Source organism: Choristoneura fumiferana, chromosome 6 (genome assembly GCF_025370935.1).
Source record: "Choristoneura fumiferana chromosome 6, NRCan_CFum_1, whole genome shotgun sequence".
In the NCBI taxonomy this organism is placed as follows: domain Eukaryota; kingdom Metazoa; phylum Arthropoda; class Insecta; order Lepidoptera; family Tortricidae; genus Choristoneura; species Choristoneura fumiferana.
Genome location: NC_133477.1, coordinates 9,252,129 through 9,324,217, shown reverse-complemented (window position 1 = coordinate 9,324,217; position 72,089 = coordinate 9,252,129). Strand labels below are relative to the sequence as shown.

Here is a 72,089-nt window from a genome sequence, read left to right as displayed (position 1 = left end):
GCATAGCTCGTTCCATAGCTGGCAGGGCCGCATTTCAGCTCCGTATGTCATGACGGGTAGGACGCATGGTTAAAACTTTCGTTTTCAGACATTACGGTATAATTGACGAAAAAACTCGACATAATTTTCCGAATGCTGCCCAGCCCAGCTGAATCCTTCTCTTGGCCTCCTTCTCAAAATTGTGTTCTACCTAAGGCTACTGTTACATTATGCTCGTTATTAGCATGCTAATAAGCATGCTAGTACCTGCTGTACCTGTATGACACAGAAAAAGCATGCTTAATAGTAGCAAGCCGTGGTGGGCCGAGTGGTTTTGACCTATGGCCTCTCAAGCAGAGGATCGTGGGTTCAAACCCCGGCTCGCACCTCTGAGTTTTTTGGAATACATGTGCGAAATTACATTTGAAATTTACCACGAGCTTTACGGTGAAGGAAAACATCGTGAGGAAACCTGCACAAACCTGCGAAGCGATTCAATGGTGTGTGTGAAGTTCCCAATCCGCACTGGGCCCGCGTGTTAACTGCAGCCCAAGCCCTCTCATCTCTGAGAGTAGGCCTGTGCGCAGCAGTGGGACGTATATAGGCTGGGATTATTATTATTATAATAGTAGCACGTCCCTATGCACACACGCTAGTAAGTAGCATTTGCTGAATAGTAGCATGCTTTCGTGCTAGTAACTAGCATGTGTTGGTACCTTAACTGCAAAATCAGGCCGAGGTATGTGTACTCCGACAACATCAGAAGATTTCCACTAACGATGACGGGCCTCTGATCCATGTAGCCATTGATGACAATTTTGGTATTATCCACATTCATTATAGCATTATATTATTTATACTATTATAGTACATACTGTTTTATTTTTACAGTTTATATTGTTTTGTTTTGGGATATATTTTGTACGTAATTTTATTACTTGTACCTACTGTTGATTTATTTAATTTATAAGTGTAAAACTATAAAAATACTTAGTTTTTGAGTACGTAAAAACAATTATGAGTAAACAAATAAAACAAAAAAATTATTTTCATTTTAACACATATTTGAGGGTTTTTAACGAAATAAATGAATTTATATGATAGACAGCGATTAGGTTGAGTGGTAGATAACTCATTTAATAATATGAATAAAATGATTAATGCAAAGTAAATAAAGACATCTACAAAATTTTATCAAAAAAGGGTGAATACTCGTTGCATGTTGTTTAGATTATCTCTAAACACTCCTCTAAGTTTTTACCGGAGATTCTTACTTAGCTTATTCGTTTTTTATAACGGAAAAGGCGTTTGTTTCACTACAACGCATAACGGATACCAGGCAGATGTCTTCCTCTACGTTTAAGCTCTTTCAAAGTAAAAAAAGACATCTACAATTTTTCATTAAAATAATGTTACAGAAATAAAATCTGTTGAACAATCACCAAAGAACATTATTTTAAAGCGTCATAGAAAATTTATGGTAATCAGTCCATTAATCTCAAAGTAGTCATTATTTTTTACTAAATACGCTCTCCTGTAAATAGCTATTTTGTAGATGTCTTCTTTTACTTTGGCCATTCGAAATGCACGAGATTGTAATTTTTTTTATAAATAAAGAGGGCAAACGAGCGTGCTGGTTACCTGATGGACCTGGTTTCATACAATCGCAACCCGTGGGGTATCATAGGTACGTTGCCGGCCCTTTGCGAGATTAATAGGCTCGTTTTAAGTACAGGGGGCCTACCATGATCTTTTATAAACGATAAAAATGCAGAGCAGTTCAGTTTAGGCACCTAAACTGAATCGTCAAAATTGGTACCACGACGTTTTTTCTCAGAGCTGAGTCTCATTGGTTTACAAGTGAATGAAAAACGATGTTGTCTCTGGTTCGAAACTGAAACGCTAAGTCGCGAAAGGGATGCCGCTATATGCAAACAAATATTGTATACTAAAACCTCTTCATTTTGGAAAACCATAACACTATGTCATTCCGTGTTCTTAGCAACCGTTGTGCTGATTACAAATAATGTTTACGCTGTCATAATCCACGAGTCTCTTTTCTCACTGAAAAATTAGTTTTATCAATGAGGAGTTAAGAAGCACAATGTCATGAGGAGTACCTATGAAAGTTATAAAACTTGAAGAAAAGTTTAAAAAGTTGTTGAAGTTTAAAAAATATTCCAATTAAAATACTTAGAAGTCAAAATAATTGACAGAATGAGTAACTTATACTGAATCGCTAAATTTGACACTGAAGCGATTCAATTCCCACTCAAGTTAAGCGTCATGGTAGGAAAACCACTTGAAGTGAGTGAATGAAATGTCTGTATCGCTGTCACTGAACCGTGCTTGAACTGAATCGCAAAAGTAACGTCGTGGTACGAAATAGCGATGCAGTTCAGTTTAGAGCCTAAACTGAATCGTATTAAGAGAGCGTAGTAGGCCCCCAGGTACTTTTACACGGTGCTTTTTTGACAGCAAAGTCCACGATTTTCCCATAGACGGGCATGGTTATATCATATGTTGCACTCAACTGCTCCCCTCTTTAATCATCATCATCATCTCAGCCGTAGGACGTCCAACTGTTGGACATAGGCCACCCCCATAGACCTCCAGTGGCTTCGGTTGGAATCGGTTTGCATCCGCCGGCTTTTACCGGGTCATCCGTCCATCTCATTGGTGGACTTCATTTATTGTGGTAACCGGGTGTCTGCCGGAAATCCTTAGCACCCTTTGCCCAGCCGTTACCGCGACCACTGCCGTAGTCAGGTCTAGGGGGGCTGCCGGGGACTAGGGTCTTTAATAGTGAGATAAAAATAAGTGCGTACCCAAGCCAAAAACCACAGGATCCCGAAGCACCCAAAGAAGTAGAACACGTTAGCCCAGTCCCCGTCTCCTGCCATGAGGAAACCAGACATGAAGGCGCCAAAGATGTTACCAATCTGAGCCCCGCCGAAGACCAGGGCACCTTGTCGTGAGCGCTCATCCGGCGGCACCCACCGCGCCAGCACTATCATGAGAGCTGGCATCGTGGGACCCTGAAAATAAATGGGACATAGAATTAAGTGCTTATCTCAGTCATGCACTGATTTCTTTCTCTTTCCTTAACGGGCGGATGTTTTAAAAATAAATTCCTATATTATTTATGGTTTTAAAACGTTAACTCATCTTAATCTAAAAAGCGTTTTTTTTCTCACAGTAGTAAAATAGAGAGACATTTTTTTAAGCTACTTTTTACTCCATGTACTTTGCTTTCATAGCTATCTAAGCGTACAATAACAGGCATTTATCTAAAAATCCATGAACATCTAATTTTGAAAAATGTAATGTTGTGTTTGATTACGAAGCCAACTCTGCCAGTTATTAAATAGATAAAACCGCAACATGACAAGATTATTACATAAAATCCTTACTAATACCAAAATGTGAAAGCAAGTCTGTCTGTTGCCACTTCACGCTTAAAACCACTCAACCAATTTAAATTAAATTTGGTATGAAGATAGTTCGAGTGCTTGGCAAGGACATACAATAATTCTTATCTCGAAAATTTTAAAATTTCCTGCGGAATAGCAATAGTCGAATTTTTCGTAATTAAATACGACACAAACGAAGACTACTCGTACTCCAGCAATAATGAATGCAGCTATTAACTAACCACATTAAATCAATCATTCATTAATACAAGTACTTACTTCACCCATACCTTGCAGCACACGAAGAATGAATAGCCAAGTAGCCCCGCCAGCCTTCACGACGATAGGCGTTAAGAGTGTGAATACGGCTGTGCTCAGGAGGCCGATTCCCAATGTCCATTTGCCTCCATATCTCTCGGCTAAGTATCCTCCGGGGATGTGCGTAATGGCATAGCCGTAGTAAAAACCACTAAGTATCAGCCCTTGAGTAGACTCCGACCACTCAAACAGTGCGTGCTAAAAAAGAAATGACCATCAACACCCTTTTACCGACGGTTTCGACATGGTTTTTCATTTTAAGGTTATGAACACTTTTTTTTTAAGGAAATAAAAGTACCCCATAATTTTATTTACATAGTTACACATTAAAGCTACATTGTGTTTTTGTTGTTAACTCTTACATTTATGATGCTCTATAACGGCAAGACGTGTTATTTAAATTTAAATATTATCTCTAATAAATGTCAGTTTTGTCCTTATTTATTGACTACTAATAAGTATAACTAATTGACATCACACTAAGTACTTCCTGTTACACGATTACTATAGCAGCATCCGGTTCTCCTCGCAAATCCAAAACGGTTTGAAAAATATCATCGCATTTATTTAGTGATCAAACACTATCATTTGTCAAACAACTAAGTACGCATTCACATTAATAGCGGTATAAAACCTTCTCAACAAATATAACACTGATAATATTAATCTCAACAATATAACTGATTTACTTTTGGCATTGTATTTTTATAACTTTTCCATGACTAACAGAAAATGCTCTGAAACAAATACTAACTGCGAATGATACAAAAATTCTCTTTTAACCTTCGACTTGAATTTATGCATACTCTAAAAGCGAAAACTTTGAGCGTCTAATATAGTTTCAAAGGGCCAAAGTCAAGATCAATACTGGAGATTACGGCTAAGTCTGTAATGCCGAGACCGTAAAGGGATTGTACCCTTGGCAGGCCACTAAATCTTAGCCAGACGAATAAATTCAGACACAGCAAACGGATTGATGTTGAATTACATGCTTAAAAATTTTGTTTCCTTGACTTGTATTTGAAGACTTGGTTGAAGATAAAACTAATTGCATAAGCTAAGCATTAGGTTCTGTACATAAATTGCTAACTTTTATCACGCGATAATTTACAGATATTACGCCATTTCAAGTTAATTAATTGAAATTTACTAATCCATTTTTATATCTTCACAAAAAAATCAAGTACTAGAACTACTTGATTGCACTAGCTAACTATAATAAAAGCGCTTGCGACAAACTATAAAGATGAATCAATTTTTATTTAAAAATCTATTCAATGTAATAAAATAAATTAATGAAAGACAGGTACATAATAACTCTATTACTTTTAGATATCTAAATCTATCTGCGGCTAGGCATAAGATACTGTAAGTTATGTGGTATTGACATTATTGCAATAAACACGATCGCCTTGTATAAACTCGTATGTACTTCCTTTTGCTAACTTACAAAATAGACTTTTCTTTTATTCCGCATGGAAACAAACCGTAACGCAATACTTTAACTACGTTTAGCATGCATACCACAAAATTATTTAGCAAAACGACGTACCTACGTATAATGGAAAGGAAATAGTATTAGAGACATCGGTTCACTAACATGACTCTACTAAATTTCAGTTACGACTAGATAGATAAGCAAGAGTGTTAAATTGCATTTTTGAAACCACCCTTTAATCATTAAAAATACTTAATGCTTCTCAACGTTTAGTTTGTAAAAATTGTGGACCAAAAACTTTTTTTTTATTCATTTACAAATTGTAATCAAGATATTTATTTAAAGAATATTATTTATTAAAATAATATAAAAATATGCAACAAAAATGAAATAAAGATAGTACACCAAGTTTATACCAGTTTTGTTGCATATTTTACTGATATGACAGACATGCTTTCTATTGATTTCAGTTGAAATAGTAAAAGTAGGTTCTTTTTTTTCTAGTGCCGAATGCTCGGCATTTAAACCGAATTTCAGCCGAATGCACAAGATCGGCTCAAGCTGCCGAAATTCGGTTAAACCGAATGTAAAACAAATTTCGGCCCTTACCTGTTAGGAATTATATTTGAGATCGGTTACTCACTGGTTTTGTGCTAACGGTGCCATTAGCAATGATTTCACTGTCATCCGGGCAGGCATTTGGATCATAGTGTGCGCTGCCGCCACCACTGTCCTTGACCATCTGTGTGACAGCAAGGTTGAGGCACACTCGCATCGTGTACGCATTGCAGACGGCAAACAGGCCCATGATGCCAGGACGTACCGCTGGGGAATTAGGAACACTAAGCAGAAAAAATCAAACGATGTAATTTATTTTCCGTGGAATGTTTACAAAATAAAACGCTCTTGGATACGCATTGTCTTTGTGCTCTTGGCAAGTAAAAACAAAAGACTTTTTTGTACTTTTTTATGCGACTATGGTAAAAACCATCATGATATGGCGATGTATCGTCCACTTGTAAACAGTGATTTTGTGGTGTGCTAAAAGAACACGGTTACTAGTGGACCTATTCCAATAACATCTCATTAAAAGTTGTTCATTTTTGAAGAAGCAAATTTTATAAATATTCAACCAATAAGTAACATGTATTATTTCTGTTGAAAAATATCCCCAGAGAATTTCAGTCATATTAGATGAGCAAAATAATTGTCAATTTCAGCGATTTCAGGTCCATTTTCAGAATCATACTACGTAGATGCATAGAAACTCATGTCATGAAAAAAGGGGTCGGTATTTCCATGTTGGTATTATCCGGATCGGTAAAGAGTGTCACCTGTCAAACAACCGAGTCAAAGACACATAATTTCTTTTTTTTTATTTACTTGTTCTTGCTATGGAACACCCGTAACCAACCGGACTATCGTAATTTGGTGGTAAAGAAAACTCTTTTTTTTGCTAATTCATGCTACTTAAAAAACAAATATTTTTTCTGTTAATCAGGAAGGTTATTCATATCAATAAAAAAGTTTCAAGCGTTTCTAAAATTTTCATCCATTCCCCATTATGAGAACTTAACGAGATATTTCGTCATATATATGTTAAATCTCTTGCTGTAAATCCATGTACTTACGTTTGGATAGTATACGGCGCCATCTTGGTATCATTTCACCGCTGGTATTCTTCTAACTGTGATTACTGAAATACAAAAAAATATTTTTTTACTGGCTTTACTAGTTTTTCTATCTGTCATTGGATATACATACACAATTCCGTATTATACCAGTCTACAAAAGTAGAAGACAATGTCAACTTCACTGTATGGCATCATACTATAAACTACCTACCTAAAATAACAGTTTGTACTTATTATCAAAAAAAATCATTGACCGAGATATTTAAACAGCTGTTATTTTTCAATTTACAACTCTTATATACTCGTATATTTCTCTGTATGCTTCAAATCTTGTAGGTTCATTTATTTTACTAGCCTGCTACCCTCTACGGCGTACTTACAATTCGTTTATAGCTATCCTGCGGGAACTATGCAATTTTCTGGAATATAACTATCTATGTCCTCCTTCATCAAAAATCGGTTCAGTGATTTAGACGTGATGAAGTAACAAACAAACAGACTAACAAACTTTCGCATTTTAATATTATTAGTGGGAAGTGGGATTGTTAAGCCAGCTCCTTTAATAATTTTGTTTTAGTTTAAAGTTTAGGCACCAAATTCGTCTTAGTACAAAACCGATTTTGGGTTGAAAAATCATAATGTATTCAATAAAATTATAAAATGGGTCAAGTGTGGTCTGACTACTTGCACTCAGGGTTCCGTATGCCGCAAATATTCTACATCAAGTTTTAATGTACTATCACGGTACTCTAGTTTATCTTTTAAAGCTCCTTATAATTTGAGTTAACGGTCTCAAGAATGATTTTTGATGGTTTCTGTTTAACATTCTGATATTTGAAATTTAGAACTTGTAAAATCCATTTTCATACTACGCAAAACAAAAGTCTTTTTTTTTTCAAACAGCTCATTACGTTTTCGGTAAGGTAAACGTATCAGTGCTCGACACGCTAATGCCCAATAGCAGACGCCCTACTGTCATCTCTATTGCTAATGACATAAGATTAAAGATGCCAACTATTAGGACAGCGACGAGCACTCGTACGTTTATCTTACATCAACCTAAGTATAGGTAGAGTCATTCACGATGACGCGTGCCGTGGTTCTTATTACAATGTCATTCATGGCTAATTTTGACAAAATCACGCGTCTTCGTGGATGGCACTAGGTATAACTACTACTAATACTGTGTTATAAATAAGTTTTGTTTCCATCTAACTACATATTAATTAAAAGTACTATTGCAACACTAAGCTACCTTGGAAGGCATTTATCAACAGAATTATCCCGTCAAGTGTTTTCACCTACATAATTGCACACGGTGACTTATCGCACACATTTTCCTTTAATAATTGTAAATTGTTTTAATAATGTGAGAGTTACTTTCACAGTACAATAATGTTAAATCTACACTTTGAATCGAGGTAGTTGAGTTCAAAACTGTACGCTGAGACTCTAACAGCCTTGGTACATGTATCGCTTACCAGGAATCGAGTTAATACAGCAAATCAGAAATTGTTGCGACTTTTTTTTTTATTCGACTGGATTGAAAATGCATATATAGTATATTACCGTATTTTATTCATTACTAGCGGAGCCGACATTAATTATGATAAATACTGACAGCAGCGCCACCTACCGGGTCTAATTGTGTTTTCAAACGATCCAGGAACCCATTGAAATATACATACAAAATTTCAGCCAAATCGGTCCAGCTGTTTTAGGAGTTAGGTGACAAAACATGTACAGAAGAATTATATATTAAAGACTAGCTTTTGCCCGCGACTTCGTCCGCGTGGAATAGTAACTTGGAAAGTATTTAATTTATTTAGGGTACTATTCTGCCAATAATAGCACATAGAAACTTCTACGGTTTACTGAAAATAACCTATTTTAATACATTGCTTTATATCTAAACTAATAAAAAAAAAAATAAGTATCTACCCTGCCAACACAAAAGGACTAATTCTTCATAGTGAGCTTTTGACATCTTACGTCCTTTATTGTAAGTTAGGAGGGTAGGATTATAATTAAGACGGCATTCTTACTAAGCATCTACAACATATTCCGATAAATATACTTATAGTAAATTTATTTGAATTCCTTACGAACTTTCATCCCCATATTTTCAATAGGTATGAAAAAATGACGAAATTTGAAAAGAGCCGGAACAAATGTTTTTTAGGGTTCCGTACCTCAAAAGGAAAAAAATAGGAACTCTTATAGGATGATTTTCTGTCCGTACGTCCGTCTGTCCGTCAGGACCCTTTATCCCGTAAACGTGCGGAGTATTTATCGAGTTGAAATTAAAACCCTTAACTCAAAAATGTTATAGGGTACTTCCGGCTGTCCTAGAAACTTGAAATTTTGTATAAAGGAAGCTCTTATAGCAAATTTTATCCCTTTAAAGCAAAATAAGTAAGAAAAATCTGAAAAATCATAATTTTTCATGTCTGACTGTCTATGTTAATAAGCCATGTAAAATGACCCCATTGCGTACATTTTGCTTATGAGCTGGCTCTGCTAACACTTGATATTCATACATACCTATGCACGGAACCCTTGATGCGCGAGTTCGAGTCGATTTTAAACCGGTTTTTTTTTTGTTCTTATCGAATACCTAAAACAAAGATTCATCGATTATTGTGATATGACGACGTTCCATATAATTTTTCATCCTATTTCATCCCCTCGCAGGTAAAATTTTCAAAACCCTTGAACAAATATCTATTTATTTTCAAAGTGCCCAAATGCCAAGTTTCATAAAGAAATCGATTTATCTTCTACAATGACGACTTCATATAAACTTCATCCCCTATTTCACCCTCACACAGGAATAATTTAAAAAAAAGCGCGAAAATATATCTATTATCTCTTATCACGTGCCCAAATGCCAAGTTTCATAAAGAACCATCGACTTATCTTCGAAAATGTCGATTTACATATATAAACTTTCATCCCCTATTTCACCCCCAAACAGGAAGAATTTAAAAAACGCTCGAACAATTATTTATCTCTTATACACGCCCAAATACCAAGTTTCATAAAGAAACATCGATTATCTTTAATAATGACGACCTTCCATATGAGGTTTTCATCCCCTATTTCATCCCCTCACAGGTCGAATTTCAAAAAAAGCTAAAACACATACCGACTTATATTTATTAAGTGCCTAAATGCCAAGTTTCATGCTTTTATTTCTGGCAGCGACGAACTTCCCACCATATAAACTTTCACCCCCTATTTCAACCCCTTAAAGCCTTTTTTTTCGCGATAAAAGATAGCCTATGTTCTTTCCCATGGTATATTCTATCTCTGTACCAAATTTCATCCAAATCGGTTCAGCGCGTTTTTGCGTGAAAGCGTAACAGACAGACAGACAGACAGACAGACAGACAGAGTTACTTTCGCATTTATAATATTAGTATTGAAGTATGGATAGTATGAAGTATGGATAAGTATGGATTATATACCTATGTTAGTATACAACTGAACTAGGTACTAATTTGCGACCCGAGAAACAAGAAACGTTTACACAATATTTTTTTGCAATAAACGTTTTGTTTTCACCAAAATTGCGTCATTACGTATTCCATAACATTTCGATGCAACTCCAATCGAATCTTTTATAAGGTACTTCAAGAGTTATTGTCAGAAAGTAGTCGACCTTAAGCAGAGCGGGCGGTTTGTGCCGACGCCTTGCCGATTGCTTCACCTATGCGGTTGAGACGAACCTTGATTTTCAAAAAATATATGCATCTATTTTTTACTTTGACTGTTAAGTAGGTATAAGCAATTAAACAGTGTAGTAGTAGACAAACCAGCTAGCCAGTTTTTAATCATAAAAGTAAACTGGGAACCATAATAATAGAAATAAAAATGACTGTAATCGTTTGGATCTCCTTCGAGAATTTGTTACTTTATTGCCTCTCCTGCTATCAATGAGCGAATTATTTTGAGCTTTCATAGAATTAACTAAATTGCGGTACTTGCAAGTGAACCTTTTTTATATTAAGCAGAATGTATTGCTTTAAGAATTAAAATGAGCAGTGTTTCGTTTTCAGACTTAGCCGGGATATAACTAAATATAAGTTATTATTTTTTTTCTAATAATGAAATACCTAGGTTTTCTATACATTTGGGACCGACATAATTATGGTAATAACAATATTTGAAAATGGCGTCGCGTCGGTGAAAACAAATTTGCTATCCATAACTTTGCATTAAATCCTTATCCAAATACATCATTTCATATCTATGAAATATTTCAATTAAATGTCTTATAGTGTGCAGCAGGTATGTACATTTACTACTCTGAATACAGCTGGATATTTTAAAGTGTTAAGCGTTAATAAATGTATTACCGACACAGGTATTGTCCATAAGTTTTAATACAGAGATGTCACTATCCATTAAACATTTACCAAGTAGAAACCAACAGTTTTTGTAAGAGGAAAAATATGCTATGTGGACGTCGTAAATATAAACACTAGGTGATACCGTTTGTACGTTAACCGGTTACTCATTTAATATTCTTGCCAATGCCATTCTCTTATGTTTTCTATTGTCTTCAAGAATCAGTTCTTGACAATCAGTTCGTAATAACAATTTGTGCTAGTTGATTATCAGCAGGTTATCAACTAGCAGAAATAATTTTAATAATGATACTTATTGTATCTTATGTAAGTTTCCATTTCATACGGTTTGCTGATGACATCGCAGCTTTAGCAGAAAATTCCGCACAACTGGAACAACTTATAACAGAAATGGACAACGTATTCAGACAATTTAGACTTAAAATTAATATTAAAAAAACAAAAACTATGATAACATCAAAGCATAGCCAAGTCATAGATCAAATAAATATAGGAAATTCTACCATTGAGCAGGTCAATAGTTTTAGATATTTAGGCAGCGTGATTACCTGTGACTCCAGATGCACCACGGATGTGAAAACAAGAATAGCCATGGCTAAGAAAGCATTCAATGATGAAAAACACATTTTTAAGGCAAAATCTCAAGGACCATTCGGAAAAGATTTATTAAGACCTACATCTGGAGTATAGCATTATATGGGAGCGAGACTTGGACATTGACTGAGCGGGACCGAGACAGATTGAGTGCGTTTGAGATGTGGTGCTGGCGGAGAATGGAGGGGATTAGCTGGACTGAAAGGAAACTAATGAGGAGGTTTTAGAGTTGGTGGAAGAGGAAAGGCGGCTGTTGAGGACGATTGAAAATAGGAGAGGGAATATGCTGGGGCATCTGATACGACATGACAGCTACATAAAAACTATTTTGGAAGGGCGAATAGAAGGCAGGCGAGGCAGGGGAAGGCCTAGACGGTCATTTATAGATCAGGCCAAGGAAAAAGTCAATGTCATATCTTATCAGGAGCTGAAAACGCTGGCAGAGAACCGAAAAAGTGGCGATTACTCCACCGACAAGAGCTAAGCTCTTAAATTAATTATGATGATGATGATGATGATTGTAATCTTATGTTTGGATAATAACTATAATCTAGACTCACATGCTCTTTGTAGCGATTTTAATTACCATGAGGAAACCTCTCTCGGAAAAGCCTCTTAACGTCTAGCATGCAAACGCATACCTAGCATGTAGGGTAGAAGTGAGATATTAAATATCAAGAAAAAACTATAACGGCTAAGTTTTCTTGAGAATTATTAGTAGTTTAAGTGTAAATAGCAGCCTAAGGTATAAAATATATCTAAACTTGGAAGATTCCGTATAAAATACGAAATTCTTATAAAAATACTACTTATTTTTTCGTAATGGCTACGGAACCCTATTTTGGGCGGGTTCGACACGCTCTTGGGCGGTTTTATATTCAGTATTCGTAAATTAGTGGTAGAAAAGTGTCTGCAACAACAGACATATACTTATGAACTTAATTATAAAATAAGTTGAGTACTACATACAGGCATGTGTAGGATTAAATTTAGGGCCAAGGCAAGCATGTAAGGTCTGGGCAGATAGCAAAGGCGCTACTATCATAATCTGTGAAATATTTTCTTCTTGTGCAATAAATAATAAGTTTATTTAAAGAAACAAATTGTTTAATAGTACGGACGTACCAATTAATAAAGCGAACATTTTCAAATGGTTTTCTTCCTACATCTTATCTATATATATAAAAGGCAAAAGTGATTGACTGATGTATCAACGCACAGCCCAAACCGCTGGTTCTAGGGATTTCAAATTTAGCACGTAGGTTCCTTTTAAGGTCTAGGGGTGCACTAAGAAAGGATTTTTCAAAATTCGCCCTCTAAGGGGGTGAAATGGGGGTCCAAAGTTAGTATGGGGAAACAAGATTAGTAAGACTATTTTATTCGAAACTTCACAGGAGTATTCTTAACAACAAATAAGTAAACACGTGTTTCAGGTTTTTTGAGAATTTAACCCCTGAAAGGGGTAATGTGGTGACAAAGTCAATCGAAAATCAATCGTTGATATTTCAACGCACAGCCCAAACCACTGGACCTAGAGACTTGAAATTTTGCACATAGATACCTTATACAATGTAGGCATCCCCACTAAGGAAGGATTTTTGGAAATTCTAACGGTAACGGGAAAAAACGGGATTTATATATTCAGTTTAACTGAATTCTATGAACTATATTTACTAGACTCTTCAAATTTGGCATAGAGGTAGGTGATTATAATAGTAAAAAACAGTTTTAAGGAATTTGGGAAATTCCTACGGGATAAGGAAAAAACGGGATTTATATTCAGTTTAAGGGGATCGATTTTTCATTTTACTGGTCCTAGAAAATTGATATTTTGCATATAGGTTCCTTGAGGAGTATAGGGGAACACTACAAAAGGATTTCCCGAAGTTCTGACGGGAACGGGAAAAATGGGATTTTTCGTTTTACTGGTCGCAGAAGGCTGCAATTTGGCATGTAAGTTGCTTGAGAAGTGAAGAAAACCATTAAGAAATAATTTTGTGAAATTCCCACAGGAAAGGGAAAAAAACAGGATCTTTCATTTTAATGGTCCTAGAAAGCTGAAATTCGGCATGTAGGTTGCTTGGGGATTGTAGAAGAGCGTTAAGAGAGGACTTTCCAAAATTCCAACGGGAACGGGAAAATACGGGATTTTTCGTTTTACTGATCGTAGAAAACTCAAATTTGGCATTTAGGTTCCTTGGGGAGGAGTGTAGGGGAGCACTACAAAAGGATTTCCCGAAATTCTGACGTTAATGGGAAAAAACAGGATTTATCGTTAGTATTATTGCAATTTTACATTAAACAGCATTAGTATTATTGTGGAACCATTAAGAGATAATTTGCCGAAATTCTCACGGGAAAGGGAAAAAATGGGACTTTTCGTTTTACTGGTAGAAAGCTGAAATTTGGCAATGTAGAGGAGCACTGTCCAAAATTCACACGAGAACAGGGAAAAACGGGATTTTACTTTTTACTGGTCGTAGATAGCTGAAACTTGGCAAGTGTGTTCCTTGGGGAGTGTAGGAGAGCATTAACAGAGCATTTCTCGAAATTCTTATGGGAACGGGAAAAAACAGGATTTTGCGTTTTACTGGTTGTAGAAAGCTAAAATTACAAAATTCAAAGTTTATACTGCACGTACGCTGCAAAAAGCTCTTTAACCGACTTCAAAAAAATGAGGAGGTTATGCATTCCGTTACATATATTTATTTATGTTTGTTCACCGATTTCTCGCTCAATTGTGGACTGATTTTTTAAATAATTTTTTATTCGAAATAATATCTACTCCTGAGGTAGTCCCATTGTCACCAAATCAGAATCTGATGACGGAATCTCAGGGAAATCGAGGGCAACCCTCAAATTTTGTAGGCACGCATTACGGTTTTTGTATAATTATCTCGAGTTATTTAAGTATTTGCGTCTGACAGACATCATCTCATGTTGATGAGCTGATGATGGAAGGTTAAACTCCTTAACGGTTAGGAGTTAGAGGAAGTTTCTTTAAACATCATAAGCACGTATAGGTAGACCTTTAGTTGTATTCTTTCTGGTTATTCAGGTGAGCTGATGATGGAAGGTATAACTCCTTAACGGTTAGGAGGACACATTAAGAACCTACGCCAAACCAATCAACTCATTACGTAACAAAATTTATCCATACCTGTAAAACAGTATACTGTGACAGGACAGGCTGACAGACCTGAATTTGGCACACATGTAGATAAAGTATCATAGGAGTGCACAAAGTAAGGATTTTTCGAAATTCCCACGGGAAAAGGAAATATTTAACTTTGTCTGCTTCTTGGTTGTTTGGGGAATCTCTGGAAAAACTGAGCGGATTTAAAAAAAAAACTATTAGTAAAAGCTTTTTAAAAATCGATACCCGAAATAATAGAAGCCTGTTTCAATTCAATCGCGGACAGTGTGGTTTTCTCTTGAATTCACTTTATCCTGCGGGAACAATCCTATGCCGCGTAGGTACGAAGTCGCGGGCAAAAGAAGCACGTGGGTTTTCTAAAATTACACCCCTGACCTAAAGATGTGAAACAGGGGTTTAAAGTTTAACGAATTATGATCATCTAGGTTGATTTTTAAATTCAAAAATTTGCAAATATAATCCTCCGAAAAATCAATTATGCTACGAAAATAAAGATCATAGAAAGTAAATGATCTGTGTAACCCCAAATTTAAAGCGAGCGAAGGCGGCCTACAGCTATGGTAGTTAAATGTTCAATCCTAGACGAGTTAAAATGCAATGAGCACGTGTGCTATTTAATGAGCATTCCATTAGATTAGATTATCAGATGATACTTACATTTGTTTATTCCATTTGTGATCTGTTCTTATTCAATAGATGTTTTAAGGTTGGTGACAATTTGGCAGGCTGGTTTGATAAAGGAGAGGCAATCAATTTATTGCCATTTTCTCTTCATTATTGTGTGGCAAGGTACGTGTGAGACAAATATTCTTTGTTGAACACCACAAATCAATACAGTGAAATAAAAAAGAACTACAAAGGCGGTCTTGTCGATTAAAATCGATTAATTTTAAATGTCGAAAAATATAAGATCTAAATTATACTAGTGTTATCATTTTACTCAGTCGCTTAATTCACTTTCTTGACTAATGTTACTTTTAGCCCTATGTCGCACTCGATTTTTGTTGAGCAAATTTTATGGACGAAGAATCTTTTTTCGGGCGCCTCATCTTTAAGACATTATAAGAGTAACCGGTTGTCGAAGATAGAACTACCTATACTTACCCATTTGCATACAGTTTTGGTATACATCAAATTGACTTAGTATTACACGACTCAGCGCGCCACGTGTCCACGTTAATCGAAGTTTCATAGTAAATACTTATAACTAATATGCTGCATAAAACAATTGCAATTCGATTTTGCGTGACATGGCGGGCCTCAGTAAACGACAGGCTTTCTCATGCTCGTAAAGTTCGTGTTTATGCTGGATCTAGGCGACATTAAATGAGTTTTAGGCTCTATTGCATAAATAAAATCTTCGTTTAAGACCAAAGTAATGAGGTCTCAACAGCCACAAACGAAAAAGTTTCTACATATTTTTTTAATCATTTTTATTTTAGTAAAAATAAAAAACAATTAAAATCAATCAAAATAAACCGATAAAACAAAAAAGAAATAATTATACAGAAATGCATGAAAAATAAAAGATACATAGAAAGTGAAAAATTGTTTCCACTGTTGCTATTTCATTTCTTCGCAATCGAAGTGAAAAGCATAACGTAAAACTCGAGCATTAATCCCATTTTCCCCTTGAGGTCTCTATCCACCCTCGCCGTGCCGGCTCGGAATGGCTATATGAACGTCTTGGGTAAAATGACTCGTTTTATGCTCTTGTTGTACAATCTGCTATTTTTTACTACGTGAATGTGTTTAATTATTTTGTCAGCCATGACGGTCATTGTCGATACACCCGTCGAGGTCGCTAGCTATTCAATCGTAAAATTTGCTGTTCGTTAGGTACCTACTATTGAAAGCTGACTACTAAATTATTATAAAACAGATGACATTTTGGTTTAATTTCCCAGTTAGTACAGTACTAATTTACTAATATTAATAAACTAATTTAACTTTATCAATCTAATTGACTTGATTGAATGAGACGAAAAAAAGTTTAATTTTTCTTTAATATGAACGCTGAGCGGTTATCAACGTAATTCTGATAGATTATGAATACAAGAAGAATGTTTTAGAAAGCCTAAAATTTAAATATCTTCTCTTAGATCTTTTTAACATAGGGGCTACAGAAAAAGCAAGATTATTTATTGTTTTGTCACCGAACTTACATAAGTAAGCCAAATTTCAGCTAAATCGAATACCAGGGCCCAATTGCATAATAAAGTACAAGCAAATAATATCAGTGAATCTCCATACAATATCGCTAATACTATTTACTTGTAGTTTGTTATGCAATTGTGCCCAGGAAGAGGTTAGCAGTGCAAAGTGGTTTGCAAATTTTAAAACAACAACCATCCATTCGTATGTTCGAATGTTGCAAGTTAAATAAAAGTTTGTAGTGATTACACTTAATGAAATGTAGCAATGTTGTATGTGTAGTAATGTCGTAAAAAATTTACGAGGATTAAAACCTGCAACAATTACGTTATTAAAAATATTTTTTAAATCTTATTACTAATACTAAGTACGATAAAGATAAAATCAAAATAAATTTTAATTAATTCAATAATATTCAAGCTAGTTAATAAAATTGGCACCAAACTTAATTCAACACTATCTTGTAAGTAGTTAAACCATAAAAATCTAAATATAGTAAGTAATTAATATCTGACATGAAAATATGTTAATAATGGTGAATGTGATACCAACACAACCGCTTTTATTTTTGTCCAAACATTTCCATAGACTCACGAAACTGGATTTCTTTTTACACGATTTAAACCAGAACGCACCAGTTCAAAAATAATCAAGTGCGTGTCGAACCACGCATATAAGGGTTCCATATTTAAATTTAAATTAAAATGGTCGCGTTTCTTTGAAAAATCATGGCGACTATGTATAAGAAGGAGAGGGACAAGCTTTGAAGATATCATAAGAAGAGAATATAAGATTTGCATTATTCACACCAAATGTAATGTTAAGGTTCAAAAGTTGGTGGTATAAATTTTACTACCTACTCTGAGTTTAGTTCTATATGGACAAGACTAAACCATCTCTGGAAGCATTCAGTTGTTATCATTTTTGCTTCGGAACCCAAAAATTTAAATTTTGCGATTAACGTTTCCAAACTATATATGTTTATCATCGAACTAATTAATACATTTACTAATATATATAATGTTTAAGAGTAATTTACTAGCTTAGACAGACTTAGATAGACTAGCTTTTACCCGCCGCTTCGCTCGCGCGAACCATAAACATTTCAAAGAAGCAAGCAATCGAGCAAGCATGCAAGTGAGCATGTAAGCAAGCATGCAAGCAAGCATGCAACAATTTATTACATACAATAGTAACAGAAACAGGTTATCGCGATTTAAAGTGATGTCATATTAAAATAAGCTCTACTTTCACAGTACTAGCTGATAGTTGGTTACGAATACTTGATAACACTACCTAAATGCTCAAAAAAATATCAGTAAACCTTTTATAAGCACTCCTTTTCTATTTCGATGTATTTACGAGTATTAATTTCACATCAAATTTGTAATAAGTATTAAATGGGGAGTCCGATTCTACACAGTGAAGCAGACTTGAGGGAACAGCTGCTGCTACATCACTCGTTGAATTCTACTATTGTGGATTATTCAAGGGGCACCTTCCCTCTATCGAATCGGGCTGAAACTATGCCACTCTCGACAAGTAGTGCTAGGGTCACCCTCCCTAGGCTACTCAAGCGCAATCGCAATTACAGATTACGATAAAGTCACAGATTATATAAAAATAAAATAATTATTTAAGGGGGCTCCCATACAACAAACGTGTTTTTTTACCTAATGTCTAATGTTGTATAGATAATGGTACGGAACCCTTTGTGCACGAGTCCGACTCACACTTGGCCGGTTTTGTTTTTAATTTTTTATACGTTTCATGTTTTTAGGATTGATATTAGCCAATATTTAATTGTTAAGATTGATATTAGTATAATCACTTATTTAAGCAGCTCTGTGACACATTATACTCGCAAAAACGAGTATAGTAGTCTAGAACTCTATTAGGTAACTGAAACTTTAACAGTTGGGACCCATTAGGTACTAAAAATGTTTGAGCTGGTCACGATTTTGAATGGATCCCGACTGTTGAAGGTTAAAGCAAGTACTTAACAGTCTAACAGAGTACCAATTCTACAAGACCATGATTGTACCTTATAGTTTTTTTTTTCAATTAAGTCGTTGTTTTGACGGCATAAATGGTGGCCCAACATTGCTGGTCTTATGGTAATTAATGACCTAAATCTAAAATTGTAGAACGTTAACTAAATGAGATAGCGAAGGCCTAAAATTGATTAGCAAACTTAAATACTCGTACATATATTACTATAAAGGATTGAATTAAAGTCTCCAAATTTGGAACAGATATTATTATTGTCAGCTACAATTTAATTTATATGCTTACTCTACATTTTAACATTAAAATTAAAATAATGAGACTGTGAGTAATTATGTTTGTTTGTTACGCTTTTACGCTTATTAGTAGTTAACCGATCTTAATGAAATTTTGCATGAAGAATTACTAAAACCCTGGAAATGAAATGGGATAGCTTTTTTTGCCCGGAATATTGTTTAGTCGCAGCGGGCGCGCGATTAACGAATTCTGCTCAGATGAAGTCGCGGGCTAGTTTTGCGTTTTTTTTGTGGGCACATTTTTACTGACATGGTCACTACAAGATTTTGTTACAGTTTCCAGGTCGTCTAGTAAAAGTACAGGACGTCTAAAAAATAATTTAAAAATGTCATCAAATGTTTCAGCCCATTCATGAAAGAATGAGACCACAAAAATTGAGGCGGTTGAAACTTTCGAATAATGACCCTTGTCAATACAATTTTAAGAACTTACCTATGTCCAATAATAAAACTCCGATGTTTATCGGCACTGAGTCTAACTTTTTCCATACAATATCTTGTCAACACTTTTTAAGCCTGTTGTTAGTAACTTGCCGGCGAGTGGCTGTCAAGTGACGGGGTACTCGACTGACGTAGTTCGCTGCGCTCACGCATGCAGCAATGATTGTCGCATAGATTATTTAATCCACGTACGGTGAACTAATTGTGCCTACGTTCGTTAAACCTCTGAAACAACACTTTACGAGATAGAGCGGTGTTATTAATCAAGGTTTATCGTGACTCAGTAAATACAGACATTTAAACAATACACACAACATAACTAGTAGGTCATAAAACTCAATTGTTTTGTCAAATATGATGTACCTATAAAGTAGTAATTAGCAGCGAAGAAAATCTCACAAAATAATTGTCTGCATGTTCAGATGCATTTTATAAAAGTTTTTTTTATGATCATTACCACCCATGATTTCTGTAAAGAGCGTACAACTTTATTATGATAATTTGACTAAATGAACGCTATTTTAATTTTTACAAGCTTTTATTCAATTTCTCTCGTATTTTATTTGTTTGCTTTAAATCTTGCAAGTTAATTTTAAGTCACTGTCGGTGGTCGGATTGACTTGAAATTTGGTACACATAGGTACATGTAGGTTGAGTGACATGATGGGAGCACAGTCAATAAAAACTACAGTCAGCAAAAGAGTTTTTATATTATTATATGTATATAAACTCTTTATATATATAAAAACTATTTTTTACCATACTTAGCTCAGTAAAAACGAATTCACCGTTTTTGATAAACAATCAAATCATATTCCCATGAAAACAGTTCACCTTAAAAACAGGATTATGTTATTTAATTTTCTTTCAAATATATCTGTTCAATAAATAGTCGGAGAAATCGATCATTATCTACACCACTTTATGGAGTAATGAATTAGCTAGATTATAAACTTACCGTTCTGTGGAATTAGTCTTAGTACGGAGGCATTGAAGGCGTGGGGAAGCGGCATAGGCGAAACAAGCGCTGACATACTGGTCAATCACATACCGACCTTCACCGAGAAAGGCGCGTACACACCTGACCTTTCGCAGACCAAACACGTGGGATCATCATATTAATAAACTAGAAATGAAGGTCAAAATGCTTTTTAAGCACCTGTATTCACCGCAGATGCATCTCAAGATTGTGCAACTCGAAGGTTATAAAAATAACTAACGACATGTTTTTAATAAACCCGCTCCTTACCATACAAGTAAATAATGATCATAAAACAATTAAAATTTTTAGACATGCATTTCGCAATTCCTTTGGATGGAATTACGCATTTGCCAAGCTGGAATATGAGTTAGTAGCATTTGACATACTTTTGCAGCGATTTATTACAATTATTGCGAACGATTTATTACAATTTTTAATGATCGTTAAGACACGCTTTGCTGACGCTGACTATCGTTATCCTTGTCGCACAGTTCTCTTTATTGATAGATCACGTTCAAACTCGGTAACAAACCAATTATATTCAAGGAAACTATTGCGAATGAGATACTTTTATTAGATACTTGTAATATTGTAAAAATTCGAGATAACAATTTTCTCGTTATTTTGTAAAGACTTCGTCACACTTTGAAAAAAAATGGAAACACCAAACTAAAATAGTAAAAGCACCTGAAAATGACGTCATAATTTCCTAGACAATGAAGAAAACATAAAATTTGTGGATGTAAAAGTAATCATAAAGTAAAACAAGGTCCTTTGGACAACTTTAATGGAATATTTTAAAGGGTAAAACATAAGAAACAAAGCATTGCGTATCTGATAGTTACTGATATTTTCGGTAAATAAAATGCATTAAAATAATTTTGGGCAACTTTCAACATCGCAGACAACATCGCAAATGGGTTACAAGGTGAAATAACGCAGTCCACTGCATTAACTCTTAGTCACACGTAGAAACAACCATTGCCTACTTTGCTATCTAACGTTCTCTATCGTTTATCTTTATCTCCTTTCATGGTTTTGAAAATGTCACCTCTACACTTACCTACGCAGTCCTGCATAGTGTATCTGAGTGGACCAATCCGCATTCTTTACATAAAAACCTTTTGCGTTTTTGTTACTATCGATCAATTTTCGAAGATGTTGACAATGGGTCTGCAAAAGGATGCTCAAATCTCCCATCTACTCATCCACTTTCTTATTGGACCCCATCGGTCATCTTTTCCCTAATATCCAATAGTGGATGTGATGGACGACCTTAATAAAGTACCTGATCGTCGTCGCGTAATATACTAACCTACCTACTATTTTCACACTTGCAGATTTTTTATAAAACTAACCTACTTACTCGTAACATAACCTATGGGGTTCTACACAATAGTCTTGAAATAAATCCTGACTAGTTCACAGTTTCAGAATATAATGCATTTGGCCAAATGAGATATTTATGAAACAGATCTTGTAAAAAAAATTTTGACGAAATGAAAGGATACCAAAAAACATATCTTTATTTCATTGTCGCACAATAGTCATAGAAAAAAAAATGTACAAAAATCTTTAAGTAAACTTAATAACCCTTTGGGACAGCCGTACCAAGAAACATGTTTTTGTTTTCACATCCTGGCATATCTACTTTCCAAGCTTTCTCATTATCTATCCCCCTTATCTATGATGCTCGGCGATTAAAACAAATTAAAACGAAAGAAAAACAATAAAACTAATAATTGCTCAGTTTTAATCGTTAGAGACAGGAGAGTGATCGTGTTTTGGGTACACGATCTTCTTTTCAGTATTAGGGGTCCGTTTCTTAAGGGGTCCATGTTTCCATCCCTTAGGGTACCCATGTTTGTCCACGTCGTCCCACCACTGCTGGTCTCCGCTCCCCCAAATATTGTACAAGACGTTAGTCCCTACAAGCACCGCGAATACCGTCCAGAATGCTACACGCCACTGTCCAATGGTTTGCTGTAATGAAAAGAAAAGGCTTGTATTGACTTTTGATTAAACAAAGTTGAAAATTATAGCTAATTAGAGCGAGTTAGCTATTCAATAACAAATAATGTAGTTGTGATGTGATAGTAGGTATGAATACGAATAATACGGCTTGCACATAAAACTGCGTATTACAAAAATCTTCGTATTGCATTACAAAAATCTATAAATACACAGGATGCATTGCAAAAACTTCCGATTTAATTTGCATCTCTCATTCGCGTGATATAATATAATACTAAGTATTCTGAACCATCGCTTTGCTGCATGAAATCGTATCACAGCAATTGGCAGTATTCTGTGGGAGTCCTAATAGATTTTCATCGATTAAAAGTAAACCATTACAATTTTCTACTGCGTCCTAAATGTAATTGTAACTACGCTTACGCTTGATATAATCGTAAAATTTGTGCTGTGTTTTATTTATTAAAAAAAAACCGGCCAAGAGCGTGTCGGACACGCCCAAAATAGGGTTCCGTAGCCATTACGAAAAAATTAAGTAATATTTTTCTAAGGATTTCGTATTTTATACGGTATCTTCCAAGTTTAGGTATATTTTATACCTTAGGCTGCTATTTACTCATAAACTACTAATAATTCTCAAGCATACTTAGCCGTTATAGTTTTCCTTGAAAGTTTGATACACTTACTACCATTCTGATTTTTTTCAAATTTTTCCACCCACGGGTTTAGATTTTAGAGGGACGGGACGCTCAATTTTAATGAAAATTTACACTTCAAAATTGAATATTTCGCAAACAAATCACTTAATCGAAAAATCGTCGTTTTAAACCCCTAATGTTTTTAAAATACCTATCCAACGATACCCAACACTATAGGGTTGGATGAGAAAAAAAAATCACCCCCACTTTACGTCTATGGGAGGTACCCTAAAAAAAATTTTATTTTTATTTTAAATTATACCATTTTGTCGGCAAAGTTTACCTTTATACCGGTGCAAAATTACAGCTTTCTAGCATTGATAGCCCCTGAGCAAAGCCGCGGACGGACAGGCAGACAGACATGGCGAAACTATAAGGGTTTCGTTTTTGCCATTTTGGCTCCGGAACCCTAAAAACACGCAACCTTAATGACTCCGGTACGGTGCATGGTGTTACACATGAGGACGCTATTTATTAGGTTTACAATGTACTTGATCTCAGTAAAATACCTATACATTTAATCGTAAAAAAACAAAAAAAGTGTTTTTTTATAACTGATGATAATATTCAATTTACATTATTCTGTTATGTGATACTTGTTACGATATATTATCTATGGCACGCCCGGCTGCTGTCAAGAAGCAAAAACGGTGCCTCATGTTGTCATGTCCTAAGATTATTACTAATAAACGACTTTCAATAATTACACGTCTCGTCTTTTGAAATCACATCAACCTTCAGACCATAACAATACTAGTCCAAGATAACTATGGGATTATTTTAGTCTTTAAATTTCGAATCCAAATTTCTTTTATGGTGTTGGTTTTGTTCTATGGTTTTGTTTGTTTTCATCTGCCACTTTGACGTTTGCTTTTGGCAAACACAGATTACCTAGACACAATTCAATTGTATCCTGTTGTTTTGAATAAAAGGGTAATACGACTCGGTTAATAAACACAGTCATTTTCTCGTGATATCCGTAACAAATTGCTACCGGATAGTAACTCAATTTGCCTAGTGATCTGAAACGTTAACTCCGGAATAGGAAACTTCGTTTCACTAATTTTCACCCCCGCGATCAGACAGTCGATTCAAGGATCTTGAATTCTTCAGTTCGTGAACTCTTACCGCAGAAAAAGGTTCACAAAGGTAATGACTGTAACAAATTCCGTTAGTAACAGAACAGATGCATTTTAAATAATATAATTTAACGCCTCATCTACAATATTAGCAAAACTAATGTAAACGTGTATTAATTACGAAATATCAGGCAGAAATTCGCTCTTTGTCTGAGACTTGTTCACCCATAGAAGGAGGTAACGAGCGTTAACCTACTAAGTATTGTTACTTCAAACAATAAGGTTCTTATGTTCTCCTTCGTATTTTTTTTAATGTTAAACTAATACTTTTAACGTGAGAGGACTGATTTGCGAGTTTTGTATTTTTTACAAATTGGTACTTAACCTAATGTTTCTATTAAGTTTTTTTTTTATTTAATAAATATTCAAATGTTATTGCGACATGTTGTTATTGAAATATTATTGAGACACGTTGAAATATCTATTGGATAAAAAAAACTTCCTTATTGAAGGATGAGTAGTAGTCGAATGCCGAATGCCGAATATAACAACGCCTACAATCGAACGTTGGACGATTATTTTAAAATTTATGACGGTGGAAGCATTCTACAGTTCCACTTAACGTAGATATAGTTTAGATTTAGTTAGTGTTTAGTATTGTAACTAAGGGACCCCATACATCCCTGTATTTTTATTATTATTATTTTTTGTATTTTTTTTCTTTAATTGTATAATATAGTTTTTAAGTATTATATTTGTAATTATATTATTATGAAAAAATGACTTTCTGACAAGTTTCTTGCGGCGCATTCTTCTTGGTAATGATGGTCTTTTCGAAAGCGTTGGTAGTTTAAAAAAAATGACGTGTAAAAGTGCCCATTGCGGCCTATTTACTGAATAAATCATTTGAATTTGAATTTTGATGCAAACTCAGTTCTAAACGCGAACCCACGCGCGGGCAGGGATAAGTAGATCCAGGGATTTGCCAACCTTTTGCACTCCGTCCAGCATTTATGCATCTTGAATATGAATACATTGATGATACTTACTTCAGGAGTCAACAACCCGATCAAATAAGGCGTAATTATGCCCGATATCGCCGCAATGCCGTTTACGAACGCAGAACACGTCCCCGCGTAGTTCGGCGCTATGTCCATAGCATTGATCTTCACGCTGCTGTAGAATCCTCCCATGAAAGCCATGGAAGCTATAAACAGCGCGACAGCCTCCACGCGGTTACAGCCGGAATACGAGGCCAGAATTATAAAAACAGCAGGCACGGAAGACGCTGCCGGAAAAAAAAGGTTTTCCTTAATCTGGGCTAGTTTTGCACACGGATGGCAAATATTAAAGGTCAACTACAAATTGTCATACGATATAATATAATATTATAAATGCGAAAGTGTGTGTGTTTGTTATGTTTGTATGGTTGTCCGTCTTTCACGTCGAAACGGAGCGACGGATCGCTGTGATTTTTGGCATGGAGATATTTTATGGGCCAGAGAGTGACATAGGCTACTTTTTATCCCGGAAAAATGCACAGTTCCCGAGGAAACAGCGCGCGATAACCGAATTCCAAGCGGGGGAAGCCACGGGCAAAAGCTAGTATTATTATATTTGAATGCAATTGGCAAACACTTATACTAAAAAAAACTGCTTCTCAAGCGTTCTTAATGCAACGCCTAGAAAAACATTAATGGAATTCCATAATAAAATACACACACTCTTTATATAGATCAGGGGTCGCCAAACTACGGCCCGCGGGCCAAGTCCGGCCCGCGATAGGGTCCGATTTCATAAAGCTACAAGTAATTAGTATTTAGTTTTTTTTTATAAAGCTACAAGTAACTAGTAATTAGTTTTTTTAATTATAGTTAAGTATATAAGACCCGCCACTGACGGTAATTGGTCATAATCATAGATGGCCACTCATGAACATAATCAACACCAAGTGCGTTCCTTATGCGTTACCTACTCGTATCTACTCGTATCGTACCCCCTGAAGACTAAGTCTACTCAACTAATGTCATGGCCCGCACGAATTTACATTAAGTGCAGTGTGGCCCTTGAGTCAAAAAGTTTGAAGACCCCTGATATAGATTTTTTTGTCGCCTTAGAAAACTTTAAATAGTATAGGGTCAAATCATTTCACAATCTTATTAAGGAATCATTGTATACTCACATACAGTCGTGTAAATCTTTCTTCCCATGCCTATACTGTGCCATTTCCTCCTGATACAGAAGTCACAAAAACTGGCAAATATAAACGAACACACGTACATAGCTATGTAAGGCAAGGCGGACATCAGGCCAGTCTCTTTGATGTTAAATTTGAGCACGTCGGAGAAATACTTGGGAAGGTCAGTGATCATTGTGAAGTACCCCCAGTCATGGCCAACCTAAGGAAAGAAATAGTCAATTTTACAAGCTTCAACCGTATTACAAAGTAATTTCAACAACCGTTGCATAGTGATAAGTTCTGGCTACGAAGCTTTGCCAATTGGCTTAATAAAAGTAGGATCGTGATTTTAAGTCGCTATTATGAGCCCTATGTCCCTAGTGAGGGATAACAGGATCACATCATCATCATCATCATCATTATGATTATAGGTTTAGTCCATAGTTTCTGAACAAGTAAAAATATTAAAATAAACAAATACCTTAAAATCATCACATAGACATACCATGAAATTCTCATTACTTTTTCTATGGGTACTTTAATTTTATTCCAATGAGTTACATATTTCTCTAAGTTAGTTTTCAAATTTCCGTAAATCATCTAAGTGACTTCATGATCTTGGGTTACTGTGGATCTGGATGACTCTCCAATCAATTTAATTGCTTATTGACCAATAAACGCAAACCAAAACACAAAATATCGATTTCCTGGTTTTATAAATATGCAGTAAAAGGAACTAATAATCTGTAATAAACGATGAAGTATAGAGAAATATACCGGCTTTTAAAACATGAACTTAATAAAGACATTGGTATAATATTGCTGACATATTTCCTTACTTCGTAAATTAATAATGAGAAGGAAAAGAAACTCGGAACTTTCTTGTTGGTGGTTTCAAACAAAGAAAACCAAATTACTTTTTCAACATTGTACGTATTGTTTCTTTATTCTTTTGTTCCGTCTCCATAATATATCTTAATAATGCAAAACGCAACACAATGTTCAAGGGCATCTGTTTTTTAAGGCGACAATAGGTCCCACCATGATTGTGATTTTTTTTATTTTTTGCGTTTCAGATATCGTTTCAGATATCGAATATACATTAGAAAAATAGTAAACCCCCAACATACATACTTTTAAAAGTATCATATTTCAAAATTACTAAAGCAATGTTTAGTCGTATGAGACTTAGCTAACTTATCAAATAAGGAAAAAAACTAATCGGATCATCTGTGTGACATACAACACCACAGATTAACATAAATGTCAAAATAATACTGGAAAAAATGCGCTTTACCATTTATCTTCATACAGATCCATGGCAAACATACATACGTACGGACTATACTAACTTGTTCCTATAACCTACATCGATTCCACAAAGTTTAGTTTATTATTCAATTCAATGCAGTAAAACCCATCGTTTCTTTTGAAATTTAGCTTTATCTTTAAATATCGTTTTGCCACCAAATTAGTTTTAAATATTATTGATTATAAATATGTATGTTAGTCTGTAAGGTATTTATTGTGTGGGCCAAGTTGCCCGAAATAAATGAATTTATTATTATTATTATTATTAAATAATTAAACAAACCCAAATTGTACTGCTTGTAATGTAATAAATAGCAAGCAGTTACTTACAGCTGCCAGAACCAAAACCCAAAGCGGTGCAGATCTCAATAAGGCCTTGAAGGGCACTGGATCCAATTTCTTGTGAAGGCCGGAAGCTACAATATTCTGTTTTAGGTAATCTCGCTCTTTATCTGATATGTACGGGTGAGAAGTCGGCGTACTGTAGCATAAAAGGCTCTGTGAAAATTAAGAAAATATGTTCTAAAGTATCTTAATTTATGATTTGTCTGTGCCTAGCAAAAGCTAATATCAAGTAAATTGACAGATAAAGAGTAACGAACGAATGTTAAGTTAATAGAAAATGGGTATATTGGTAAAACGGAAATTTGGTAAATTGGGCCGCGGGCGTCTGCTAGTGTTAGGTACTTATTATAAGTATAAAATGATTTGTACGTGATAGGTACATGATTAAATAAAGCGTATTCATTCATACTATCGTTATATTAAATTACGAACTTTACAACATTATTTAATTTAGAAACACTAACTTTGTGTCACGTTCACGTAAACATTTTCAACCTAAACATATACATGGCTAAATTTCCTGTAAAAAAGAATCTCAGCGAGAAAACTAAACTAAATAAAAGTTTTCTATTATCTTACCCAAAACATAAACCATATGACTCCGAGTCCTCCGAAGACATAGAACACATTGACCCAGTCCCCTCCATCAGCCAAGAGCAGACCAGAGATGTAGGGTCCACAAATGTTGCCAATTTGGGCGCCACCGAATATCATGGCGCCAAATCGGGAACGTTCTGCGGGGGGTGCCCAGCGCGCCAACAGGAGGACAAAGGCTGGTGTTACAGGACCCTGAGAGACAGAAAACATACGCTTTGCGTGAATAACATTATTATATCATCATTATATTGATGGGTCGCCATTATTTTATTCAATTGTTTTCTTAGCGTCTTCCTTTTGCCAAGCTGTGAAGTGCTTACAAAATACAAATGGATAATTACAAGGGGATTATCAGTCAAAAAAGCCCTCTCCGCCTTCGGCGTCGGGCTTCTAATAGACTCTCGTTAGTAATCCCTTTCTTACGCCCCTAAATGTACAATGTACTATAAAGCTTGTTAAAAGAATGCAATTTTTAACAGAAACTTACTTAAGTCTTACCTCGCCCATACCTTCAATAACTCGAATAGTGAACAGGCCAATGGCGCCTCCGAGGCTGACAGCCCACGGTGTAAGTATAGTAGCCACTGAAGTTACCAGCAGTCCAAGCCCTACAGTCCATTTGCCTCCAAACTTCTCTGCTAGAAGGCCACCAGGAAGGTGAGTCAGCACGTAGCCGTAATAGAAAGCGCTAAGCAAGAACCCCTGCGTTGCTTCATCCCAGTCATACCTTTGGCGACTCTGAAAAAGAACGATTTGAATCAGGCTTATGTATACGTACGTACTAAAAATAATTAATTCCTGAAATTGTACTATTCCCATCTCCTTTCTGCTCTTATTTCATGTAGTACAATATCTCGAGAGACCAATGGAATAGAATAACTTCGAACTACTCCGTATGACTACGATTGTCTGACCCACCGAGGGCCTGAACATTCTTTGAATGTACTAATTTGAGTGAGAGCCAGTTAGCAAAAAAAAACGGAACGGTTATTAGAAGGGGAGCGAACCATGCATATACCCTATTATGAAACTAGTTGCTAGTGTTTACTAAATAAAAGAAAGACTGAGTTAGTACGTTTCCACGATTACCAAATCTTTTGTTGAATGACTCGTCAATTCTGCAATGGGCCCGCGTGGGAACTACTGCCCAAGCCCTTTCATTCTGAGAGGAGGCCTGTGCCCAGCAGTGGGACTTATAAAGGCTGGGATGATGAGCCAAATAAATTATATTTAACTAGCTTTTGCCCGCGGCTTCGCTCGCGTTAAATTTGGGGTAACATAGATTTTCTTTCTACGATCCTTTTTTTCCTGTTTTGATTGATTATTCGGAGGATTATGTGAAAGATACAAACAGACAGTCGTTGTTTTTGGAATTCCAGAAAACGGTAAAGTACCTATGTGTTTCTTTTCCCCGTGACTTCGTACACGATATAAATTAATTCCCGCGGCATAAGAATAAGTGGATTCTATAGAAAGCTACCTTGTCCCTGATTGAATTAAAACCGGCTTATTTTATCCAGGGAAATCTCAATGTTCCCGCGGGATAGATATGACTCTTTAGATCGATTTAGGTACATTATGTCTTGTCTTGAGTGAAATGCCTGTGACCTACGGACGGACAGAACAAAACTATAAGGGTTCCGTTTTGTCGTTTCGACTACGGAAACCCAAAAATCTGCTTTTTAGGTTCAAACGTTTAGATTGAGCGTCGATGAGTTAGTGAGCCAGTTATTTACTTTTTTTATATTATTATATAGATAGATTCATTTACAGAAAGTAAGTATGTTTGTGGAGTTATGAAGAAAAAACTTCATCTAATCTTGACAAAGAAAACATCTGTTCTATTATTTCTCTTCAAGAATTTATTCGCAGTTTCATAATCCTAACAAAAATAAGTAACATTTTCCTAATACAAATTTCCATCCACTTTTATTTTTTTTTTAAATAGTGAATCGCGTAGTATTCTCTTAATTCTATTCTATTAGTCGTTCACTTAATTTCTGAATCATAACTTCAAAAATAACGTTTTTCTCATTCAAACTTTCATTCCCCTTTTAAACCTTTTAGGGGTAGATTTATCAAAAAATGTGAAATATAAGATATGAGTTCATTAAAACGTGTTATTTTATTTCTAAATAAATAAATAAATAAATATCACGGGACAATTCACACCAGTTGACCTAGTCCCAAAGTAAGCTTAGCAAAGCTTGTGTTATGGGTACTAAGCAACGGATAAATATAATTAATAGATATAGATACATACATAAATACATATTAAACACCCAAGACCCGAGAACAAACATTCGTATTTTTCATACAAATATCTGCCCCGACACGGGAATCGAACCCGGGACCTCAAGCTTCGTAGTCAGGTTCTCTAACCACTAGGCCATCTGGTCGTCAATTTCTATTCACTTCAATGTTCATTAAGTTTCATAATAATATAGCTAACCCTAAAATAAAAGTTTCTGTGTAAAAGAATCCGTGCGCAGGTTTGCCACCCTGTGGCAGGGGATCCGGTGGTTTGGTTTGGAGGACATAGCAGTCCCTCTTGGCACGAGTTGTTACTCATTTAAATCTTATAGCTGTTGTGGTGTTTTTATAGTTAAGGCCTTTGGGAACTGACATGTTCATTATCGTTTGATCAAAGTTCCATAATAAATAAAGATTAAAAAAAAAAAAAAAAAAAAAAAAAGTGTTCTTCTAGGTTCTAGGTTTTTTTTTATAGCAGTGAGGAAACCGTAAAAGGGATTTTTATTTTATTTATATTTTCGAGCGGTATGCTTTCCGTTGTAAGATTAAATGAATCTTATATGTTTTGGTTGTTAGAGGTTGCGAATATTTTATAATTTGATCGTTATACTCAATGTATTTATGTCCATAGCTCATTATACATAATTAAATTATATATTATATCATTATACGTTAAGGGCATTATAGCAAACGTATGTTATATTTAAAAAAGTATAGAAAGTGAAGTTATACGTAATGAATATTATATATTTTGTTTTTATATATTCTATTACTTACCCAAAAGTTTTAGAACCAATTCTTCAAAAAGATCATTTATTTGACGGGTGGTCTATTTTTGGAGCCCTAACACTATTCTACATCTACATACCCCATATGTCAATGTCACGTTCGATGTCTCACTTGAGCTGATATTTGAAGTATCAGGGCAGGTCTCTCCTATGATATGCTCTGTAGACGCCGTATGCGTCACCATCTGTGTTATCGTCATACTGAGGCAGACCCTCATTGTGAAGGAATTTGCCAAAGCAAATAGACCCATGACGCCGAGGACGTACCGCTGGGGTATGATCATAACTGCAATATGAGAGCATAAAGTTATAGCAATCAGTTTTCCTTGTTATCCGCTTTTTTTCATAAAGGTAGTGATGTGAGTCTGAATCTGAAAGTAAAAGCTGGTCAGTAATAATACCTACCACTGGTAATTGGTGAAAAATAGAATAAATATTATTTTTTTCATCACACATCCTTAGTATATGACTCTCTACCCATTACAACATACCATACCATGACTTTAATAGCAAAGTGACAGGCAAAAGTGTATTATTTGTATCGAAAAGTATGAGACTAGCCCACTGGCACGTTTCGTAACCAACCGTTCCGTTCCAGCAGGGCTATTACGAAACTCGCAAATCGAAGTTCGTATCGCACCGTCCCTTTCACTCGCGTATTAAATGACATAAGCGTCAGCGGGACGGCAACATACGAAGTTCGAGTTTTGCACTTCGTGGTATAGGGCCTGACGCGTTCCTATTACGGTCATGCAATACGGTATTTGACAACTCCTGATTTTGCCATATGTTAATATTATTATGAAAATATAGATATACAGATAGTGTTTAGCGAAGAGAAAATTTAAATCGGTTGAAAATTGGATTTATAGTGATTTTTTGAATAATCTATATATCGCTGTCTCTTTCTCAAACGCTTTTTTCTATGCAGCAAGTATGGCGGTACTGGCGTGTGACGTCACATGCCAGTATGCCTTTCTGTGTCTAATCTTGAATTTTAAACCTTTATAACTTTGTTATTTGTAAAGGTAGCTTAAAAATTGTTTTTCTATTCGATAACAGGCATTGTGTAGTTTTAATTTATAAAACATATACAAAATAGTCAAATACCGTATTTGTCTGAAATAAAAGATTTTTTTTATACGGTGTAGTGGGTAGGGATCTTAAGTAGTGTCGTAACATGCAGGCTATCTAATCATATCAAATTATATGTTTCATCAATATTGCGTTGTTATTGCTTTTTAAGATACGAGACTTTTTATTTTTATGGCCGAAGCTACGTAACAATGCGCGAACCTTAGAATTTAGATGAATGATTGGTCTCTCGCGCTCGCTCGACTAGATACCGCGCTACCTAAAAACAAAAGGTTCGTGAATGCGGCAACTCAATATTGTAGTGTGCGTAAGAACGGTGTAAGACAATTTGAAAGGATGCTAGTGTGCGTGAAAAATTGTGTTGCCAGCTGCTCCACTGTTACTTACCCGAATTATTGGGAAAATAAATTATTCTGTGGTCTATTTCGTTACTGGTTACAAAATGTATCTTGGGAAATACTTAGAAATGAAGAAGTAATTAAGAGTGAATGTATTAATATGTTTGTGTATAGGTTAGACGTAGATTTCTTCTTTAAAAAAAATGTTAGGTATGATGTAAGTATATCAATGATCAGGCCTCACTTTTAAATAAAAAAATATATATTTAAGGACATTCAATATTTACAAATTATAATAACTAAAAATTCATGGACTGAGTCACCAACTAAGAAGTTTTGCGTAGTTTAGATAACACGTTGCACCTACAGTTAAACCTAATATAATGTACAGGTTAATTAACACTAAAATAAATAAATAAAAATTCCTTTCCCATAATACCTAAGTAAATCAGCTGATTGGGCTTTTTAAATGAGAAGACGAAAAACATTTTTAATTTTAAGACACATTCACCCCTTAATTAAATAGTGTCGGGTAACAATTTATACACCTTCAGTGTATATATCACAAAGATAAACGTTAAATAATATAGAACTAGGTTATTTATATATAATAATTACGTTAGATACTTAAATAAAATAAGTTATTAAAATGTATCATCATTTAATGATGATAACAATAAAAATCAATTTACTAAAATCTCAACCACGGGGAATTTGATTCTTGTGTACGCGGCAACACAGAACGGCGTTTAGGGTTCATGTTATTTTATTTTGTAATTTCGAAATTATACGATACTAGCTTTTACCCGCGGCTTCGCACGCGTAAACTATTCGGTCTGGTAGTTGCAATTTAAATTTTCGGGATTTTACAAAATTCCCCTGGAAATTTCTAAAATTTATATCGTGGTCTTCATTGAGGTTGTGTTGTGAATAACTGTACAAAATTCAAGACTCTAAACCCAGTACTTAATGAAATTACAATTGTTTTCCCAATTCAAATTCAAAATTCAAATTCAAATCATTCATTTATCATTTCTGGCCCAGTGGTTGTTATTTCGAGATTTTATCCAAAATCCCGTGGGAATATCGGGTCAAAAGTCGCTTATGTGTTATTCCAGAGATCCAGCTACCTATATACCAAATTTCATGACTCTAAGCCAAGCGGTTATTATTTCGAGATTTTATCCCTATCCCGTGAGAATATTGGGATAAAAAGTAGCCTATGTGTTATTTCAAAAGTACAGCTACCTATATACCAAATTTCATGACTCTAAGCCAAGCGGTTATTATTTCGAGATTTTATCCCTATCCCGTGAGAATATTGGGATAAAAAGTAGCCTATGTGTTATTTCAAAGTCCAGCTACCTACATACTAAATTTCATGGCTCTTAGCCCAGCGGTTGTTATTTTAAGATTTTATCCCTAGGTATCCCGTGGGAATATCGGGTCAATAGTCGCTTATGTGTTATTCTCGAGGTCCAACTACCTATGTACCAAATTTCATGACTCTAAGCCAAGCGGTTATTATTTCAAAATTTTATCCCTATCCCGTGGGAATATCGGGATAAAAAATAACCTATGTGTTATTCCAGAGGTGCAGCTATCCACATAGCAAATTTCATGACTCTAAGCCTAGCGGTTATTATTTCAAGATTATAATATCGAGATAAAAAGTAGCCTATGTGTTATTCCAGAAGTCTATCTACCTATATACTAAATTTCAAGGCTGGGCTTAGGCCCAGCGGTTGTTATTTCAAGATTTTATCCCTAGATATCCCGTGGGAATATCGGGTTAAAAAGTCACGTATGTGTTATTCCTGACGTCCAGCTACCTACATACCAAATTTCATGACTCTAAGCCCAGCGGTTATTATTTCAAGATTTTATCCCTATCCCGTGGGAATATCGGGATAAAAAGTATCCTATGTTTTAATCCAGGTTATAAACTAACTTTTCGCCAAATTTCATCCAAATCCGTCAAGCCGTTTCAGCGTGAAAAAGTAACAAACATACTCACTCACTCACTCACTCACACACTCACTCACTCACAAACTTTCACATTTATAATATTAGTAGGATTTACTGATGGTATGTGATCCCAGTGTCCTTCTTATTTCTTGTAGTATTATTTTTACACAGTTTCACTGCGCAATCTGGCATTCTACTTCGATTTATGACCAAAATTTAACAAAACATTCGGTACATGCACCTTACGCACAGTTTGCAACGCGACTGACTCGACTCGGGCTCGGGTACGCCGAATTCGGCGTACTATTTGTTGCCGCATTTAACAAGTACGCCGGCGGTATCTAGTCGAGCGAGCGATCATTCATCTAAGGCGCGGACTTTTAAAAATCCTGCAACGGGATTTTTGTTAACCTAGTCAGTTCTTCTTTTCAGTTTTCAAGTTGGTTCTGCAGTCAAATTGCCTCGCCAGTTGTTGGGAAAGAAACCTTTCAATTCCAGCAAAATCAAATTGAGATAGGGTTTTTACTTCCGTAATTTTAATCCCCCAATTACTCCTCTCCTCACTCCTTCCGCTGTGCTTCACATTTTCTCGTGTCGTAAGGAACCGTACTTATTTGGTCCGTGTAATTAATTGTTTGCTAATTTATTATTACAGAATCGAGCACAGGGTTTTACTGCTTTGTTTTCAGCCCATTGCGAATCATTTGAAAGCTGCGGAGAGTAATATTGGGTCTGTAATGCTCACTCAGCCCATCTCGAGGTCTTTTATATTACCCGACTGAGAAGAAGGAGGGTTATGTGTTTGACCCGTATGTATGTCTATTCCTATTTCCTCTCGTAACTAATCATTCATTCATCTTGATGACACTAGTGACACGGGGTACATGAAATTCTTGAAAAATCAAAATGGCGAATTTTCAAAAAAATATATTCAAACCTACCGAATAGGGTACGAAATGAAAGCTAATAATTAACCCATTCTAAATATAACTATATGGGTTAAAATACTTTGAATTTACCATTTTCATAGAAATATCAAAAAAGTGTAAAATAAAACAATAAATTTAAAAAATCAAAAACCCGACTGCCTTAAAAATACCTACTAAAAAGAAGAAAACAAATGTAGTGCGCTAGAACTCTGTTAAGTATTTAGCTAACTTAAAGTTCAAGAGTCGGGACCCATTTAAATCGTAACCAGCTCAAAAATACCTCATGGGTCCCGACCGTTGAAACTTTAAGTTAGCTACTTAACAGAGTTCTAGCCCACTACATTTGTTTTCTTCTTTTTAATATTTTTCAAGGCAGTTGAGTTTTCGATTTTTTAAATTTATTGTTTTTTAAATGTGGCTTGTGTCTATCTGGGTTGATTATCGTAGCGCTGTTACACATCATAAACTATCAACAACATTTATCTGCAAGCTGAGCCTCATCAATGTTTAGATCAGTAAGATTGGATATAGTATCGAATACTTTGAAATTTTGAATTTAAAATATATTTCGATTATTTTTAGCATGATATTTTTACCAGTGGTCTTAAATTTTTCGTGATAATCGGAATAAACTTGAATAGGCGCTCTTATTGCTACGTAAATAAACGTTCATGAAGACTGCTTTCAAAGCATCAATGCGAAACGGAACGACAAAATAATATTACTGGTATGGACCCGCACAATCATAAAAACACTAAGCTGTAGATCTGGAAATTAACCTAAGTTAAACTTAAATAAACAACCTGCACTTACCCCGATTTAAAAACAGTCTCCATCCTATTAGCGTCATGTCTGTTAAATATACTTTAAGGTGGCTTTTGACTTCTCACTCTCTCAATGTGTGGTTGCATCCGCATCCATAATCTAAAACGATTAAAACTATGAATGACACGATACATGCAGTTTTGACGTTCAAAACACCTGCAAGGATACATCTGTTTTGATTACTTACCGTAACACTACTAAGAAGAAAAGAGTACAGTGCTATATCAAAAGAAGCACTGCAACACCTATCACTTAGACAATATCAATACGCAAGCATTACAATTGTCACATGTGCCTTTGATCTGATAAGGAGCTCTCAAACAGCCTTTAGATAAATACCTAAGCCTGATAAGCGGTAAAAAGTTAAGTAGTCGAGATAAGCAGATAAATCTTTAACTTTAACTATCAAACGTTATTAATCGAGGCTCGCGTCAAAAAACTTGGATAATAGAGAACTAGGGACGATTTACAAGTGCGAGAGACGGGACGAAAAGCGATTATTTTCTTATTGCTCTGTAAGTCACCAGCATTAATATCTGCCACAGCGGAGCGTGCAAAAATATCTGACACGTCCTTCCGGCCCTAGAAATAGAGTCGTATCAGATATTTGTGCTGGTGACTGTACCTACACTGATCTCCTTTCTTATTGAGTCAAACAAAAAATATGCACCGGTGCTAATGCCCGAGAAAGGTTTACTATGGCTAAGTAGTGATGCAATTAGGCTATGTGGAGTGCTTTATTAATAAAAACAATTACGATCCATAGTATGGTTAGTAAAATACAGAAGTTATTAAATGAATTGTAAGTGATAATACAAGTAAAAATACAATAAAATATTAAGCGTCTTTAAACAAAGGGGGTACCTTCCCTTTGTTTAAAGTCGCTTAATATAGATAAACCTATATATATGATGTTAACAAGACAATGTTATTGCGCGGCCTGATTGGGAAAATCGTATGAACTGAACTCCCACATAACTTTATTCAAGAGGGGTCCACGGATTATAAGCTAACGTTTCTGTTATAAAATGTACAACAATCACACCATGTTCGCTAAGTATATGAGAATAAAGCAGCATGTCTGTGCCCAGGTTGGTATGTCGGAAACAAAAATTTAATGTAAGACAAATATTTTAATGAGTTGCCCAATTGTTAAATATTATTGCAAATAGTAGGTAACTAATTTTTGATCACATTTACGATATCTTAAAGAATCATTATAAGATATTATCTTGATCACATGATTCTTTAAGATATCGTAAATGTGATCAAAGATTAGTTACCTACTATTTGCAATTGTGCCCGATGCAAAGGAGTTGGCTACAACTTTGCTTCTTGCACCTAGCGATTAAGCATGAGTTTTAACAATATACAGGGTATACAACAGTATAACAAAATAAAATTCAGCAAAAATAACACAGTGAAGCAAACTCCTTGGAGTTTTGTACTTGTTGGTGTATTTTTTGTAAAGTTCTTTTTTTGTATATTTTTCTTTTATGTGTTACTTTTCATTATTGCTTTGTGTTGTGTGGTTGTGTTTTCAAGTATATTTCAATTTTATCATATTATTTCTTCGTTTGCTTTTTAGTTATTACCTACAGTCCATTCATATGTTTCACACAGTTCAATCTATAAAATTTCCTATTAAAAGGAATTATTTATTTTCAACAATATCAGACGTGTTTAATTTTTATCTTTTAGTTTTAAATATCTTTTTACCATCGAGTCTTTAAGTGTGAGCTGCACCAAGTTACGTAATGATATATTATGATAACCCATTTCAAACCAGTACAGCCGTCAGCCGTCAAGTCTCCGGTTAAGAAATTTTCAGTTCAACTCACTCTTAAAGGTAAATGGTCAAAAAAATTGTTTGTTTATAAAATTAATATTTCTTCACGCTTTTTAGTATAAATTATCTAAATCAATGAATATTTTAATGTCAACTGCTCGTCACTTTTTATGAAAGATTGTGTTTTCCGGTGCAGAGACGCTCATTATTAAGGAGCCCTGCAGGTGCTTCACCACTTGTTCCATTTCACCATATGTACCTATTACGATGAGCATAAATTGCTCAGCAACTGTGTTAAAGTAATTGAAATTCAACCCGTGAAGTACTTGTTATTGAGTAGTAGCTCTGTTAGACAAATGTGGTCTTCATCATCAGTTCCACTTCACCAAATGATGATTTTCAAGAGCAAATGTACGAGTTACTACCAAATATATTATTTAAATTACTATAGGTGTCCCTACAATATTTGAAAAGTTCCCTTGATTTCCTTAGGTTCCAACCTGATTTGATGCTTATGGGACCTAATTGAAGGCATTCCTAGACGAACTAAAAAAAAAACAAATCGGTTCATAAATGACGGTGTTCTGAGGTAACAAACATAAAAAAATACAACAAGAGAAGAGTAACGACACAGAAAAGTAACGTAATAAACTTGAAAATAAAAATTAAATTATTTTGGCCTTATCTTATTATCTAATCTTTTGTTTTGAAGCCGTGTATTGACAAAAATATTAGAACAACACACACGTAACAACTGTTTTGTCGATAATATTGCGGTTGTACTCACAAGTATATTGGTTAACTGTAATTTTATGAGAGTGAAAATCGTGAAAATAAATGGCTAATTACATACAATTTAAATACAAATACAATGTAAACAAAAATGAATGTCCATTATGAATATTATTTTTTAAGTACATAATACAGTCACGTCTTAAACGTAAACCTAGTCCTGCAAATATTCTAAATGCAAAAGTTTATATGTTCATATGTGTGTGTGTGTGTGTGTGTGTGTGTGTGTGTGTGTGTTGCTACTCTTTCTGTGTTTGTTCATACGTTTATTACTTCTTCATGCTAAATAGGATGGATTTGGATGAATTTTGATTTGTGGATAGAATACCTACTTTTATCGCAATATTACTACGGGATCGAGATTGAATCTCGGAACCTCAACCGCTAGGTTTAGATTAGAGTAATGAAATTTAGCACAGTTGTTTTTAGTGCAACGTCCGGTCCTTTCATTAGATTCACGGTATAATTTTTGGTAATTAATTACTGCGGTTTTTTTTTTACTCCTTCATGCTTTACTAACTAATTTTGTTTCAACTTTAAACATTTAAATTTTCGTTCTTTCTTTGCTCGGTTAGTTAAAGTATGATTATTTAACAGTTCAGAACACGATACGTTACACTTCACTCGATCAGTAAAAATCCACATATATGTAAATTATCGACTGTTTTAATACTCTGACTGTTTCTGCTTCTGATACATACATCTTGTTTTCGGAATACATACATAGATTGAAAATTGGATAGTGATTTCTTTTAAATCTTTATTTATAACGGATCATTAATAACTAATGTCTGGTCCAGTCCAACAGGCCTTAACCTAACCTAACCTAACAGCCATGCAAATGTAAATCGGCAGAAAACAAGCGATAAAAACATTACCACTACCTGCAGTCGGGTAAAAAGGGACACGACATGTCCTTTAAACCATATCTACTGCCACAGACCACCAAACCAACAAACAAGGTTATTTACCAAATAAGTATATCAAGATAACATATCTATCAACTCAGTTAGCTTTTAAGGTTCCGTAGTCAAAATGGCAAAAACGGTACCCTTATAGTTTCGCCATGTCTGTCTCTCTGTCTGTCCGTCCGCGGCTTTGCTCAGGGACCATCAATGCTAGAAAGCTGTAATTAAGCACGAATATAGATGTAAACTATGCCGAGAAAATGGTATAATAAGAAATTCAAAAAAAAACTTTTTTAGAGTAACTCTCATAGACGTATAGTGGGGTGATTTTTTTTTTCTCATCCAACCTTGTAGTATGGGGTATCGTTGGATAGGTCTTTTAAAACCATTAGGGGGTTGCTTAAACGCTTTTTCGATTCAGGGATTGGTTTCTCCTCCTCTAAAATCTAAACCGGTGGGTGGAAAAATTTGAAAAGTTGTGTGGTAGTAAGTATATCAAACTTTCAAGGAAAACTATAACGGCTAAGTTTGCTTGAGAATTATTAGTAGTTTAAGAGTAAATAGCAGCCTAAGGTATAAAATATAACTAAACTTGGAAGATTCCGTATAAAATACGAAATCCTAAGAAAAATATTACCTACTTAATTTTTTCTTAATGGCTACGGAACCCTATTTTGGGCGTGTCCGACACGCTCTTGGCCGGTTTTTTGATCATCTGCCTTTCAATTTCATGATTTTGCTAAAGTGTTTCTCTTTATGCAGAAGAAAGGGTTCGCACTCGCAGGGATTCTCTTTTCAAATAATATTCATGGTCTTAAAATATGGGAACTATATTTTCTGTCACTTAAATTTAGATTTGTCACTAAACTGCGATGCCTTAATTATAATATCTATCCCTAAGAAATATATTAGTCATCACATTAATCAAAACTGTCTCTGAGTATGAGTTATCAGATTAATATAACCTGTATCCTAAATTATAGTTTGATCATCAAAATTCCATCAACAAAATAATAGATCGGTCACCTAATAAATAGATCAGTTCCTTAATTCGATGCTTCGACCTATTATTCTACTAAGGCAGGTCTGGTTAGGTACGACGACGAGCAAAGCGAGGAGGAGTGATAGTTTAGAACTGCAACCCTCAGTGCGCGAGCCGAGCGAACGAAGCGAGCGTGCCGCGGTAGCGCCCGGCGAAGTGCCAGAACCGAACACTTTTTGCTAATACTTGTATGATGAGTATAAAAGTTTGTAGTAGGTACTTGAGTCTTGGATGTTTGTATGTATTTAAGTATATATGTATACGTATGTATGTCTACCCGGTGTTTAGCACCCATAGAACAAACTTTGCTCAGTTTGGGGCTGGGTTCATTGGTGTAATTTGTGAGAGATTTTTTCATAATATATAAGTAACTGTTTTAATATTATTTGGTGATTTAATTTACGTGACAGATCTACTATTTTAGGAACAAATATTATTTATTAGGTCGCCGAAAATACATTGTTTAGGTTATCAATAAAATCATATTATTTTAAAATATTTAGCCGTAGGCTTTTTTGGCATCGAAACTTTAATTAAAGTAAGTACCTAAGATAATTATATCAGCTCAAAGTTCGTATTCGCAGGTAGGTAAGGTACAGATTTTCATTTCAAGAAGGTAGTACTAACCAAGACTTCGTAATAATATATATTTTTTACTATAACTTAAGTAGTCGGTGCCTAACTTCTGAATTGTACAGTACAACCTTATCAGGTAGTGTACATTGTAGTTACCGCTGCGAGAACTTTCTGTTTATTAGTTATTTAAAGTCAATAATCATTATGAACTTTTTTAATCTTATCTCAAAACAATAAATATAACTTAACGTAATTATTCACAATTGTCATTTGTAGTACTCATTCTTTCTCTTTTTCTTTTTCCTTTTCGCCTTTTCTCGCTTCGCTGTCTTTGGTTTTGGCCGGCAAAGGCCCGTGTTTCCAGTTTGGTGGGTATCCGTATTTTTTGACTTCATCCCACCATTGGGGCTCACCCTGAGCCCAAATAAGGTAAATAATGTTTGTGACCACCAACACCCCTAGGCACACCCAGAATGCTATCCGCCATTGCTTGAGGGTAGACTGAAACAAGAATACTTAGTTATAATAATGAACTTGGGTTGTACATACGTTGTTTTAAAGACAACATTTTAATAGAATTTCGTTTCGCAGCCATTTTTTGTCATATTATCATATCATAGAATAATCAATACGCAGAACACTTACTTTTAAGAAATTTAAATCAATGATTTTTGTTAGAAATAAAATATTTATATGATCCGTAAAACGGGGTGAGTATAGGGACGAAATCGAAGTTCAAACCTGGATAAGAGTTTATTTTTATATGTGGTGTGTGGATGTATCTACCAAGAAAACATTCAATTTGGTTTCTGGAGAAGTCGCAGTTCTAACCTCACCTAACCTAATTTTCTGGTAGCCAGTCGTTTCTGACGGGGTTGCTGTTCTAACCTAACCTACTTTTTTAGTAGCGATTTCTAACCCTATTCTAATATATACATACCGAACAAACAATATTTTTAAAAAATAATTGTACTGTTTGATAAGTTTGTTAAGTAAAAAATGAGATTATAAGATTCATTATTTTTGTTTTTCTAGTAAATGTTTAATTTAAGTAAATACCTAGTTGATGAAGCAATAATATTCGAAGTAAAAATACAGGACCAAATATTATAATGAAACATTTTCTACGAAACGAACTTCGAAAAACGAGCGAAAGAAGGGGACACCGGTTTGACTATAGCCTCTCAAGCAGAAGATCGTGGGTTCATACCCGAGCTCGCAACTCAAGAGTTTATTGAAATACATGTGCAAAATAACATTTGAAATTTACCACGATATTTACAACATCGTGAGGAAATCTGCACAAACCTGTGAAGTAATTCAACAAAATTGTGTCTGTAAAGTTTCCAATCCGCACTGGGCCCGCGCGGGAACTACGGCCTCTCATTCTGATAGGAGGCCTGTGCCCAGCAGTGAGACATATATAAGCTAGGACGATGATAATGATGAAAACTTCAGTTAAATTTCGCAATATCATGACAGGCTAACAATCATCAAAAGGTTATCTTAGTATCTACAGATTTCTCTAAAGTTACTACGACAAGGAAGTCATGAGAAAATCGATCAAATAGACTTACTTCTGGGGTTAACAGCCCAATTAGGTACGGTGTTATGATCGCAGAAATCGCCGCAATACCATTGACCATGGCCGTGGTGGTACCAGCATAGTTAGGCGTGATGTCCAGTGCGTTAATCTTCATACCGCTGTAGTAGGCCCCCATGAGAGTCATGGCAGCTATGAACCAAAGCACAGCCAGGGTGGTGTCGCAGCCGGAGTAGGATGCCATAATGATGCAGATACCAGGGCCAGTAGCGGCTGTAAAAGATAGTAATAGTAAAGACAAGATTTTTCAGTAGAGCTTACGATTACATGGCTAATGTAATGACATTACTTTTTTAACCGACTTCGAAAAAAGGAGGAGGTTTTCAATTCGTTTGTTTTTTTATGTTTGTTACATCAGAACTCCGTCATTTATGAACCAATTTGTTTTTTTTTTGCGTTTGTCTAGGAATGTCTTCAATTAGGTCCCATACGCACCAAATCAGGATCTGATGATTGGATCTTAAGGAAATCGAGGAAACTCTTCAAATGTTGTAGGGACAACTATAGAAAATTGGATATATTTAGTAGTAACTCGTGCATTTGCTATTGAAAATCATCATTCGGTGAAGTGGAACTAATGATGAAGACCACAGATGACCATCGGAGTTACTACTTAACAACAAGTATTTCACGAGTTCAATTTTAATTATTTTGACACAGTTGCTAAGCAATTTATGCTCCTCGTAATGCATAATAATATGGTAAAACGGGTGGTGAAGCACAAGGACTCCTCAATAACGAACGTCTCTGCATTGGAAAAAGCAATATTTCGTAAAAGGTGACGAGCAGTTGATATTAAACTATTGTATCCTATTGTATCGTAGACTATTTACACTAAACAGCGTTAAAAAAATGTATAACAAAAAATTTAACCGGCTACAAAAAACCATAAAAATAATTTTCTACCAGTCTGAAGTCGGTCGGTGCCTCAGCACGAGCCAGCAATTTTAACAATCGGATTGATATTTATTTTTGACGACAATACATTTAGTTACAGTTAGCAAAAGTATATGTTAACATTAAGAAGGTTGTATTCAATTTTTAAAATAAATTAATTTTATCGCACGGAACATGCGCATTATTGCGCATCGAAAGCGCACTGCAACGTATTTGAATAATGAAACTATATATTTTATGGTTTATGTCAAACCAAGTTATCCAAGAAAGGGTAAACAAAGACGCAACTAACCCGACCACAGACATTTAATGATGTGAAAACCTATTGCAAAATAATTAATATGTTCAGTAAACTGATTAATTTATTAACTGAATACATCAAAGTTTTGTCTGTTTTATTATTTACAATACTTGTTTTAATTACAAAGACTATTTAGTTTATTCAATTATAAAAGCAGAAAGTTTTTTTTTAAATTTTAAAGTAATTAAATTCGATTAAAACTCTATTGAATAAGCGATAATAGATGATACTACAGATTATACACGAGTTTCATTTAAGAAATAACGTCAGATTTTGACGAAGATTTTTTAAATGAAAATGTAATATTGAAATCAAGTGAATTTTGGTGAAAAAAGTGATTTGACGTCTAGTTAAAAGACACTAATTATAAATAAATGTGTTATTGATTCGATCCAGTGGGTGTTTATACAAGAATTTTGATGAAATCGGTTTGTTTACACTTTCCATAGATTGGATTGGCATAACGTATACGTCAAGGTATCGGTACAACAGTAATTACAAAAGACTTTGCTTTAAAAAAGGCACAAACATAGTAACAAAAAGCTCCGCTCCATTTAGGACTTTTTTTAAGTTATACAGTGATATTCTCCTATAATTGGCATTTGATAATTTACTAAGAGTGCATAAAGTGCATCGTCCTGAGCACCGCATAGGTATTTAGAAGGAATCTGCGCGTAAGCACTTAAGAAAGTAAGCTGCCTTTTGACAATTTTACAGCAATCTCGCGCAAATTAGTTCAAGATTTAAGGAAGTTCATAAATCGCAATTCAAAACACGTCTCTTAACACCCTTTCTTCGCACACATCCTTCTTTTGTTTTGTATACCTATTCAAAAATCTCGCTCCGCTCAGCTGGCCTGTGCCAGGATATGTAAGTGAAGCGTTTCTATTGGTTCATAATAAACACATTTCTCGTACGTCTCTGGTGGAAACGCAGCTTAAACCCCTTAGTAAAACTTAAAAGTCTCGAAAACAAATCACGAAACTCCACGATTAAGAGAATGATTTTACTACAAGAAATGCACGTGATTTTGGTGCACGATATAATAAATAAATATCATGAAAAGATGAGATCTTATCGCGCCGGGAGGTTAGATAAACGACATGATTCTTTTGTACAATAAAGAGTTTACATACATACATACATACATGATTTATAGACAATTCATAATATATTTAGAGCCAGATGAATGTCAATTTTGTCAAGAGTCAATTAACTATAATTTACATAACACAAGCCTATTTAATTTTTGGGAGTAAAATTATTTCAAATCTTTTTTATTTTTATACGTATTGTACACTTACCGATAGTGGTATAAATTTTTCTTGCCGTAAGTATGCTATGATAGCCTCTTTTCACGCAGAAGTCGCAGAGAAGACCAAAGAAGAACGCAGCAATCCACATTGCGACGTACGGCATGGAAGAAAGCACTCCAGTTGCCTTAATGTTAAACTTCAACACATCTGTCATGTACTTCGGCAGATCTGTTACCATTGTGAAGTAGCCCCAATCGTGGCCAATCTGTTGATAAAACACATGATTAAAACAGTACCTTTAAATGGGTAATTTTATGTCAGGCTTATTAGCTCTTCTTATTCAGTGGATGGAAATATACATAATTGTAGTTCCAAATAGCGAGTTAAATTAAATTGGGCATTATGGAGAAATGAATATATGAGGTTCTTCTCAATTAAATACTGCTCGCAACCTTCCTTATCAGCAATACGAATACATGGATGACAAAAGGACATAGGCATAAATAGACGTTACGTTATGTTATATTGCGAAGAACTAATAATAACTACGATCACCTTTTTCCTACTCTACGACATCGCGTGCAAGACGTGAAGATGGTTGTAGGACAGCGACTTTTTTGCAGAAATATAACCCAACAGGTGTTTTCAAACAACTTGACGTAATAAATCACAACCATTACGATCACACAAGAAGCTAACGCGTATTAAACTCATCAAAACACTTCACATATGCTCAGTTAGTTATATATAACTAGTGTTTACCCGCCGCTTCGCACACGTAAATCATTAGGTCCAGCAGCTGAAATGACATTCCGAGATTTTTCAAAATTCCCGTTGGAATTCCCGAAAATTAAATCGTTGTTTTCATTGACGTTACATTAAAAACAATCATGGTCAAATTTCATGACTCTAAGCCCAGCGGTTGTTGTTTCGAGATTTTATCCCTATCCCGTGGGAATATCGGAATAAAAAGTAGGCTATGTTTTATTCCAGATCTTCAGCTATCTACATACCAAATTTCATGACTCTAAGCCCAACGGTTGTTATTTAGAGATTTTATCCCTATCCCGTAGGAATATTGGGATAAAAGTATCCTATGTTTTAATCCAGGTTATAAACTAACTTTTTGCTAAATTTCATCCAAATCCGTTAAGCCGTTTCAGCGTGGATAAGTAACAAACATACTCACTCACAAACTCACTCACTCACTCACTCACAAACTTTCACATTTAAAATATTAGTATAGGATTTACAATGTTAATATCGGTCGGGACTCGTCGATTTCCTTCGTTTTTCTGAAGATTCAAATAAGAAAGAAAAAGAAAACCGATCTTTTGTTTCCAGTTCCAAACGACATTAGCAAACTAGTTTAAGTGTAGTTACTTACTCCAGCAATGATCAAAGCCCACAGAGGCACGGAACGCAATAGAGCCTTCCAAGGCACAGGGTCTAATTCTTGATCCTTGGTGCTTATCAATGAAGCGACATTTTCATTCAAAAACTTCTTTTCCTTATCTGATATGAATGGGTGAGTATTTGGTGTACTGTAGCAGATCAAAGTCTGAAACAAAAGAAAAAAAATATTAACTGTTGTGATATTACAATCCAAAACACTTTTCACTGTTATGAGTGGGCGCATTTCCTTTTCATAATAAGGGGTGTTAATTTTTTCCAAATAATGCTTTAAATGAGTGAAATGTCGACACTGCCTCGGCAGTAGGACATTTCAAACAATAGTCGAATCTAAGTTATTAAACCAATTTATTGCTATTTAAGCTTGCTTTTAAAAAGATTATCTTTGTTTTAAAAACACCACGATTATTTACTAAAATTGACAATCACAAAAGCCGTGGTGGCCCAGTAGTTTTGTCCTCTCAAGCAAACGAGCTCGAACCCGAGTTCGCATCTCTGAGAAATCACATTTGAAATTTACCATGAGCTTTACAGTAAAAGAAATAATCGTGAGGAAACCTGCTTAAACCTATGAAGCATACAATGGTGTGCCTAAAATTCTCAATCCGCACAGGGCCCGTATGGGAACTGCGGCCCAAGCCCTCTCATTGTTTGAGGAGGCCTGAGCCCAGCGGTGGGCTATAAGCTGGGAATGCTGGAGTGTTGATGATGATGATAATGATAGTCATAAATATCATAACACAGGAATTTACAGAACATAACAACAATCCTTACCCAAATTAAGAACCAGAGCAACCCTAACCCTCCGAACAAGTAGAAAACATTGTCCCAAACTCCATCCGCCATGATGAAGCCAGAGAAGAATGTGCCAGCAATGTTGCCAATCTGCGCACCTCCAAAGACAATTGAACCAATTCTTGCTCGCTCAGTCTTCGGCGCCCAGCGAGACACCATGGTCATCAGAGCAGGCATAGTAGGGCCCTGGTAATGAAGCAAAAAATAGCTTTATTATTGAGACTTACATCAAGTTTCTTATACCTTACTAACTTTTGCCCGCGGCTTCGCTCGCGTTAAATTTGTGGTAACTGTGCGGGATAAATTATGACTCTTTAGATCGATCAAAAAAAAAACTTTCACTAATAGAAAGCTACAGTTCTTGACTTACATTGGCTACCTACTTTTCCTCCAGAAAATTCAAAATTCCCTCGAGATAGAAATCTTTCACTAATAGAACGCTGCACAGTTTTTGATTGACTAACTACTACTACTACTAATTTACTTTATTCCGAGAAATTGTAAAGTTCCCGCGGGACATGAATTACTGTTTGATCTATTTCAACATTCTTAATTGTCAATAAAATACATTGTAGTTGTAGCTTTCTATTATAGAATAAATTTTGAAATGTGCCCCGAAATTGAATTCACTTATTTTTACTCCGCGGATATATTGCATTTTTCCGAAGAAAAGTAGTTTATATCAATCGGGGATAGTGTAGCTTTCTATTTGTAAAAGAAATAATATTTAAATTAGCTCAGTAGTTTCAGATAGACAAAGAAAAAACAAAGTATTAGATATGTATTTCCTATCACACGGACTTTTCTAAAAATCTTTCCTTAGTGAACCCCCATAATACTATGTACATTATGTATGCCAAATTTCAAGTATCTAGCACCAGTAGTTTAGGCTACGCGTTGTCTGTCAGTCAGTCAGTCATGGTTCATAGTGCGGTTTAGGTTAGGTTAGTTATCTATAGATAAATTATTATGTTATGTAATGAGTTGATAGGTTTGACGTAGGTATTTAATGTTTATTTTCGTTTTTTAGAGCACACTTAAATTATAGTACAGAATAAGTAATAGTGCTATAGCTTGTTTTTGAAAACCTTTTTTATAATTTTATTTTATTTCCATCTTTTTAGCTATATATTTTATCTCATCTCATCGAGTCATGTGTACTTCAAAACTGAACGTAAATGTAAAATTTCGTTTCTGTGCTATCAACCCTTGAGGAGTTCCGTCATAAGCAGAAGACCTTGGCTGCAGCATAAGGTGGTGTCTACATATCTGGGGGCACGGTAGTGCCCCCGCCAAGTCGAGCAAAACAAAAATACCATACTTTTCTTTCAGGCCAGTCATTGAAACTGAACAACCATGCCATTAACTTTTGAGGAGTTCCCTTCTACGGAGACGATCCTTGCCGGAATGAGCAGGATGTAACTGCCAAATGATTGAATTGCTACCAGATTTACATCAGTTTGCCAAATCTCCAGTCCCTCGTTTTATTAGTTAAGATTTCGAACTCTACATCCCTATGAGGCCGTGTTCTAAAAGTAAATGAGTCCATGACCTATCTAAAGCTTAAAAACCTTCAAATGCGGTACTAATATAGTACGTTGACTTTCGAAATATTCCAATTTTAAAGAGTATTTGCATTGCAACAAGATTTTATGTGAGTTCAACCTTTTTTTGAATAAAATCGGATTAAGTTTTCAAACGTGTCAGAATAAAATGTAATTTAAATCTAAAGTATTATTGATATCAGTAGGATATCGTTAGGGGATGAATTTCAATAAAATATGAAACAGGTCTTCCATTAATTCTGTTAAAGAATGTTTATGAAAAAAATAAAGTAGATTGGAAGGAGTAGAATTTAGGAAAATCCTTTCTTATTGAATGTCTACGTCATACAAAGAATACACCCTCCAAGTTTCAGGTCCTATCTACGATCAGCGGTTTAGGCTGTGCGTTGATCCGTTAGTCACTCATTCAAGGCAAAGCATTTTATATTATGTATATACTATAGATAATCAGTTCCACTAGAAGGATCAATTTCCATCAATAATTAGTATTATCAGACATACATACATACATACGTAGCGATATATGTAGGTCGTGAGCGTCCATTCGTCTGATAAGATTGACAACTCTTAAGTATACTGAACCAAGTGTAAGTATGCTATTTTAAAGGAGAGCAGTTTACAGGTTAAACTATGCATTTATTTTTTAGTTAAAATAATATATAATAAATAATAAAATAATCTACGAATGTCCATTTACAAATTATTAGTTTTGAAAATACCTAACAATTAAAAATTAACAAAATCAAAGCAGAATGTCTGTTAGAACTACTGTTTACCACTTTTGTTTTTAAATCGCAGTTCGGATTACTTTGGAAACCATAATGCATCCACACAATATTTTAAACTACCGCGGTCATTACTAATTGTATGAATTAAATAAATTCGGGTTTGGTTCCGCGTACCTTGATTTTAGCGAAGCTCGATATTTCGGGGCAGTTGCATGTGCTATGATCATATGCATCGGTCTACATATCGATGGTCTACATACATAGGTATACTACGTTAACTTCATTTTCGTTACTTTAAAGAAGAAATGTTTTAAGGGAAATAATGAATAACTTTCATATGTGCCTACTTATAGACATATAACTTTGACAAATTTGCATCTTTACACCGAATAATTTATGTAAAATGAATGATACAATAAACAGTTTTTTCATACTTGTATTCTTCATTTTTCATTTATCGTTTTAGCGGTTTACACTTAACTTTTATGCTTTATCAGCTATAATGTATACTATGCTTATTAATTCTCAGCCGAATTTACAGCGTTATGGTTAATTATGAATATAAAAAAATATAAGAAGTCAAGGTCTAATGACGCACGCCATTAATACATAGTAATACGTTTTAGCAACACAATTAATTAGTAATTCCTTTAATAAAAATCGTAACAGTCCCACTAACAGTCACGTATGGGTAACTTAGCCGATAACTAGACCCCGAAATTAATTTATCTTTTTGATGTACAATATTTATTTACATATTTAGTTTTTTGTCTTGCCTGAGTAGCATGATATGTCACTTATTAGTAATAGAAACTGTTCCAGGTAATGTTATATTTTTATCTCTTTTATACTACGTATTATTTACTTTTTTTTTCTAAACTAAATAAATAACAGTATTTTATCAACTTACTTCTCCAAATCCTTCAATAACTCTCAACGCGAACAGTGCCGGTGCTCCTCCCATCTTGACTACTATGGGAGTTATGAAGGTGCAAATAGCTGTGGACAGCAGACCAAGGCCGAGAACCCATTTGCCTCCATACCGCTCCGCCAACATCCCACCAGGTATGTGCGTGAGGACATAGCCATAGTAGAATGCACTGAGCAGCAAGCCCTGGGTAGCCTCACTCCACTCAAACAAAACGGTCTGAAAATATACAATTAGGTATAGGAAGTGAACGCATCGAACATTTAACCTTTGGAATTTGCGACTTAAGACATTAAGTTAGTATTTAAGAATATAAACTTATAGAAAATACAATCATATACCTAAGAGCTAAATACTACTTAATAATAAATCTACTAGCTAACTTAAATAATATTTTTATATTATAAAAAAAGGCCGCCTCGAATCGTTCCTGGCGCAAAGGTGCCCAACACGCTTGCCGCGTTCCCGCGTTGAACGGCGATAGATAGCCTTTGCATCAAGAACGACTCGGAGCGAGAGTCTAATCCCCGGTCCCCCAGCCGGCGTCCTAGTTATTATTTTATGTATCAAAATAGAGCACTACCAGTAGTTAATAGATAAGATAGGCTTAAAATGTAATCCTTTGACGCACACTGATACTTGCAAGAAGTGTTTGTCTTTTCATTTCTTGAGTACTTATTCTTATATAACTTGGATTACGATACTTTTATGACGGAAGCGTATGTTATTACACGTTTTCAAAGATACGAGTACTTTGTGCAATTTAGTTTGATGCCCTACTGTGCAATGTTTTATTACTTTGTTTAAACTTTATTGCTCAGAACTAAATAAATTGTGCATTAAATATTCACGTATTCACAACACAATGTTCTACATATACTACCCTTTTGAAATTGTGTACCTACTTATAGTAAGAAATATATTATGACGTTTGCAACATGGTGTAATGCCATCAACTGAGTAAATATGTCTCGTTTATAATGGTATAGGTCTTCATTCACGATGATGCGTGCCGTGGTTCTTATTAGGTACAATGTCATTAATGTAATTTTTTTTAAATCACGCGTTTTCGTGGATGGCACTAGGTATAGGTACGGACTTTATTTATTTTTTTAACTTAATTACTGTACACATTCTAAAAATTCTTTCACTATTTAAAAGTTACACTCTTCTTAGTTTAACGTAGGTTAGTTTATATCCCGGTTTTCGACAAAGTTGCAAGTAAAGCTAGTAATTTAGGAACTCGAAGAAAATATACTTTCGAAGGTATCGGCAAATCTCAAAAGGAAGTTATAGTTAGTTAAGATATCTTAGGTTAGTTCTTTTTTATGTATGTAAGCTTTATGATTGTACAAAATAATGTAAATTACTTTAAAAAAAAGAAGTTGAACATTATTTACTCGCAGATACTGCGTAATATTAAGAAGGGCGTTATCGTTATTGTTGAGAATGGATCGATTAAATTAACACTGATTGGATGATGTAATTGTAAATCACAAAGATCGCGGAACATTCAAACTCAAATTATTTATTTATTTCATTTATTTATTTATTCATTGTTTTGTTCTCCTGTCAACCAGGTCCTAACGGCTATATAGCGCGTAACAAAACCCTTTACCATAGTTCAGTGGGTTTACCTACAAAGACTTAATTAGATATAATATAAGCTAAAATACACATAAAAAAAGACGAAAATACTCTGTAATAAAACTAGTTGTCCTTTCCTTTCCCAACAAGTTTAAGAATGGAACATTTGTTATTAGAGATAAAAATGATTCTTAGAAAAAAATAATGTTAGTTTCATAAAAATTAAATTCACAAACTCGTATTTTTTAAATAAATTCAAATTAATATTTTCTTTTAATTTCAAACCTGAAAGATAAACTAAATTTAATATAATATTAAGTGGCAATAAATTGGTATTAAAAAGTATCAATTTTTTTATATTTTTTACAGGTTCTACAAGTATCATTGTCTTTATAACCCAGTAATTGTACTTAGGGGTTTTTTACACGCTATATACTTTTTTTTTTAAATAAAACTCACCTCGCTCGCTTTAACTAAATCTATCGTCGAGTTGCCAACGACTTCCACAACTGCGTTTGGGTCTGGACAAGCGTCGGGGTCGTAATGCGCGTCACCTTCGACGGCCACTGTCCTCCTCACCATCTGAGTGATTGCCATGTTCAGGCAAACGCGCATGGTGTACGCGTTGGCAATCGCCAACAGCGCCATGATCGCGAATACATACCGCTGGGGTATTAAGAACACTGAAAAATACAGCAAGTTCGTGGAAAGGAACGATTAAACAATTATAATCTTATCGAAAATACAAACTGAGACATGGATGCACAGAAAAACCAGAAAAAGAACTAGCACTGGGAATCGAACCCAGGTCCTCAGCAATCCGTGCTGCGTGCTATAACCCCTACACCACTGCTGGACAGGAATCTAGACATGATTTTTTCCTATGCATAAATATCCCAGGCTGCATAATTCTATTATGCTACTTAAGCAGCAGCACAAGCGACATCTATATATATGGTTTCGATATGGTTTCACGGGATACCCGTAAATGTAATTAATTTGGAGTTGAAATAAAAAATACAAAAAGACTCCAAAAAACCAATCATAATTATAATCTTATTTAGTGAAAGTGTGTCGTATGTGGTGAGTGCGTGTTTTGCACCAGCCCAGAGGAAAGGGCTTCGAATTAGCCCGAAACATATTGAACTAAACACGATTTAAGTCGTGAGGTTATCCGGGTTTATTTCATTGAATATGTGTCCCACGGTAGTTTCATGTTTAAAATTATAACCTTACCACAAAAAAGAGTTAAATATACCAATGTCAGTTTTCTATCCTCCTGGGGTTCAAAGTGATAATACTGGTACATATTGTTAGGTATAGAACTTATACCTTTTGAAAAAGGAATAAAGTGTCATTTTCTCTGTATAATTCAAATTTACAAAAAAAAACTTCTTTGTCTATTAGACATTAAGTTTTAAACTTAAATGACAATTTTTGTTGTATGGTGGGTCGCAGGAGGTTATACCTACGCTGATATTAATAACCACGTGATCAACGGCTGTCTTAAGTTTTTGCACCAAAACGAGGAACTGTTTAAGACGTCTTGAAGTTGTTTTTGTTTGTGATAAGGTTTTGTTAATTAAATCTACAACCGGGTCAAAATTAATTCTTGTAAGGATGCCCTGAACTGAACTTGTAAAAGTTTTTTTTTTAACACAGGTTGACTATTTTTTTTAGTTCATGTAACCGCGCGATGTTTCAAATGTAACGTGTCAAAGATGTTATGTAATATTGAATGATATTTCCAGTGAATACGCTTTTGCAGATGTATTCAGTCAAAATTACTAGACTGGAATGGATTGATTTTGTCACACGTTCATTTTGACGACCGAATAGTTTAGTTAGTTGTTAGTGTCCTTGGCTGTTGCTGGAGCTTCCGGGTTTAAATCCCGGTAGAGGCAGCCACTTATATAACAAATTGAATATACATATTTGTTACAAGATAAAAAACGTTTAATATCATAATAATAATATAAGTTCACTAGAGTTTACCCATGGCTTCGCACGCGTAAACTATTCGATCTGGTAGTTACAATTGAAATTCCGGGATTTTATAAAATTCCCCTGAGAACTCCAAAAATTTATATCGTGGTCTGCATTGAGGTTGTGTTAAGAAGAACTGTCCAATATTTCAACTCTAAGCCCAGCGGTTGAAATTTCAAGATTTTATCCTTATCCCGTGGAAATATCGGGATAAAAAGTAACCTATGTGTCCAACAATGAAACTTAGGTACACAATGAAACATTGCGATATTTCTTAAGTGCCACGTTGCCAGATCGTGCACTATATTGCGTGAGGACACCCTTGAGCACCCCTCACTGTACTCCAGTTTGCATCGGCGTTGCGTGGAGGAACACGTGCCTACGGAGCGTTTTCAGTATTATTGGCACAAAAGTAAATATTTCTAGCATTTATATAGATTTTTCACTAAATTATGGTTAGAAATTCAATATATTTGATACTTTCCTAACATTACGCATATTTTGTAGATTATAGTGGACTAGATCACGTGTTAAAGTGACACAATTTAGCAGGCAAAAATTAGAGGTTAAAATAAAATACCTTAGGTAGTCAACAATGAAACATTTACGCATGGGACATTTAATGAGGCTGTTTAAAGTTAAAGTAATCAAAACTGGCTTGATTATATTCGTGGATTTTCATAAATACGTCTTAAAATTATCAAACAGATTATATTAGTTTTCACGTTTCATTGTTAAATATGGAATATTGCCATTCTGTAGACCACTGTGGACACAGTGAAACATTTCCCATTATTTTACTTTTTATTTTTTGATGACTTACTACACATTCCTAAAGAATACTGTATATGTCACCCGAAATCCAATAAAATTACCTAAGTACTGTAAAAAATTCAGACTTCTATCTGTCAAAACAAAACATTTATGAGATTTTGAATTTTATGTGTTTCATTGTTGGACACTTTGACCCTCCATATTTTCATGACTCTAAGCCCAGCGGTTGTTATTTCAAGATTATATCCCTATCTCGTGGGAATAGCGGGATAAAAAGTAGCATTTAGTATGATAATCCAGGGTATATTATTACCTATATGCCAAATTTCATGGAAATCCGTTGAGTAGTTTTTGCATGAAAGAGTAACATACATCCAAACAAACATCCATCCATACAAACTTTCGCGTTTATAATATTAAGTGGGAATAATCACGGTTTACACCCCGTAACCAATATAGTGTACCTATCAAATTTTTTTACTCAAGTTATGCATTTTAACATTATTTGTGGTTTCGGTTAGAATTACACCTCTCCATTTCTTCCGTGGATGTCGTAAGAGGCGACTGAGGATATAGGTTAAGGTATACCGTAGGCGATAGGCTAGCAACCTGTCACTATTGTACCGTTTGTGTCAAACTTAAAACCTAAAATTGCTAAAAGTGGCTCCGAAGCGGTAACGTTTCGTGTGCTCTGCCTACCCCATTTGGGAATACAGGCGTGATGTTTATGATATGTTATGTTATTTATACGCGTGTATTTTTGATACTTCCTCAAACTATAAGGGCAGTTAGTAAAGACGCTAATAATCACATTTTACCATGTTTTAGTAAAAAAAATAGACTTATTATTTTCCTTACAAAATTAATTAGCACGCAATGTATCACTACGCGATACTACTTTGTTTTTATTCAAAACGTCGCACTTGTTGACGTGTCAGCTGTCACAGAACGCTTCTCTCTCGTATCAAATTATTGTACGCATTACATTGCTGCTCGAAAATATTTCAAAAAATAATTAAGCCTTGGTAGTTAATTATAAATTAACAATTTGTTTTGAAATCGGTTCACAGCACTCGTCTCGTCTTCGTCTGGTTACAGTTTGAGGAAGTATCAAAAATACACGCTGTATAAGTATTTACTTTTACATAAATATGTATTCATCATCTAGAACCCGTAGTACAAGCTAGGTTTAACTACTATAAGAACTGACATAATATATTGATCAATTTAAATTTACAAACAATATTTTATTGTTATAAATATTTGTTAATAATAAAACAAATAAATTATTATTAAAAAAACTCTTCCAAAATAATACCAAGGCACACAATAGCGTCCAATGATCGTTATTTAGGACGTCAACAACTTCAAGTCTGCTATTGAACAGTGTTCCATAAATTGTACCGAACATCCTGTTCGAATCAACGACCAAAGATTGCAACATACACTATTTTAAATTAACTTCGAACCAAATTTAGTACCTACCTGTTTCAATTAATCACCTAGAAACACCTATTAAACTTTTATATTTTCTATAATTTTTCACTGAGTACCTCTAATTTAACAAACTTTAATTTGAAAAATGTATCTAATTAATTTTTCAAATCCATTTCAAATCTTGCAATTAAATTTTAACACACTTCTATTGGTTGGATTGACTAATTTTAACAAAATACAAGTATAGAGTTCCGTTGACAACACAATAATTAAGTACAATCAGCAAAAAACTCGTGTTGTTTAGTCATATTTTCTACGGGATATAATAGTATGAGGGGTACATCCTGTAGAAAATATACCCAAAATTAACCATGAATCGTTTAAAACTTTGTTGCTGGGGCTACTTATTAAAATAATACTATAATGTTACACCTTAGTAAAACAAACTTATTCCACTTACATTTTGACAAAGCGAGCCTCCATCCCGTTAGCATTTTTGCGCAGTGTCTATAAAGAAGAAAGTAAATTTTATGTACTACATAAATATAAACCTCCTAACAAGCGGTTGCTAAAGACGGGCTTCAGAGCCTTGCGTTGGTATCAAAGTGAATTCAGGTGTTGACGAAACGACGTCAGCGGCGAGATAGAGCGCGACTCCGATCCGTTTCTTCTTTTACAATTTTATCGCATTTAAGCCATCGCTAGAGGTATTGGCGGGATTTCCTTGTTAACGTTACTTGACCATGATTTTTTTTCCTTGGCCATGTCGCATTTGTGCATTCTTTTATAATTTCTCTATAAATACGTATCACTAATGACATTGTAATAAAAACCACGGCACGCGTCATCGTGAATGACTCTACCTATAACAAATAATGGTCAACCAATCATAATACTGAATATTTGCTGAGTGGTTGGTGGTGGTAAAAAGGCGAAAAATATATTTAAAAAAAATTAAACTATGTACTTACCTCCAAAAATAAGTAAAATATGTTTCTATACGCGCTCCCGTCGTACTGATCTGTTTGAAGTCAACAATGCCTCAACACTTGCCAGTAAGTGTAGACCTAGTCATTCTTGTATCATCCTATCTATTAGGCTTTTATTACTGATGGTTCATGAAGAGGCTCCGACTTCAAGAACATTGTTAGAAAATATTTTCGTGGTTTTTTGGAGTACATATCGTAGTCGTATGTCGAATACTAAATTCCTACTCTTGACGATATCATCATAAAGGTATTCCATTTACATAACAATTACCTTACTATTTTAAAGACTTATTTGTGCGTTTGTTTGAATTCTGGTAAATTTTGCTGACAATTTATATTTAGCTCTGGTTATTCAAACAAACCAAAACAAACGAATGCTACAATGTTTAAATTTTAAAATTATGAATATTCATATAACGTGACTTATTGTTATCTTTATACCATATAACTGACATGTACCGATTGTGTTGTACGCAACTATTTATACCTCGTTGTAAAAAAGATTGAAATAGTTTGCATCGAGCTTACCATAGGCCACCTAACGAAGGAAAATCAGGGAAAAAACTCGTGTATAAGCGAATTTTAGGCATAGTTGTAAAGTATAGTGTTTTAAACCACATACTAAAAGTACCGATGGGTGGGGGTGAAGCTAACGGGTGGAGGGGGGTGTAAAGGTCCCTTTTTTAGTTTTTCGTGAATAACTCGTAAACGCTGGCCCACAGCAAAAAATGTTCTAACACACAAGTAATTTACATAAAATTCTCTACAAAAAGATCCTATACATTTTTTCTCTGAGATCAATATTTCTTGAGATATCGGGGGAAGAAAATGGACAATAAAAAAAATACTTAAAAAAATTAAAGCACTGAGTTAGTGTAAATTTATGCACAACTACATATAACATTAAATATGTGTAGAATTGATTATAATTGATGACGATGATGATGAAGATGACGATATTTTAGATTAAGAAGATAATTAGGTTTTCTTTTATTCGACTGGATGGAAAACGAGCAAGTGGGTCTCCTGATGGTAAGAGATCAGCACCGCCCATAAACACCTGCAACACCAGGGGTATTGCAGACGCGTTGCCAACCTAGAGGCCTAAGATGGGATAAGTCACGTGCCAGTAATTTCACCGTCTGTCTTACTCGCCACGCCGAAACAACAGTGCAAGCACTGCTGCTTCACGGCAGGATTAGCGAGCAAGATGGTGGTAGCAATCCTGGCGGACCTTGCACAAGGTCCTATCACCTGCAATTTTTAGGAATATACTTGCCATGCCCTACTTAAAGAAATGTAAGGGTTGGGGTATAGCAAAAGGGACCCGATTTTAGGACAAAATTTTTGAGCAAAAATTTTTTTTTTGCAATTTTGCTAGTTTTTCTTTTTTAACTTTAAAGAAAACATTAAAATAAGCATCTTTTATTGAAATAAGTTTTTTTTTAAAAAACTTGTCCGTTTAGGAACTAGGAGCGATCTGAAGTTGCAGGTTCGGCCATAGGATTACTAAGGAGCCAGACACTTAAAAACCCGGTTTAGGTTAGGTTAGTGTGTCATCCTGCCCGAAGGGCATAACTACCCAGAATAGAAACCCCCGCGAAGCGGTGGCTTCGTCGAGCCTGTCACGGAAATTACTATCAACAAAAAACGTAGGTATGATCAGAACTGGCAACTTCAGATCGCTCTAGTTCCTAAACGGTCAAGTTTATAAAAAAACTTCTATGAATAAAAATGCTTATTTTAGCATATCCTATATGATATGATTAAGTAATAAAAAACATAGGTTATATTGGTTATTTTTTTAATCGTAAATTTTTTGTCTGGCTCCTTAGTAGTCCTATGGCCGAACTCGCACTTTTTATTGTCTATCTTCGTCCCTCCATATCTCATGAAATATTGATCACAGAGAAAAAAATACACATTTTTTTTGTAGATAATTTTATGTACATTACTTATGTTCCAGAACATTTTGTGCCATGAGCCACTGTTTACGAGTTTTTTACGAAAAACTTGAAAAAGGGACCTTTACACCCCCACCCATCAGTACCTACTTTATATATGGTTTAAAACACCATTCCGTACAACTATGCCAAAATTCGCTTATACCTACACGATTTTTTTCCCTGAGAGGTAGTTTTTGGTCTTCGTTGGGTAGGCTATTAGATCTCATTTGAGTAATGACATTCAAGGCAGATCAGTGTTCAGTCAACGATCGACAAAAAGTTGAGCGACACTGCAGATTTCGAGTGTATGATCTCATAGCACAGTACGAAAATCGCTTATTTTATTACTGATTCAATCACTTATCACAAACTATAGGGTATTTCCCGATAGTTAAAGTGTTATTAGGTCTTACCATAAAAATACAGGGGAAAAAATTGACAAATAGACACAAATATTGATACTCTTCCTCATCAAGAGGTCAAATTATAAAGTGAGCATTGAAAACATTATTTTATATTAAAATGCAGTTGAACAGAGAATGTATTTTTTTCTGCTTAAGTAAGTATCAAAAAATACTGCTCTTATCCCGTTATTATAATATTTATAGTAACTGTTTTTTTTTATAAAGAAAACTTATTTTTAATCACCTTTACTTAATGACATGGTTATAAAACAATACAGCGGATATTTTTTGTTCAATGGTATAATTATTGATTAAATCAACATGTACCTAACTCATTGTTGACCATTTTCGCTGCATATCAATTCAACATACAATATCAATTTAAACCCTAATTCACTATAAGTAAAGTGTTTTCTTTTATAGTTTTAATTTTGACTTGATACACTTTAAATCCGGGTATGCGTGAGTTTTTAGACAAGGCATACTTTCATTTTCAACCTACTTCAAAAAAAAGTTATAATATCAGTAGTGGCAAATTAGAATCCATTGCACCGTTTTCATAACATATTTGTTTCTAGTTATTAATGAATTTCATAATTCACTCCTTGAAATTTTTGACATATTTGAATAATGATATTGCGTGGTTAAATGACAAATAACTTATTGGTACTTAGCATACTTTTGCCCTTGTGACAACTAATGGACTGAATCATACTATTTAGTTACCTCGTTACTTGGACTCTGTTTTCCAATGGTAATATTAAACTGTGTCGCAAGTAGAACGTTTTTTTAACAAAGGTGCAGCTAAATCCGGGACCACACTTTTATCGTATCGTGATTAGACGTATCGTATTTAGTACGCGTGTCCTGAGTGTGGCCGCTCACTTCGTCATCAATCAATTAATCAATTTAACTCATGGGGTGTTTATTGCTTTCTATCAGGTACGGTGTGTTGCATGAATGCGTATTTTTCAAGTCCAAACTAACAATATCGATACATCAGCGCTTCGGGACAGCGATACTTCACGTTGAAATGATACAAATGAAAACCTACCCTAATAAAAAAATATAATCCCTTGCGAACAGACAGTGTGTAATTTAACAATTATGATGGAGAATATAAGATAGTGAAAAATGTATAGCGCGTAAGTGATGCATGCTAAGGATAACGTACTAAGCATTTCGAACGAAGATTACCGAAAATGTGTTACGAACCACTGTGTATCTTGTAAAGGTTAATCTACGATAGTTAAATACATTTTAGAATACTGTCACCAAAAGTAATCGAAATACCGTACTTGTTGATGTTTTTTTCCTTCTTATATTTTTTTTGTAATTATATTACAATGCAATAACGCTGCATAAAGAAAAGAGATATATTTGCATCTAAATGCATACGGTTATGAGTTTCTAATATTGTGTGTAGAGATAATTCTTTATGTTTCTAATTTTTGTCTACGATATTTATTTGCTAATTTTGTTCTTAAACATATAACATTAGCATTATGCTATTATTTTATATATACCTATGTACATTCATTTATTTTTATCAGAATATGCGTTTAGGATCCACACGTCATAATTGTGTCTATAAATATCGAATATTTGACGCGAAGGCTATATAGACGAACAATAAATATTGTGGCCTACAGATGATTATTTATCTTATATTGTGGTATTTAGTGATTGTTTAGTCTAGCGTATATAACAATTATGAGTATTTATGAAGTTAAAAATGTAACTGTGTATTTGTTTTCTGTATCAATAAAGTGTACAATAAAGAGTCTTTGTATTGTTTTGTATTGTAAGACTGAAAACCATCAGCAGGGATCATATTGATAGATCGCGGTATTTATTGCACGTCTAGCCTTCGCCTGAAACTCTAGCAACCTGTCACTATTGTACAGTTTTTGTCAAACTTAAAACCTAAAATTGCTAAAAGTGACTCCGAAGCGGTAACGTTTCGTGTGCTCTGCCTACCCCATTTGGGAATACAGGCGTGATTTTTGTACGTGTTGTACAAAAAATGGAATAACGAAAACCTGTAAGACATACCATTGGCTTGATATTTTTATTTAAATTGTAGAAATTTCAATGTCAAAAAAAAAACACTGACCTTGACTTATTCCATAAATTTGTGGACGTTCTTGTCAGCGAGTTTCTTTGCGGAGTTCTGTCAACACTGTTCGAAGAAAGCCACTCGTTACCTTTATTCGAACGAGATCGGAGTATTAGTGTTATCAGTATTATGATTGACGTTATCGTAAGTATCATTCGTTGGTTACTTTAAACGGAGAGCTTAGAAATTGTTATCATATGCCAGGGAAGACCAGATTACTTGAACCAAGTGATGTTTTGCGCGCATGTGATAAACAGATAACCCCTTACCGGAGTTGAAGACTGACTGTTAAAACAAAAACATGAAATAGTACATTGTGTCTTAAGGGCGGTAAATGAGGAATTACGAACGAGAGTCTATTAGAAGCCCGAAGTCGAAGACTGAGGGCTTTAATGAGTCGATGTTCGTAATTCTAGTACCGCCCGTGCGACATACAATGTTTTTCATCACATTTGCAAGTAAAATTTTATATTTGTAAAAGAAAAAATATAATTCTTCCAAATATTGGCGATACCTTAGGCTGTGCTCTTGGCAACGTCGCCCTCAACCTCCCTCGGCATGCGCCGCAACGTGCGTGTGCATGTGGTGGTCCATGTAGTCCTGCAGCAACAGCGCGCGCACGCGCACGCGGCACGGCGCAGCGCCATCAGTACGGGCACTGACTCATTTACCGACCTTGGGCTTCATGACAAGAAAATGTGTACGCGCAATGACTCATTTACCGACCACGGGTTTCATGACAAGCACATTAAGGTCGAGGGTTTTATTTGGGGGGTTGCAATCAAGGTAGCCTGCATGTTACGACACAGTTTACGAGCAAGTGTGATGAAAAATTTATTGAGAAGCTTCGTGCACCAATGATCAGTTTTAGAGCAACCAACAAGAAGGAAAGACTGAAATTCACTACCCATTTTCATACAGTTTTCAGTTCGAATTTGATACATTAATCTAGGTTTGCTAGTAATAAAATAACCGAGTAAAACAAACAAAGAAACTTTTATTCTTAACTTTTTATGGAATTTGAAATAATTTTTCTTTTTTTTTTAATTTCACTAAACAGCTATATGTGAGTAAACAAAATCATCAACAACGGAAAAAACGTTAGAAACAGAATTGTCACAATTTGAGAGCCAGAGATCATAAAATTGTCTGACACACTCAGAATAATAATTCTTTCTATCGAACGGTATAGAATGATGGTAGAAAGAGATGATGAACGAGTTCGCCAGTGCCTGAACGTTAGACAAAACGGCTTCATGTAATTTGCCCAGTTGGACACTTTAACCTTACAATTAATTTGTTTTTTCTTAACAAAACTTTCTTATCGGTCTTTTTAATATCCATCTGTCGTGATGAAGTACTTTTTGCGATTTGATTTGTTTATCATGAGATGTTAGTCAGGAAAAAACCGACCCAAGAATATTGATAAGAACACTTAGGGCACCCTATCGTGCCTCAATATTATTGTTCCCGTCTCATATAAATTTTTGGTGCAGTATCTGTCCTCACGTCTTGTTTAAAGGCTGTGTGAAAACTGATGTACAATGCTTCTTTTTAAGGTTCCGGAGCCAAAATGGCAAAAACGGAACCCTTATAGTTTCGTCATGTCCGTCTGTTTGTCCGTCCGTATATCAGTCTCAGAGAGGTCCGTATATCACAGGCATTTTACTCGAAAACTACAAGATGTATATCAATGAAATTTGGAGTACAGATGTCTTGTCAAAGCCGCTATTTAGTTTTGTAGTTAAATTACAAAAAAAAATATTTATAGGGGGGGCACTCCATACACGTAACAGAAATTGAATTAAAAAAAATTTAAGTCACATCAACGTGTGGCACATAGTTCGACAGCTCTTTTGAAAAGATAGTAAGGTTTGTCAAAAACGCGCTAAGAATGTCTTCATATTTTTTGTTTAATGCACAAGAGATAACATACGTGTCCAATATCTTCTGATTATCTTTCTATACTTGGTATGGATAGGTATTTTAACTAAATGTAAACAAACTTCAGCTGCCAGATTTGGTAAATTCAAGGATTTTAAACATTTTACTTATCTATCATTGTAATACAAACTATTGTACCTATTTTTCCCCTATGATGAGTTCTGTGACACTTGAAAATTTCCGAATTACGCATACTATGTTCGCAAAATATTTTTTTTAAATAATTTCTATTTTGAAGCAAAATAATCAAAAAAAAATCGTTCCGTGGGGTGGCCGGACAAGAATAGCTCCCCTCCATCTCATTCCGTTGGGTGTCGTAGAAGGCGACTAAGGGAAAAATCCAGAAGACGGGCAGCAGCGTCTTCTGCGTACATCAGATAACACTAACACCGCGATCCCAAGCCGCCTGCCAAGCGTGAGGATTATGGCACACCCCCCCCTTCCCCCAAATATGATAGGTACAAATAAGCCGCGGCCCCTAGTCCCCGGCAGCTCCTTTATCCCTGGCCTTGGTAGCGGGCCAGGTTACGGAGAAGCAAGGGTGCGAAGAATCTCCGGGTGACTCCCCGCTACCATCCCCACCGGACATCGTGAGAGTAGCGGGAAACCCGGTGGATGCAAGTGGCGAGTTGTCGTTCATTGTGGCGTTCTAAGGGGGAGGCCTTTGTCCAGCAGTGGACGTCTTCCGGCTGATGATGATGATGATGAATCAAAAAAATGTAAAACTGTACTTTTTAAAAATATATAGCAATATCAGTGTCCATTAAATAGACTCGTCGAATACGATAAAAAATATATTTTTTTTAAATGACACAATGTTTGAAACGGAACAGAGTAGTGTCGTGACACAACACTATCGGCACTTGCCGCGGTTCATTATTCAATAAAAATGAACACTAAGATATTTTAAATTTTTAAACAAAACTTGCAAGATTTTGTAAACGCGGTTATTTGGAACACGGCCGCAGCCATCTTGAGCCTCTTGTGGCCAGTGCTTGTCCTTGTATACGAGTTGAGTTTCCTTTGCATTTTCATTTCTTTCGTTATTCTTCATTTCTGTTATTATTGTTGTTGACTTTTGTTACTTTTTCTAGTTAAGTTTGTCGCAAAATGCCGAAACAGTCTAAAAAGACTGTTTTGAACTCCCAGAGTCGGGAATTTGTAATTCGTTTGAGGGATTACTTCGAGCGAGACCGAGAAAACAGTGGCCCGGCGGGCGGAAAACAAAAAAAATATTATTTTTTAAAATATAATGCAACTTCTCCAAAAATAGGCACTAATAACTCTTAGCAAAATCGATAGTTCACTTGACAAATGGTACATCTCGGTGACATAGGTAAAAAATATTATAGACTAGTGTATTTCATTCAATACAGAAATGTAAATGTTTAGATAGTTTAATGGGGTAATTTCAATATTTAAAACACCATTTGACGTTGTTTTGTTTACATTTAGTTAAATACCTATCCAAACGTAGTATAAGTAAGAGGGACTAATTAGATTTTTTTTTAGGCTTCAGCCGATTGCGCAAAAAGTAGATTACGGTGCAAAAACTAAACTTTTAGATATGTTTCGTTCAGAATGTGAGCGAACCTGATGCTTAGGTTGCCACCTTTTACATAAAATATACCTAAACTTGGAAGATTCCGTACACCATACGAATCCTTAGAAAAATATTACTTGATTTTTTCGTAATGGCTAAACGTAACCCTATCTTGGGCGCGTCCGACTCGCTCTTGGCCGGTTTTTTTAAATAAATCACTGTTAATTACAACAGACATATTTCTTACGGGATGTAGACCGTGATTACTTTTAATGAGCTCTCGATATTCTCTCTCCTTCCTGACTCTACACTGAGGTAACTCTGCCGTCAAATTTTAGAAGGCGCTAGTCCAATTTTTCTTTTTTGACTGAAACTACCTTCGTTTGGGATTCACCGTACCTGTTTCATCAATGTCTAAGACAAAGCAAATAACAGATGTTATATAATTATATTAGTTAATGTACTTACTTAAATCTCTAAATAATCATGTATGTTAGGATGAACATGTGTGATTTTGCCACTAACGTCGATAAGCCAAAGGCTACTAGAAACACATAGAAGCTTAAAGTTCCATCTTATAGACTTGCTAAAACCAAAAAGTCGTTTCTGGGAAATTGCATATGTTTTTATAATAAAATTCCAAAGAATATTACCAATGAAACGGATACAAAATTCAAATCTATTGTCAAGAAGACATATCTAAGGCGTAGGTATTATAAAGTTAATGATTATTCATGGACAGGGATATTTGAAAATAATTCCGATTCGCATTGGCGATCCCTTACTTCAAATAGCGAACCTACAAATACTTGTGATGTATAGATATCATTTAATAATATTGTAAATCTGTTTGCAAAAAATATATACCTCGTTGAGTTTCTTGCCGGATTCTTCTCAACAGAGGTTTTTCCGAGCCGGTGGTAGATTTTTTTTTGAGATTCATAAGTGCTTGCTATAGCCTAAATTGAATAAAGATATTTTGACTTTGACTCAACCGACTGTATAATTTTGTTACAGTAAAAAACGCCATAACGCTTTCATCTTGTCAGACATTTTGCTACCACTATAAATATAACCATATTTGTGATAAAGAAATTTTTTAACAAAAAAGTAAAAACCGACTCCAAAAAATAAAAAAATAACAAAAAATGGAACGACTACAAACCCTTGAAAATATTTTTCTAGGTAAGTAGGTACGTACTAGATCGAAGTCGGTGACTCAGCACGAGCCAGCAGGAGTGGGACAATTCACAATAGTCGTCTACCTCACCTACATACTATGTTGGTTTCAATCCGTCCTGCTGGGTCGTGCTGAGTCACCGACTTCGAGCTAGTACGTACCTACTTACCTAGAAAAATATTTCAAGGGTTTGTAGTCGGTTCCATTTTTTGTTATTTTTTTATTTTTTTGGAGTCGGTTTTACTTTTTTGTTAAAAATTTCTTTATTTCTCACTTTTTAGTGATTCGTAGCCAAAGAACATTCACAACGATTCCATTAAGCCCAAACACGACTTAGTTACGTTGTTTTATAACAGAGTTCCGTTGCCTACCTTCTGGCTTCAGCATCAGATCAGTTCGAAAGAATCATTAACTTAAAGCTTCTTCTTAGTCGCTTATCTAGGTAAGTATATTAATCATGATAATTTAAATTTAACCCGTGAAATACTTGTTTTGATAGTAGTAGTTCCGTTGGTCAAATCTGGTCTTCATCATCAGTTCCAATTCACCAAATTATGATTTGCAAGAGCAAATGCACGAGTTACTGCAAAATATATCCAAATTACCATAGGTGTCCCTACAATATTTGAAGAGTTCCCTCGATTTCCTTAAGATCCGATCATCAGATTCTAATTTGCTGCTTATGGGACCTAATTGAAAGCATTTCTAGACGAACTCAAAAAAAAATTTTCAAATCGGTTCATAAATGACGGAGTTCTGAGGTAACAAACATTAAAAAAAAAAAAAAAAAACAACCGAATTGATAACCTCCTCCTTTTTTAAAGTCGGTTAAAAAGGTTCCAAGTCAAGTATCGATTAATAAAAGGTTTCACTATTGACTTTATAATCGTATTGATGATATAGCCCATTATTTATTCGTTACGCTATGGTGGTTTGTAGTGTATCTTTTATTTATTTATTTGATAGTGCATATATACTATATCTGATATACTATATAATTGTTATCGTTTCTTTTTATACTAAGTATATTATGCTTGTTGAAATAAAGTCTCCAAGCCTATATCTGAGCATTAAATTAAATATTAAACAAATTCAATAACTACTATAGGACTCAGACATGATTAATGAAAAAAGACCGACCTCGCGATTAATGCCGGCCGCGCTATAGCCCGCATCAGATTTCATTCTAAAGTTTCCATAAATAAGGATTTCTGATATAGGCGAAACGTCTAACTAGTCCCTAGTGAGAACTAATCTTACTTTAACTGTTCTTTTTATGTCATATCTTAACATTCATAGTATTTTATTTTTATATTTTTATTAATCATATTTATTTATTCACTCAAATGTTGACTGGTGGAGATCCCTCAAAGGGATAAGTTCGCCTTTGTACATATATCTTATTTGGGTTCCCTTTATCTTGCATAATATCGATTCTCCGAAATACACTTCGCATAATAGGTATCTCATATATTTTTTTAGCCAAATGATACTTTTGCATAATCATAACTTTGCATAATTATCAGTTCGAATAATAGTCATTTCTCAGAACACTCTTATCGCCGGATATACATCTGCAGAATATTAAATAGCAGAACATTAGTATCGCCAATTTTTTATGGCATAATGGCATAGCAAAATACTAGTTTGGACTATTGTATTATCACTGAATTTTAAATAGCGCTGACTTTAACATGGCGTAATGACATAGTTAAAGGAAATAGCAGCTACCATAAAAATGGGTTTAGGTTAAAGTAAGGCCAGCAAAGTAAGCGTGCCGTAACAGCAGCAGGCAAAGCGCTAGAACAGAACAGCAACTACATAGTCGGTTGGGTTAGGTTAGAATTGCGACCACTACAGCGCGCGAGCCGAGCGAGCGAAACGAGCGTGCCGCGGCATCGGCCTGCTAAGCACCAGAATCTTTCTGCTGCCTAAATAATAACCGTAATTTAATTGCAAGGAATGTTTAATAAAATTTTATTCTGCTTTTTATTATCCTTATGCAAAGTAATATTATGAGATATGTCTTTCTACGTAGCGACTATTCAAACATATAAATATTATTCTCATCGATATTACGTGACAATACAATACAATAAATATGAGAAATGATAGTATGAGAAAAATATATGCGAAAAGTAATTCGGTGATATGATGATTCTGCTAAAGGTTGTTATGAGAAACGAAATTATGTAGTATTGCTTGGTCTGATTCACAGATTCAGGATGTACCTAGATGTGATCTTTTCACGATATGATTGACATGTCCAGTGATGTAGGTAGATAGATAGTAGGTACAGTTGTTTTCATTTTTTTTTATCTAACCTTTTAAAAATCGAACGAGTGCATTTCCAAGATTAATCAGAGCGAAATCAAACAGAATCGTCCAATCATATATCACGTTACAAGAGGAGCGTGCCGGGATGTGAATTTAAACTTTTTGTGATTGGAGAAGAATACTACGCTCAGTATCATTGAAAAACATACATAGGTTTACTACTTAGGTAGATATCCTGAATCATATATTATCATTAGGTAGCTTCAAAACCCTGGCAATCTGCTGAGAAGTAGGAGCTCCGTAGGGCTCCATTATTCTGGTAGACGAAAAGGAATTATGCGAATACATAAAATAGTTTTGTACAAATAGAATGATTTTTTTTTACAAATATGGAAATCGTACGAAAGTATCTGGAGTGTACAACTGTTTGAATTCACCAAAGCGAGCAAATGAATTGAAATGAAACACAATCATATTATGATAATAAGGTTTCTTGTTCGATTAATGCTAGTTTACAATAAGATTACTTTACCACTTCTTATGTCATAAGATTAATTAATTGTATGTTCACAATGTACAGTGTGTAAATTTTGTCTTAGAGTTAAATTCTGAAACAGTCCGCCGGGCCGCCGCCGGCCCCAAGGGCACTTGGAGATAACGCGGTAAACTCATCTTTGCATAATGACATCCAGGTTATACGAACACTTCACACAACTATCAAACGCTTACTTCGTCTTAGTATAAAATTCGCCAGTTTAAGTAAAGTTAAGCTGCGAGAATAAAGACTAATAAGCGAAACTGTTTTTGTCCCGCAAATGTTTTGTCTGTGTCTGACAAAGGGTAATGTCAAATAATCAGATAAAGACAAACGATTAAGTTAGGAGAAGCTTATCAAACGTTTTTGAATAAAGAAGTTAAGGCTTATCACAAGATTGATTTTGGACACATTTAAATTACCAATTAGTATTGTGTACGCAGAAGTCTCGCTTATAAAGTGATTTTATTCTAACGGCTAAATAATGGTAAAGCGCAATCGCTTCTTAATATTCTATTAAACTTGCCAAGCGGGTAGTTTTGCTGTGATAAAACTTAAATTAAACTGTTTGTTTTTTTAAATGGAAGTAAGACATTGCAAATAAATATTTGTCAAATATGAGCTGATAAAATAAATCGACAAATTATTAAAATACACATCATTCAATTCGTAAGGTTCTCCCCCCATCTATCGACGCAGAATCGACAAAAGCCGATAGAAATAGTTATTTGTGTCACAAGGGAGCAAAATGGTGTATTTACGGCGAGGGCGTAAATTGAATCCAGAATGTAGCGAAGGATTCTACAATAGAATCCTGAGCGTAGCGAGGGATTCTAAAGTAGAATCCTAAGCGTAATGAGGGATTCAAGTGTTAGCGCCCAAGATGAAAATAATTTGGTCCCGAGTGGCTCATACAACTTTTCACACCGAGCATTAATAAACTTGGAAAAAATAATTCTTAATAATATTATTAAAGAACAACCAGCATAGAAAATGGCGTGGCTTTACAATTATCAACATCAAAAAATGGCATTTGCAATAAAACCTTTAGAAAAGCCTTGAACAGAAAAGTTGCACTTTGCTCCCAAAGTTACTTTTCTGAAGGAGAGGTGTGAAAAAAGCTTTATATACCTATATAAGTACCTATAAATGAGCATGGCGGCTCGTATCGGCTCTGCCGACGCCTGCCGACACGTTAACGCCTTTTTCGCTCTTATTGCACAGACATAAAGCTTTCTTTTATCGGATTTTGCTGATTGCGCATCAACAGATGTGGGGAGACCTTTACAGGTATTCACATCCTTTAACTAAAGTATGAGCTCTAAAATTAATTTAGATACATAACGTTGATGGTATTTGGCAACTTCTATTTTTTTAAATGAACAGAGTTATTGAGAATAATATCCAGTAAAAACTTCGTTTTTATTTTCCTGCAAAATAAATTATATTTAATGACTTTTCGGTTAAACCTACTTCAAACTCTGTTGTCACTGTCAAAATTTTATGAGCTATTTCTAATGCGGTGTTAAAATTCAAATGAAAATAATGATACGCATGGCTTATGTTTTAGCAGCCAGAGGGCTGTAAGTGCAAGGCGCTTGTTTGGCAAG

At 34.9% G+C, this 72,089-nt stretch overlaps 3 protein-coding genes and 1 pseudogene across 7 annotated transcripts in view; all 4 read right to left on the bottom strand.

Moving 5' to 3' along the window:
- The window catches only part of LOC141428986 (putative inorganic phosphate cotransporter), a 15,078-nt pseudogene extending 8,265 nt beyond the window's left edge, over positions 1 to 6,813 (bottom strand).
- A 15,473-nt stretch (positions 6,814 to 22,286) lies between these two features.
- On the bottom strand, positions 22,287 to 37,447 carry LOC141428618 (putative inorganic phosphate cotransporter). The gene is made up of 9 exons (XM_074088620.1): positions 37,353 to 37,447; positions 37,154 to 37,264; positions 32,091 to 32,296; positions 29,468 to 29,707; positions 28,952 to 29,161; positions 28,358 to 28,525; positions 26,720 to 26,936; positions 25,587 to 25,825; positions 22,287 to 22,769 (listed from the first exon to the last, which is right to left on the bottom strand). The coding sequence occupies exons 2-9, from the start codon at positions 37,188 to 37,190 to the stop codon at positions 22,539 to 22,541; spliced, it is 1,548 nt and encodes a 515-aa protein (XP_073944721.1). The 5' UTR covers positions 37,191 to 37,264; positions 37,353 to 37,447; the 3' UTR covers positions 22,287 to 22,538.
- Positions 37,448 to 42,471: 5,024 nt separating this feature from the next.
- Positions 42,472 to 63,101, bottom strand: LOC141428984 (putative inorganic phosphate cotransporter). Of its 2 annotated transcripts, none has more exons than XM_074089103.1 (9): positions 62,998 to 63,101; positions 58,003 to 58,049; positions 53,805 to 54,028; positions 51,741 to 51,977; positions 48,517 to 48,723; positions 47,717 to 47,890; positions 46,378 to 46,594; positions 43,850 to 44,088; positions 42,472 to 42,773 (listed from the first exon to the last, which is right to left on the bottom strand). In XM_074089103.1, exons 2-9 carry the CDS (start codon positions 58,034 to 58,036, stop codon positions 42,552 to 42,554), a joined length of 1,554 nt encoding a protein of 517 aa, XP_073945204.1. In that variant the 5' UTR covers positions 58,037 to 58,049; positions 62,998 to 63,101; the 3' UTR covers positions 42,472 to 42,551. The 2 variants fall into 2 exon arrangements, with proteins under 2 accessions (XP_073945204.1, XP_073945205.1); XM_074089104.1 differs by lacking the exon at positions 62,998 to 63,101 and adding an exon at positions 58,514 to 58,532.
- A 7,316-nt stretch (positions 63,102 to 70,417) lies between these two features.
- rho-5 (rhomboid-5) overlaps positions 70,418 to 72,089 on the bottom strand; it is a 169,540-nt gene continuing 167,868 nt past the window's right edge. For all 4 annotated transcript variants that reach the window (XM_074089102.1, XM_074089098.1, XM_074089099.1 and 1 more), the window contains one exon: positions 70,418 to 72,089. This exon is cut by the window's right edge and continues 5,398 nt beyond it. The gene's annotated coding sequence lies outside the window, so the exon portion shown is untranslated.

Excerpts from the sequence above, each read along its gene's own strand:
- LOC141428618 (XM_074088620.1), bottom strand. The coding sequence starts at position 37,190 with ATGACGCTAATAGGATGGAGACTGTTTTTAAATCGGG. Across the intron at positions 32,297-37,153 it reads GAGACTGTTTTTAAATCGGG|TTATGATCATACCCCAGCGG; the intron begins GTAAGTGCAGGT and ends CTCATATTGCAG. Across the intron at positions 25,826-26,719 it reads AAAGATTTACACGACTGTAT|CGTCTTCCGTGCCTGCTGTT; the intron begins GTGAGTATACAA and ends TTTTTCCGGCAG.
- LOC141428984 (XM_074089103.1), bottom strand. The coding sequence starts at position 58,036 with ATGCTAACGGGATGGAGGCTCGCTTTGTCAAAAT. Across the intron at positions 51,978-53,804 it reads ATTTAGTTAAAGCGAGCGAG|ACCGTTTTGTTTGAGTGGAG; the intron begins GTGAGTTTTATT and ends GTATATTTTCAG. Across the intron at positions 42,774-43,849 it reads TTGGGCTGTTAACCCCAGAA|TCTACCCTCAAGCAATGGCG; the intron begins GTAAGTCTATTT and ends TTCTTGTTTCAG.